Source organism: Panicum virgatum, chromosome 7K (assembly GCF_016808335.1).
Source record: "Panicum virgatum strain AP13 chromosome 7K, P.virgatum_v5, whole genome shotgun sequence".
Classification (NCBI taxonomy): Eukaryota; Viridiplantae; Streptophyta; class Magnoliopsida; order Poales; family Poaceae; genus Panicum; species Panicum virgatum.
Window position 1 is genome coordinate 44,650,492 of NC_053142.1, and position 65,312 is coordinate 44,715,803.

Here is a 65,312-nt window from a genome sequence, read left to right on the forward strand (position 1 = left end):
TTAAAATTTATCAATTAATATACTATATTTAGTCTCACTATTTAATTCTAAATACTATTGGAAATTAAAATATATTTTCATTTATTTTCATGAATTTAGTTATTGACATGGACTTTTTATTTTTCTCAGGTTCCAATTTGATATGGGGTACTACTAATTAGCTACACATCATTTAGCAGTTGTACTTATCATGTATTCTTAAATAGATCATTAGATTATCATAAAATTAATGGTGTAAATTATTTTTATTATTGTGGTAGTTAAAAGCCCTAATTTAAAATTTGTACATTGGCTCTTTACACAACTAATTAGCTTTCCAATCTAAATGGAAATTAAGAAACAATTTTTATTATTTTAATGCCTAAGCTTAATCGTTCATTAATTGTATATATCGGACCATTTATTTAGCTATTTTGCTTCTAGATTTGCATATAAATGAGCTACTAATTTTTTTTGAATTTAGTTATTTATTAATTGTATTCAACATGGACTCTTTGTTCAACAAATATTTTCCTTTTTCTAGTTTCAAATTTATTTATTTGTTAATTGGGTTCGACATTGATTCTTTGGATATTCATAGACCATTAAATCATCATAAAATCTAGTGGTGCATGACCATTTAATCATACTTTTTACTGGAATTGTAATGTAATATTTCTAGGCTTTGCATGTGAGATTAGTGTTCTTTGTCTACTATAAAATCAAAAAAGCCTAGCAACGGTAGACCCGTTGGTCAGCCGTGCACCTGGCACCCCGCCGGCCTAGGTTCGATCACTTGTCAGGGAGAATTTGTTGGCCGACGGTGGTGCAGTTTATCTGTGTGTTGAAAAAAATCTCCTCGCCTGTCCTACTTCAAATCACCGGTCTAAGGCCGGTCCCGTTTCACATGGGTTGCGGTGTCGCTGTGTACAGGTGACGCAGGGGTTCGGAATTTTTCTTGACCTGTGTAAGGAGGTCTTTTTCCTACAACACTATGCTGTGGGGGCGGTCTTGCCCCCACAAGTCGAGTTTTTTTAATAAAATCAGAAAAAAAACAAAGCACCATTCCACATTGAGGACCAATAATTCTTCTACCACGATGCTATCTAGCTTGATCTTGTATGACAGTTTTATTTCTATATCACAATTTGGCCAATTAACCATAGGAGTTTTGATCCCCATCGATTCAGCAAGAAGTATTTCTCCATGTGCACAACTTGAAGCTTCCTTTGCCTGTTTTCACATTGAGTCAATGATGCTCACCAAAGCGAACCCTTTCATCTAGTCTCTCATATATCTCTTCTCTCCTCGCTACTCAATCTTCATAACATGCCACTCCACTTCAGCGTACTCGCTAATGTGGAAAAGCTCTCGCTCGAGTATCGCAGGCCCACCAGGTACAACCATCATAGAACCCGACTTAGAGGAGACAGGACATATGAGAGCCACAGAGGAGGGCGCAACCCTGGAGAAATGATAGGCCCGCCATCAAGGACCAAGTTAGTAGTGAGTAATGTGGAGCACCGAGTAACGATAGGTGAATTTATGATGAATGACCAGCTCACCTGATCTTTCAAATTTCTCGGTATTTAAATAACTATTTATTATTATTTCATATATCTATTGACCATATTTGATACGGATACATATTGACTAAATTAGTTTGCATCATTCGATCTTCATAAAATCTAACGGTGTGCTTCTCTTTTTTAGGTTAAGATAGAACTTCTAGACCCTGTCGGCGAATGCAGTGACTTCTTTTAACACTCTACATAATATTCAAAAAATTAGCTGTAAAATTAATCTATTTCAACATTCTTACTATTTTCGCTTTATTGTTCCATGCTTGTTCGTTTATTGCTAGCTATCCAAGTCATTTTTTAATAAGATGAACAAAATTTATAATATTCAAAACATCAAGGGTGCAACAAAACCATTATTTTAGCTAATTGTAGTAACTAATAACGTTCACAAAAATAATTGATAAATTTTGTGGCAAAGAATAATTAAGTTTTCTCTTATCTTCTAACTATAGTTGTGACCTTGTTATCATAGTGGTGAAACATGGCACTATCATTAAACCATATCTCTGTCTACTCAAGCCACCATCCAACGGTGTAAGTTTACAAAATGAATCACCGTTTTGAACATTACAGATGTAGACTGAGCCAGCAGATCCTCTAGATTGATGATGTCACTACAAGCACCTCCCTATCGAAGGTCACATCGCCTACCACTGAAAGAATAATCCTGATTAAATTCCTAGAATAAATCTAGGAAAATGCAAACACCCATGCCAAATCTAGGACATGAACCCAGATGGATGGGCTCCACCACAAGGAATATTACCAGCTGAGCTACGCTTACTTGACTAAGGTGCTGAGAGTTGTATTGGTAATATAATCTCAAATTTCCGATATGGATGTTGTAGCATTGTCCAAGTATATATATGACAACATTCTTTTCCATCTATCGACAGACTTGCATTGATCAATATCTAGCCCTATAGGTTGCAACCAAAAATCTTTTAACAGTGATAATATTTATTTTTAAAAATTTTAAGTATCCCCGATACTAACATTGAGTTACCAGGAAAGACATAATCCTATACTTAATCTAGCTTGTCAAACAAACAGATTATAGTTACAGTTCAACCTACATGTGGCATTGTGATTAATAGAGTAAATATCTCTTTGGTAACTATACCATGATTCATGGCTGAGGAATAATATAATATACAACTAATAAGGGTAGCATGTAAATTGATTAAATAAGTTTCCAATATACAGATATATTTAACACATAATTTTGAGATGTGAGTACGTGACTATTGCCACTTCCTCTCACTGCATGCGAACGAAGTCAAGCAAGCTGCCAGGTTCTTTAATTGGATGCCAGTGTCATTAAGAGAAGGAAGATGTCAATATGGAGGTGCTTTTGTCCTGCTGCAAATCTTCCTTGTGATGGCCTCAAATGACATATCTAGGTTCTGGCCGCCTGCTTGCATTGGGCGTCTAGAAGGTGCCGAGCCACATGCACATCTAAAGGTGTTTTTGATCCACTTGATCTAAAGGTGCTTGTGGTGCTACCACATCATCTGCCTTGAGTCCGTGACATCCAGAACTGATTACGGAAATAGTGAGCATCACCAAAGACCTTCGCTCCTTGTAGCTTGCTGCATCTCCAAATCCCATCCCAGTAACCAATGCCAAGGTGTGGATTTCTGTAGTCTAAAGGCATCCGTTCCTCCCCTGACATCGCTAAAACTGTCCACGCAGCATGTTCCTTCACGTTGGATTGGAGTCAACCGCTTGGTCTTGGATTTGAGCAACGAAGCAGATGGGGGATGGGCGGCATCTCAGCAAGAATAAGGGTACGGTGATGCCAGCCTTTGGTATATGGAGCAGTCTTTTATTTTGTTCCGGTTACCTTAGATTCTTATTAGAATTTGAGCCGTATATTCTATAAGGACTGTATGGGTTACTCTAGACCGTTAGATGTTCATAAAATCCGACGGTATATATCTTTCTCTTTTTTAGATTAACGTGATAATTTCTAGACCTTCTCGACGAACGTGGTGGCTTTTTTTAACACTATTGTATTAAAATAATAGATAAAAAAACAGTTCGCATAGAAGGAGCCAAACTATCGACAGGCGGAATCAATGCATATGTACGCATTTCGCAAAAGAAAACATCCGTATTCGGTATTCCATTGTCCCAGATATAGTCTTGATACAGTAACACTGATAAAACTACCAAAAACCACCATTACATACTAGTACTATTGTAAGGGGTTCGAGCAACCAGTGTGCATCGAGCTAAAATACTTCAACAAACTATTGTGCTTCCCGGTTCCCACGCATCAGAGATGGAGATTCGTCGCAACAGTCCACGTAGCAAAAACACCTAAGCCGTAATCAAAAGACATTGCACTGCACCACGGGAGTGCCGGACCTCTCATCGACGGTATTTCAGCCTGGTTTTCTGCAAATTAAGGGAAAGAAGAACTTCTTAATGTCTGCTGGCTAATGTTCTTGCCAATAAATTTGGTATAAGAGATACAATTTAATATGCAAGATACGAAACCTTTAATATTTATCAGATAACTATCACTACACGAGAGATGAGTTCTAGGAAGACAGTTTAAATACCTGAAACCTGGCCCTGCTTATATGCAGTGATTCCATTTTCAGAATTTTCAGCATCATCCTGCTCAATTATGGCCTTGACTATTGCATTTGACAAATCTTTGTCATCATTGACATCAAAAAAGCATCCTCTATCCTGCACGTCCTTGATAATCTTCTGCCAAACAGAATTGCTGCTGGACAAAGTTGTCCCATTTCCCACTATCCATAAACAGTGCCTGCCAACACAAAAGAAAAATGATGGACAAATATGTACCTCATTATGATGCACCCTTTGAGTTGAAAGGCAACTATAAAAAAGATTAGGAACTACCACCAAATGATCAAATGTGATGCCAGCAAGGAACTTACTTGGCCCTTGTCAAAGCCACGTTTGTTCTCTGTAAGTTTGTGAGAAAGCCAACTGAACCAGCTCCATTGCTCCTGACTGTTGATATGATAATGATATCTTCCTCCGCACCTTGGAAACCATCCACAGATTTGACTTTCACTGAGAAACCATCATACCCACTGTAGGTTTTTCCAAGCTTTTCCTGGATAGCTCTAACTTGAGCATTGTATGGGGAAACAACACCAACAGAGGTAGTGCTTCCAGTAGAAACTGACTCTGCAATCAATAAAGAAAAAGGGAAAAAAAGTAAGCTTAAGCACCAAATATTTGAGCCTTGCGATTGGATTTACATAAAATCATATTGTACTTATCATAGCAAAAAAATACAGCACAACTAAAACAACAATATTCACGATGGCTTAACATTTACCTTTGAACAATCTCTGCACAATCCACACGGCTGTAGCAACTTCTATTGTGTTTTTTAGACTCCGTCCATGCTTTTCAGTGGTTTCATGTCCACTATCTACATTTATAAATGAATATGGCCCAAACAATTTTCCTGCTAAAAACCTCTTGTTATAGTTCTTATGAGTGACATTTGGGCCGTCAGATATCTTGCCTTCATAAAATGTGGCCACTGGAAACTTGCTTATCTGTGGATGCATCCTGTACTGGACATTCAGAAGGTGTTTACTGTAGCCCAACGAACTTAATCTTTCAAACACACTTCGTCCGAAATTAGCATTATCAGATATCTACAAAATCATATTACAAGTTAATGCAGCAGAGCCAAGAATAAAATGCCAAAGAAGAATACTGAATTAAAGGAGCTTACTTTGCTTTTCACGAGAGCAGGTAGCTGATATTCGTCTCCAATGAAAACAGCCTGCTTCAACCCAGGCAGCTGCAACGGGATAAAGGTTTCACACTGAGTTGTGCAGCTTCATCAACTATCAGCAACTCAAGAGGTTTCATGTTTTCTGGTTTATTAAGCAGCCCACATATATCTGAGGAGGAATTTCCCATAGGCACATTATACAATCTGGATGAGCTAGAAACTGTACAAAGAATGCATTTGGTTCTTGCCAGAAGATATTGTTGAACACACCGTTCACTGTAATAATTCGGAAGCTTCAAGTTCATGCAAAGGTATCTTAATTCTTTCACACACAGTGATCTTGCCAGACCGAACTTCAATTTATTGCATGAATTAAGCTGTACAATGGCCAGTTGTTCAGGCCAGACCACAGGGTTGCCATTGTCTTCTATTTTGCTTTCAAGCAGTTCATCTGACCATAAATCTCCATCATCGTTGTCAGAATTTATCAAAGCATAAATAATCTTGATCAACTCAAGCACCTCCAGCATACACTGAAAGCTCCTTCCTGTTTCTGGATTTCTTGGGTGATCATTGTATAGTATATTGTGGGACCGAAGCCGGCGACCAGAGGGGGTGAATGGGAGCCGATCAAAATTTCTTCGAAATTCGAATCGTCGGCCTATATCCCAAAATCCCCCAAACCCTCAAGCGTTCTGACCAGGTTTTGGAATAGCTATTGAAAAGCTAAACCAACACAAAAGGCCGCGAACGAGCGAGCGAAACCACGAAGCAAATCGGAAGTGACTCGGAAAAACAGCCGACCTGATCTGCCTGGACCGGTCTGACCGGTGTACTGGACCGGTCTGACCGGTCTCGGCTGTTCAGGAAAAGCAGACCGGCCTGACCGGTCTTGCCTACCGGTCTGACCGGTGGCACCCAGAAAACCCCCGAAAACTTGGATTCAAACGAAGAATCTCAACCAAACGACCACGAAAATCGATGAAACTTGGGGGATAGCTTCGCCCCTACCCCGTGAACATATCCTCAAAAGATCTGGTCCTAAAGATCAACGAATCTTGAGAATTATGGAGGAGATCAAAAGGGATGGGGTTTTCTCTAGAACTTAAGAAATCGAATTCGAACGAGCTAGTGATTCCAGAGGGTTTAGGACAGGGCTAGAGGCACAGGAATCACAGCAAAGAACTCGTAGCCTCCTCGCAATCGTGTGCACCAAAAACGAAACCAAAATCCATCACAAACGGGCACAAAAACGAGGGGATTGAATCGAATCAAAAGCTCAGAGGGCACGAGGAGGATAGGGCCTCCTTTCCCAATCAAATCCCACACACGGTCTCAACAATCCATGGACAAAATCAACTCAAACGTGAGGAACAGAGGGAGAGGAACACAGGGGCGGTGGCCTGGAGAACAGAACAATTCACGGACACAATACAAAAGCCGCACTTGACCTAACACAAGTGAAGGGGTATTTATACCCGCGGGACCGGTCAGACCGGTACGCTGGACCGGTCTGTCCGGTTGGCCTGTAGCACCCCCTGTACACGATCTCATCCGACGGCCGAGGTTCTTTCTTCGAAACGAAGTCTTCTCCGCGATGCCGCCGTCTTGATGAAGATCTAGTTCGCGGTTTTGGAGGGTCCGCGAAACCCGGGTAGGTGGTCGGTTTTGAGAAAACCGCCAAAACCTCACGCGCAGGAAGATTCCCGCCTCCACGCCGTGGCCCTAGACGCCGTTCCCGCCTCGGCCTTCTGACGGCCCTAGACGCCGCCCGACGCCCGTCACCTCCTCGCCCGCAGCGAAGCCCTAGACGCCGTCGACGCCCGTCGCCTCCGTCAGTCCCGAGACCGACGCCCGTGCCTCCACGACTTGGCGTCTTCAACCGCCGTCCGCCTCCTTGGTTTTGTGGCGCAAACCAAGAAACCCGCCTTCCGTCGCCGCTTGCGCCCTCGATCCAGGAGTGGACGCCACAGCTGCCGCCCGGTCCGAGCTCCGGTCCCGGCTGCCCTTCACCGCCGTCCACCGCATGGTCCATCGGCCACAGCACCTCCACGGCAGCTCCCCGTCGACACTCGACGCCCGTGTAACTGCAATCCAAAGACCAAGCGCATGATCACACCGCACGGTTGACAATTCACTCATCACAAGCAGTATAGAGTACTCAACATTTCTCAATCTCCCCCTTGATGAGTGCATTGTCAACACACCACAAATGAACCAAGAGAAGTGAAACCAGAAAAAGAACAAAGAAGCACAAGCAAGTGACAAAAAGCTCAGAAAGGCAGGAACAGTCACTTACTCAAGCAAAATCGATCCCCTAAGACAAGGGCAAAGGCTCGATGCAATCGATCAAAAGCCAAAACATGACTCCTCAAAGACAGAGGTAACGCTCGACGCAGTCTTGCAAGAAGCAGAGGGAAAACGAGGAAAACCAGGAGCCTAAAACAAAGCAGAAACTCCCCAAGCAAAGTTTTTCCCTCTCAAAAGTGCAACTCTCCCAAAATGATGCACTCTCGAAGCCCTGTGCACAACAAGTTTTTCAAAAATCAAATAAGTCTCCCCCTTGTTCGACCACTTCTCTCAAAATTCTCCCCCTTGTTGCCACATGCACACATCAAGCCTAAAAAGACCTAAAGCTCCACCTGAAGCTGAAACTCCCCCTGAACAGATGCTATGCAATGAATGCAATGCAGGAGGTGTAAGTGAAAGCATTCAGGGATACAAGGATATGAGCAACATCTAGTCACAAGCACGTGTGCATCCATAAACAAGACCTGCATCTAACTCAATAGGGTATATCAAATTAGTCCAGAGCTAGGCAAGTTCAGTTTTAGGAGAAATAAAAGCATCACCCATGATCTAGCACTAACAAGTAGGGAATATAAAGCAGTGCTAATCATACTCATACAAGGTGATCCAAAGCAGCCAAAACAAGTTGCCAACATCCATTTTTCAATTAAATTTATAGCATTCAATTCTTAATGCCAGGGGTTGAAAGCTTGTCATGCTTTACTTAGCAACGAGGCCAAGCTTATGTCAAAGACAATCAAAAGCTTAAAGCACTCATTTCAATCATGCACAGCCTTGCCCGGGTTCTCACAAATGCAAAGTGAGCCGTCCTGAAAGCTCGATCAGTGCGACAAGCAATCCTACCTGGATCTTTTCATTCCATTTCAAGAACAGTTCAAGCAATTTTTTCAGAATTAGATCATTTCAAGTATGAATTGCTGAACGAAAGCCACACTAGCATGAATAAGATAGTAAAGCATATCAACACGCCCTAACATGCTAGTAGCCAAGACAGGGTGATCATGTTTTCAGATTTTCAAATCAAAATAGCTTAACTCAGATGATGTCATATACACAGTGGAGCAAGCTATACATGATCAAATTTATCAACTCACACTAGCAGGCACTAGAAGATCATAGCAGTGTATACAAGAATGCTAGTGCAAGTGAGACAATGCAAAATGCAACCATGTACAATGCATATGCACAATGCAACTACCAAACTAAAACTTAAGAGAAAGACAAAGAAAAGTCAAAAGCTAAGCAACTGAAGAAATCAGCAAATACAACGGCTCAATGATGCACAGGACTAGACCAAATGGATCCAACTGAGTACCATGGAAAAGGCAACAATCAGGAAATCACAAGTCCATCCTGAGAGGAAAACGTACAAGCCGAACGCTCACATACCTCGATGAAGATCCCGCTGGACCTAGAGCATAGCAAGCTCGAGGTCACCTCCCCTGCGTCCTCAGCGGGTCCACCTTCTGCTCAAACAGGTTCTTGTAGAGGTGAACGATCGAAGTGGAAGTAGTGGTACTGGATCGTCCTCCTGAGCTGAGGTAGTCGAAGCAGAAGGGGCCGGAGCTTGCAGCCGGCGCAGTAACTCCGGATCATCATCGGCACCTGAGGTAGAGCTCCCCCTCAACAAGTGATACCTAGCACAAGAGAAGCTAGGACACAAGAAGATAGCAAACACCAAAGATCCAGAGCAAGACTCAAGCAAATGGTTAGGTGTTAGTCAAGCCACATGCAAGGGTATACCAAAAGACACTCTAGAACATATCAAGACAAAAGATATCCCTAGAATAATCTAAAGGTACTCAACAAGATGAACCAAGGCAGTAAGACTATATGAAGAAGATACTTGAGCTAGCAACCGGACCTAAGGAGCAAAAGCTACACAAGCATGAGGGGACTGGACAAAGCACACACCCTGAACTAGCAAGAGTCAAGACAAGATGAAAACCACAAAAACTAGCATACAGAGTGGCTAGTCCACCAAGCACAAGTACAGACCTAGCAAGCAAAGCAAGTATGAGATAAAGAATCTACAACATGTCACAAGCAGACAATGTACAAAGAACTCAAAGGGCAAACTCAAATGTACATAGGATACAACCGCCACCATGGGCTATCCATCAGCCTTGGAGAACCATCAAGTCTTGATCAAACCTCCATAAGACCAAGATCCATGGTGCACTTGTTCTCCAGGACTCCAACCTGCATAACCATCGAGACAAAGGAGGAGCAAACGTCTCGACACTGGGGTTAGCAAAGTGAGAAGCAAACCAGTGACGAGCCATTTGCTCTACAGAAGGGTAAGCAAAGTCAGGTAAAGCGTATCCCCTGTCTCGTCTACCGCGTGACTGACGAGCACTACAGCGAGGATGGCGTGGAGCCTCAAAACCTCCTCCAAAGCCTCGGTCCCGTGGTCCATAGCCGTACTGAAAATGACCAGGAGCACGACCGGCAAAGCGACCACCTGCTGGAGCACGGTAACCACCACCGTCTCCCTGACCTCCACCTACACGGCGCGCCCTAGCATCTCGCCTATCACCACGCCGAGGAGGACCATGCACCCGAGCAGAGTACATGTCAGCGTTCCGTCTCTCCTGCTCTCGCCTCACAGCCCGCTTTCTCCTGAAGCAAAACTCCTCCAGGTGACCTTCCCTGTCACAGAACTCGCAGTGGTACCTCACCTCACGCTTGGGAGGTGGAGGCCTAGCCTTCGGACGGGGAGGAGCAGCCCCTTCTTCTGGGCAACCTGGGCTGCGGCAGCAGGGAGCGTGTCGAGGGGGTTCCTCAGCGCATTGGGCTTTGGAACCCAAACCTGCTTCTGCGGAGGTGCTTTCGGTGGTTCTTTAAGCACACCATCCGCGGGGTCAACAAGCGAAGGCTGCGTGCTTGTGCTAGCAGTGTTTCCAGCAGCCTTGCCAATCTTACCATACAACCTGTCAAAGTCTGACTTCGTGTATGTGTAACCGACCCCAAACCCATCACCACGCTTGAACTGCTTAATCATCATGCCCAACTGCGGCTCACTGCTAGAAACCCAACTCAGAATCGCCCTAAGGTATGTGTTCTCATTCTCCAAGTTGGCTTTCTCTACCGCAAGACTATCTAAATCAGCAATCAAACCAGGGCAAATAGAGCAGTCAATAGGTGGGCTAGACTCTACGACCTTAGTCTTTTCAAAAAGACTTGATCAAAGCATTCTTCTCCTCTAGCTCCAACCTAAGCGTGGGACAAAGCTTACAAGTGCCAAGCAAAGCAGTCCTAGATCTAAGCTCCTCTAGTTCACAAACAACAGTAGCAAACTTAGACTGCAAAGAAGCTAGATCAGACTTGAAGATAGGACACTCATCGCATTCAAGCACATCACTAACAATGGGAGCGTCCTTGACAAGTTCAAGCTCATGCTTGGCCTTGGCTAGCTCGTGAGACACGTCAGAAAGCGAAGTCTTAGCAACATCTAAGTTCGCGACGTTCTCATCATGCTTGGCACAGAGAGCAACAAGATCATTCATGTGAGATATGCAACCAGCGCACTCATCCTCACTAGATTTCTCCCTAGCACAAGCCAGCTCAGCCCTAAGCTTCTACGCTCTCTGGCTGCTTCCTTAAGCAGCCTCTTCTAGTTGTCGAGAGCGGCGTACAACTCCCTAACCTCTGTATCAAGCAGGTCGATCGTGGAGTTTACCTCTGAATCGCTCTCGGATCCAGGAGAAGAGCTGGAGTGCGTCGGTGTAGCATGTCCACCCGAAGACGCACGAGCACCATTGGCTTCGCCCGCCATGGTGCAGAAGCTCTTGCGCCGACCGGCCGCCAAGCAAAGGCCGATGAAGCCGGTGGCTTCCTTGTCCCGCTTCTTCTTCTTCTTGTCGTCGTCGTCGGAGGTCGGTGAAGAAGAGCGGTCGGTGTCGGAGCTTGTCGGAGCTCTTGTCGAGGTCGCTGAGCTGCGCCAGGAAGGCCTTCTCCGCTTCTTGGCCTTGTACTGGAAGCGCTTCTTGAGCGACTCCTTGTCGAAGCGTCCTCCCCGGTCACGACTGCGGTGCTTGTGGCGCCGACGCTCCTTGTTGGAGCCTCCCTCGTCGCGGTCACGGTGGTGGTAGTAGTCGAAGGAGTTGTTCTGGCCACCGCCGGACTTCTTGGGGCAATCGGCGACGAAGTGGTTCAGATCGCCACAGTTGTAGCACCCGGGGTTCTTCTTCCTCTGCCTATTGTGGTAGACGCGCTGGAACTTGTTGATGAGGAGGCACAAGTCGTCGTCGCCCAGCGTCTCCAGCTGCTCATCTGAAACAGAAGGCAAAGAGGCAAGAGAAAAACCAAGAGCAGAGTTAGCGTTAGAGCCCGATCCAACACCTGGGCCAGTCACAAGAGCGACGCTCTTGGAAGGAGGGGCACCATTGAGCTTGGCTCGTGTCTGGTTATCCACCTCCGTGGCCTTGAGCTTGCTGAAAAGCTCGTTCACCGTCAGAGTCTCATAGCCAGCAGACTCAATGATGGTGTTCACCTTGAGATCCCACACAGAGCGATCAAGTGCGTAAAGCAACTTAAGGGCCTTCTCATGCTCTGTGTACTCAAGGGCACCAGCAGATCTGTTCGCATTGACCTTGTTCACAATCGACTGAAAACGACTGAACATCAGGTCAATGCTCTCACCCGGCTCCTGTGTGAAGTTCTCGTACTCACGCAAGTGAGTCTCGAACAGTCTGGCCTTCACCTGAGGTGTACCCTCGTGATAGTTCTCAAGGCATGTCCAAATTTTGTGGGCTTCCTGAAAACCCTGGACGCGTGAGAACTCCGCACGAGAAACAATAGCGAACAATGCATTGACGGCCTTGGCGTTAGCCTCGTGCTGGGTCACCTGAAGAGGCGTGGTCCGAACAGCCAGCACCTCGTAAAGCTGGTTCTTGGTAATCTCCCAGACCTCGGCTCTCATGCTCTGCAAGAAGGTTCTCATGCGAACCTTCCAGTAGGCATAGTCCTCGCCAGAAAACACCGGGATCTTACCAAGACTCGCCATGGTCGCCAAGTGGTTTTCGAACCGGTTAGGGTATTGAAAACCTCAACCAAGCTCTGATACCAATTGTGGGACCGAAGCCGGCGACCAGAGGGGGGGTGAATGGGAGCCGATTAAAATTTCTTCGAAATTCGAATCGTCGGCCTATATCCCAAAATCCCCCAAACCCTCAAACGTTCTGACAAAATTTTGGAATAGCTATTGAAAAGCTAAACCAACACAAAAGGCCGCGAACGAGCGAGCGAAACCACGAAGCAAATCGGAAGCGACTCGGAAAAACAGCCGACCTGATCTGCCTGGACCGGTCTGACCGGTGTACTGGACCGGTCTGACCGGTCTCGGCTGTTCAGGAAAAAGCAGACCGGTCTGACCGGTCTTGCCTACCGGTCTGACTAGTGGCACCCAGAAAACCCCCGAAAACTTGGATTCAAACGAAGAATCTCAACCAAACGACCACGAAAATCGATGAAACTTGGGGGATAGCTTCGCCCCTACCCCGTGAACATATCCTCAAAAGATCTGGTCCTAAAGATCAACGAATCTTGAGAATTATGGAGGAGATCAAAAGGGATGGGGTTTTCTCTAGAACTTAAGAAATCGAATTCGAACGAGCTAGTGATTCCAGAGGGTTTAGGACAGGGCTAGAGGCACAGGAATCACAGCAAAGAACTCATAGCCTCCTCGCAATCGTGTGCACCAAAAACGAAACAAAAATCCATCACAAACGGGCACAAAAACGAGGGGATTGAATCGAATCAAAAGCTCAGAGGGCACGAGGAGGATAGGGCCTCCTTTCCCAATCAAATCCCACACAAGGTCTCAACAATCCATGGACAAAATCAACTCAAACGAGAGGAACAGAGGGAGAGGAACACAGGGGCGGCGGCCTGGAGAACAGAACAATTCACGGACACAATACAAAAGCCGCACTTGACCTAACACAAATGAAGGGGTATTTATACCCGCGGGACCGGTCAGACCAGTACGCTGGACCGGTCAGACCGGTTGGTTAGACCGGTCAGACCGGTGCCAGGGACCGGTCAGACCGGTTGGCCTGCAGCACCCCCTGTACACGATCTCATCCGACGGCCGAGGTTCTTTCTTCGAAACGAAGTCTTCTTCGCGATGCCGCCGTCTTGATGAAGATACAGTTCGCGGTTTTGGAGGGTCCGCGAAACCCGGGTAGGTGGCCGGTTTTGAGAAAACCACCAAAACCTCACGCGCGGGAAGATTCCCGCCTCCACGCCGTGGCCCTAGACGCCGTTCCCGCCTCGGCCTTCTGACGGCCCTAGACGCCGCCCGATGCCCGTCACCTCCTCGCCCGCAGCGAGGCCCTAGACGCCATCGACGCCAGTCGCCTCTGTCAGTCCCGAGACCGACGCCCGTGCCTCCACGACTTGGCGTCTTCAACCGCCGTCCGCCTCCTTGGTTTTGTGGCGCAAACCAAGAAACCCGCCTTCCGTCGCCGCTTGCGCCCTCGATCCAGGAGTGGACGCCACAGCTGCCGCCCGGCCCGAGCTCCGGTCCCGGCTGCCCTTCACCGCCGTCCACCGCACGGTCCATCAGCCACAGCACCTCCACGGCAGCTCTCCGTCGACACTCGACGCCCGTGTACCTGCAATCCAAAGACCAAGCGCACGATCGCACCGCACGGTTGACAATTCACTCATCACAAGCAGGATAGAGTACTCAACATTCCTCATATATCAATGCAATCATACAAATTCCCAAAAGTTTTGTTGTAATCATCCTTCAGATAATGTTTGAAAGGTTGCACAGTTAATGTTTGCTTCACATCTCCAGAGCCATGCAATTATTTGTTATAACAGACATTATCTTTGTCTTCATACTCCTTCCTATTCTGCTCACAGCTATCCTTTCTATGACATGCTTGCAAAGGGTCTTCATGTACATCCTTCTTAGATATCTCCTGTTCAATAATATCCTCAATGTACAACTGGTACTTCTTTGGTGAATTCTCATGGAGATCTTTAAGTGAGCACAAGCAATGCATCCAGCTAGTGTTTGGCATGAAACATGGTAATAAGCGCTTGGCACGAGAGTCAAGAAAAACCGCGGAAAGGATATTTCCATCATCTATCTTCATCCTCTGTTTGTTTCCATATAGAACAATGTCATTCAGGAAGCACACGCCGCCATCTGACAGCCTCCCAACAAGATTGACAATTCGAGTTGCAACCTCCAATACTGCTGTATTGGTAGGTGCACAGGCAAGGGTCTTTCGACCCTTAACAAGCATTGCCCACAAGATAGTGCTGATGGTTTTAGTTTTTGAGGGACCGAAGGGGCGACCAGAGGGGGGTGAATGGGAGCCGATTAAAAATTCTTGCAAACGGAAAGATCGGCTTAGTCCCGAAGTACACGCCCAACCCTAGAGTCCTACTCACAGTGTGAATTAGCTAAGGAGGAGCCACACCAACACAAGAAAGCTCTAGGAACAAACAAGATCCAACGCGGAAGCAATCACCAAAAAGCAGCGTGAGAAATACCACGGTATAACTCACCGGTTGATCCGACGCACATATTTGAACAGCGTCGGTTCAACCGATGAGTAGAGCCGGCAGCAGAGAGAAAAGTGAGCACCGGTTGATCCGACGGATGGGTTTGAACAGCGTCGGTTCAACCGGTGTTACACACCGGATGATCCGGCAAAATCAAACACCAACACCGGTGCAGTTGTCCAGAGGGATCACAAAATTAAAATTCAAAGCACCGGTTAAACCGACGAAATCAAAGTCCTTGCGTCGGTTCAATTGTCCAGAGAACCAGCAAACCAAAACGCATTAAGCACCGGTTGAACCGACGTTCAACAATTTCTAAGCATCGGTGCAACGAGTCAAACGCCCAAAACCCTAACACAGAACGACCTACTCACCGGTTGAACCGACGCAACATGACCACAAGTGTCAGTTTAACCGGTGATAGGTAAAAACTCTGTTCGAGTCCAGAAACGCTTTTCCAGTCCGCGCCTCGCCCAAAAACCCAATGATCGAAGGATCAAATCAAGTCCAAATCTCACCAAAATTCGTAGGCATGATCACAAAGGACTTGTGAACACATCCACGGAAGGAATCGACTAATCACTCCATGGTTTGGGAGGAATCGAAGAAATTCCGATCAAGATTGGGGTTTTCTCTAGAACCCAAAAACTTCGATCCGAGGGGACTCGTGATTCCGAGGATTTTAGCACTTGGCTAGAAGAAATAGGATCACTACAAAGAGTCACTCGATCATCAGAAAACCACTCATCGTCTCGTGCACAAGATTCGTCGAAGGAAAATCGAATTCATCCAAAACAAAACACAAATCGTACGAGATTGAATTGAATTCAAAACCCCGGAGGGCACAAGGAGGATTGGGCCTTCATTCCCGATCAATCTCAGTACAAAAACTCAAAATTCCATACCTCTATTTCCTAGAGAGGAGAGGGAGAGAACCGAGAGAGAGGGGTGGCACCAGGAGAAGAGCAGCAGCGTTCTGTTCTGGATGGCTGGCGCAAGGCAGAAAGAGGAGAGGGAGAGGGGTATTTAAGGTGCCCACGCAGGGGTCCAAAATACCCTCGACTCAACTAGACACTAAAACGCCCGTAGGGGCAAAACCGGAAATATGTACACGATCTCATCCGACGGCGGAGTTTCTTTCTTCGGCTCGAAGCCTTCTCCGCGAAGCCACCATGTCGATGAAGATCCGGTTCGCGGTTTTGGGGGGTCCGCGAAACCCGGGTAGGTGGCCGGTTTTGAGAAAACCGCCAAAACTCCACGCGCGGGAAGATTCCCGCCTCCACGCCGTGGCCCTAGACGCCGTTCCCGCCTCGGCCTTCTGACGGCCCTAGATGCCGCCCGACGCTCGTCACCTCCTCGCCCGCAGCGAGGCCCTAGACGCCATCGACGCCAGTCGCCTCCGTCAGTCCCGAGACCGATGCCCGTGCCTCCACGACTTGGCGTCTTCAACCGCCGTCCGCCCCTTGGTTTTGTGGCGCAAACCAAGAAACCTGTCTTCCGTCGCCGCTTGCGCTCTCGATCCAGGAGTGGACGCCACAGCTGCCGCCCGGCCCGAGCTCCGGTCCCGGCTGCCCTTCACCGCCGTCCACCGCACGGTCCATCGGCCACAGCACCTCCACGGCAGCTCTCCGTCGACACTTGACGCCCGTGTACCTGCAATCCAAAGACCAAGCGCACGATCACACCGCACGGTTGACAATTCACTCATCACAAACAGAATAGAGTACTCAACATTCCTCAGTTTTGCCTGTCCCAGGGGGGCCCATAAAAGCTTTAAGGAAGAGGAGTGGTTATCCATTGCTAAAACACAGTCTGCTACTGCATTCAGCTGTGAATCATTTAGATTGAACTGCTCAAGGCCAAGGCCATCGGCTGATCTATGAAAGGAGGATTGAGATAATTGGAAGCCGGCATCTTCTACTACCTTCATGAGAAAATGATTAAATAAGCTTATAAGTTAGCTACCATGAGAAATAAAACAAGAAGGTAATGCAAAAGAACATAAGGGTGTTATCTTTACTTCACTATGCAGAGAAATAAGTAGTTATCATTGTCAAAAAATAATCATAATATGCTGAAAAAATTAGCAAAGGTGATGTAACATTGATGAAAAATTCTCCATGGAAAGACAGGAGGTTGACTTTGCTAAATTGGAGACAGCAATTAAGACATGCACTATGACACACTTGATTGCATCGCATGCAAAGAAATAGTAAGCATCATGAACAAATGTGATGTGCCAAAAAATTAGATAAAGTAATGTGCATTGATGAAACTCCTTTCTGAAAAGCCAGCATGTTGCAACATCTTAGTGAGGCAACAAATAAGACATGGACTGTAACTTTCTAACTTTTTAATTCCAAATAAATGGTGACATCAGGGAAAGATTGTTAAAAAAGAAAGATTAGGATGCATGGTTTATTTTGCGTGCAGGTACATACAATTGGTTTGTACTGCCACACCATACTAACAAGATCAGAGCTCCTTTTGTTCTGAAGCTGAGCAATATTAGCATCACTTGGTCCCATATGAAGGCATTTCCATATGCGATTATATGTCTTCATATTAATGAGAAACACAAGAAACAATGGCCCTTCAGGCATTTTTGTTTCAAGATCTGCTTCAACAGGAATGGAAGATGACAGTTGCACAATACAGCAGCTAGGTGGAAATTCGTCTTCTCCTCCACTTTTGAGAATAGAACCTAACACATAGGATGCTTTATTTCGTGTCAAATCTGATACATGCTTTGGTTTTTGTGAGGAGATGACTATTAAATCGCAATCACTGGGTTCATAAATCTCCCTTGACTTCACATCCTTCGTGGGTTGTGCAACCTCAAGACCAAATATTGGCTTCTTATTGTCAAGCTTTTTTATTTGGATTACTTCTATAAAGCTCGCCTGAGCGTAGCTGTCCAATGACGAGAAGATATCAGCATGTACTTCTTCAATCAGCGGGTAAGCAAAGGAATTCAAGTAACTCGCAAAAGACTCGAACGTATCTGGTATCATCTTGACCTGCAGTAATTATCAGATGTCTTTCAAATTCAGTTTAAAAAACTCAACTAACATAGGAGGAACAAGGTGGCCTTGTAAATAAGAAGAAATAGGCACCCAAATTCAAGATGAAGAGGACCTCGAATTAAAATTCAGTTTACAATACAAGCAAAATTAAGCATAGTCAACATCTGGTGTGAAGAGAGCAATGCAGGTAAACTTAGCAATCTTCAAAAGTACGCTATAATTAATAAAAAAGGCATCACTAAGCAGAAAGAAGACATAACATGTTACTCCACCAATCAGTAGATGAAACATTATCATGTTGAGCTAACAAGTCATTTGTCTAAAATTTGTATTTATACCTGACACTGAACTACAGTAAGATCATTATAAATAAAACAAAATTACTGATTTCTGTAGACAGATTAGGTTAAAAAGAATGTATATAAAACTTCTCTGTAATAAGAGCAGAGCCAAAACTGAAGTTTCTCTGGCAGATCATAATCCACCTCCTTTCTGTGCAGAGAAAGGTCACCTTCGAAATCCAACTACGAAGCAACAGAGTTTTCGAACTGCCAAACGCACAGCACACAAGAAGCAAAAAATGCAATTGGAAAAAGGAATTTTCGTTCAGAAGAAAAATGGATTCTCCCCCCATTCGCAACCCGAACCCGCATCCACGAAAAGGGAAAGCCGCATATGCTAGTCCGCGGGGGGAGGGGTCTATACCACTCAGACCAAAGGAGCGGTGGGAGCAGTCGGCGGCCTGGAGCTCGTCCACCGGCAGGTACGAGAGCGTCGCCGCCTCCATTGCGGTTGCCGGCGGCGGCGGGTAGAGGTAGGCTAGCAGTGGCGGAGCCGAGAGTCCAGTGCCGTGAGCCGAGGGTGAGAACTGAGAAGAGACGTTGAGATGGACCTGGCTGGCTGGTTGGGCTTGGTTTTTTTCTCATTGGTAGCTTGCTTGCAGTACGAACTCTCTTTTTCTTAAGAGGGCAGAGGCAACTCTCTGTCTTCAGGAAAAAAAAAACTCAGCAATGACCCCTTTCGATTAAAAAACATCCCCATGGTTCAGCTCCAGTTGATCCCTATTTTGTGGCCAAGGTACATTAGCTACCTGATTCCCATAAATTAACTAAAAGAAAAATGGGAGCAAAGCAAACAGAGAAAGGAAAAGCAAAAACAAAAAGGAGAGGGAGCATGGGCAATTTAGCAGAGTAAACCCAGATGCAACCGCAAGACAAACATACATGTAGGCTGTCGCAGAGTAAACCCAGACGCTCGAAAGAACGCAATGCTGCCCCCGAGTCCCCGACCATGCTGGTAGCATTGTTCTGCATGGTGGGGCTACTGCAATACTACCAGTTATACCTAGCGTTGGAACGCTGTATGGCTTGCGAGAAATTAAGAACGGATCACACGGAAATCAAGCAAAAAAACAGTGTATGCAAACAATCGCGGCAAAGCCACCATCTGGTACGGTGCTCGATGGACGTCACCTGGTGCCTGAGGAGGTCCCTGTTGAAGATGTCCCGGATGGACCATGAGAACACCTTGCACTCCAGATGACCGAGAGCGAACATGTTCTTCTTGGACCAGTAGCTCGCCACGGCCCCCATCGTGTCCGTGTCCTCTGCGCTGTGGAACTCGTCCTCGTCGCCGCCGCTCATCCAGCCGGCCCTCTTCCTCGTCCGGGGAGCAAGTGTGAGCCGAGCTAGCGAGTAGCGAGAGCTCGAGTGGCTACTACAGACGAGCTGTATTTAACGTTGTCTCTGCGCGCGACGAGCAGGCAGGCGGCCGTTCGGATTCTCGAGCAGCATCGAGTGCCCCGTCTGATCTGGGCCGTTGGATGGATCGCGCGGTAGTCGAGGCACGGGCAGATTGGAGCTTCTCGCAGCGCAGGGGGTGGATGCGTGTCCGTGTGCGTCGTTTCGTTTCCCCGTGTGTGCACGCGGCGAGCAAGAGTGCAGGGGAACGGCTGCAAACCAAACGCAAGCTGAGAGGCAATGTGAAATGCTCTACGGCCAATTCAAGGAGGAAACCCCTACGGCCACCGCTGCAATGCATCCATTCCTTCCATAGACCATACGGCGAGATAATTTCAGAGACATGCCAGGAATGGCTGAAGTGGCAGACGCTCCATGCTCAAAAACACAAGATCCTAGAAATTAACTGAATGGCAAATTCACCATGTCTGTTTCACAGGCGTATAGCCCAGCTGATCGTAGCATACACGATCAGATTGCTATGGAATAATGGAAGCTCAGCTGACGCATCATCATCTTTCTCGCGCCCAAAAATACAAGCATCAAATAGCAGCACTGTTGATAGAGTCTCAAGTTCGAAGATTGTTGACATCTTTTGGGGGTCAAAACACGAATACACTCGAACGTGATGCGCGAGCGCAAGGAGAGAGCCCACTGCAGCACCTCCTACGCAGGCTGGTTAGACCGGTCATTAAGATTACTAGTTTTCATGCAGTTTGTGTGTGGGAAAAAGAGAGAATTTATTTTTTGTGAGAAAAAAAATAATTTAGTGAGAGAACTTATGTTTGGTACTTCCGTGAAATGGAATCAAGGGATCCCTAGAATCAATAAGTTTTTCTGACTCCAACATACCATCTGACTGAACTTCAAACGAAAAATCTTGTGGTCAATCCTACTAATGAACCAACAGTTTTACGAACTATCTATGTATCAAGTGCAAACACCAGCATAATATACAAGAATCTCGTTTGATTCCCATTGAAGAACCAACTGATTTTATGAACAAAGTATCAAGCTCAAACACAGTACACAAAGTAAAAATCTGGTTCAAATCCTACTGAAGAACCAACCAATTCTATGAATAATGGCATCCTTTTTTCTGAAACGAACCGGTAGGAAATCTGCCCATTATATTAAAAAGCAGGAGGAGCCCGATGGGCTAAAGTGCAAGAAAGGGAAAAATCCCCAAAGAAATTAAACACTGTTAATTAGAAGGCCTAAGTGCTTTGCACCAGCCAAGCTCCAGATCGATGCTTCATCTTTGATCTTGCTAATATGGCATCCTTCGAATCTAAACTTGTTCAGGAAATAGCCCAATACAGAACTGATAAGTAATAAACAGTTGAGAGGGTCCAAAACTAACATAAAACACTAGACAACAGGAATCCTAAATCATTCAAGCGCCACTCACAATCCACATCTCTGAACAGGGCCATGAAACGCCGCACAAATATAAATGTCGGCGAAGGCGACAGGAGTACTGCTAGGATGGAGGGCGGTGCAAGCAGTCGCTGGCTTGTAGCTCGCCCCCGAACAAGCACGGGAAAAGCGGCACCGCGACCTCCGTACTCCGTCGCGGTTGCATCAACGCACATCATCTCGTGGACCGAACGAAGGTGATATGTGAGGAAGGCATTGGACAACGGATCTCTTAATGAAAAATGTGCTTGCGAAAAAAGGCATTGGACAACGGAGGCCACGAGATGGGATGGACCTGGCTCTTCGGGATAGCTAGGCCACAAATCATAAATAGAGTTTGCCATGGTTCATTATTTACTAACTTCTGTATTGTCAGTTTCTCTCATTCTCCTCCTCTGTTTATTACAAGGTGAGGTGAAGCGTCCCCACATAAATAGAAACTAAATATGATATAAATATCAGTCCCAGAAGGCTGATAACATATTTATTCAACAGATAGTTCAGTTACCGTACAAATCTCCAAGGAGCCGGATACTTGATACAGATCTAGGCGGGGTCTAGCTCAGGCTCAGAGTAACGGGCTAGCAGAAATATCTTGCAGAGGACCAACACCACAGGCAAAGTTGGATGCGGACGCAACCTCTACTCGACGTCTTCAACCACGAAGTCCGGATCTTCCTCTAAAGCAAAACCACAAATATATATCGGGTGAGTATAAAAGTACTCAACAAGTCCAACCCCATCCACGGAGGGGGATAACACAGATATGCACAAGATAAATTAAGGATAAGGCTGAGATTTATTTGCAGCAAAACTAGATTTTACGCATGCAAGGATTTATTTTTTTGAAAAGGATTTTCTCAAAACAATTCTTTAGTACCCGAATAATGAGTGGGATTGATCCTACACGAAGGATTCAAGTTTTAATACTACCGGACTCCTCATCCGCAGTAGCTCATGGCACAACTGTCGGACACCTTCCAAAAACAACTCACACCATAGAAACCATCCATTTCCAGAATCTAGTTATGTGACCAAACCGTAACTCGCCCAGTACCGTGGGCACGACTATTTGAATAGATTTTAAACTCTGTATAGGTGTACAATTTTACCCACAAGTGGGGTACCACAATATAATCATCTTAGTGTCGGTGCAGATTCCAACAAAGTCATTACCCACCTTAGCTAGACCTGACTAGCCAACACGAAATCCACCAAGGGGCCATTGACCTATCACTGAGGTTTAACCAGGGCATAAGTCACCACGATCTTATCCCTTCTCCTTGATCACCCGTTGCTCTCAGCTCTCCTGATGGCTATCAGACTAACTAGTGGGGTTTATGCTAAGCCGTTGCCACACACAACGATCGAGTGGTTTGCACGATAGTTGAGTTAGCCAAGATGACACATCAACTCGGTCTTTAATTGTGATAAGATGAATATCTCCCAACCTTCTTGCTCAACCACAAAGGTACGAGCCTCCAATATGACAATTTACACAGAAATGCCATCCATCCATCCCATCTTTCCCTTTACACAAAACTTACACATATTTCCTTTTATAAAACAGGTTGTAACCATTTTTTAGTGTAATAAAATGAGCACAAGGTCCTAAACGGCATTCTAGCAGTACTTATCATCCAAATAGAGGGTATCATATTTAGAGATAAGCATAGGTTTATCATCCAAACAGAACGTATCATATTTAGAGATAAGCATAAGTTGTCAAGGAATGATCATAGAAATCAAGGAGTGGCTATCCAATGGGGTTTCAGCACTAAATTATTATGCAATTTTATAAAACAGGCTGATAGGTTGTGTTTATAAAATTGGGTTAAATATGCAATCAAAGGATGGAATTGGACTTGCCGTCTACAAAGCCTTCCGGGAGCTTTAAGCGTCCCCTCATAAAAGAAGACTTAAAAGTGATACATTATCAGTCCCAGGAGGCTGATAACACTTTTATTACATCAGATGGTACATCACCGTACAACTCTGCGCGGAAGTGGGCAGTGAAGCGCCACTATCACGAGGATAATAACTAATACCCACACAACGATATTAACTACGAAAAGGGGGTCATCAGAGTCTTGCGCCATGCAGAACTTTCTGTGGGTGACCCTAACCACAGGCAAGGTTGGGTGCAGGACAGAAACCCTACTCAACGTCTTCAGGAACGAAGTCCGGATCCTCCTCTGTAAAAATTAAGAATGGGGTGAGTACAAACGTACTCTGCAAATCCAACCACACCCACGGATGAGGTATAAACAGTATATAATGCATCGGTTACAACAAGGATAAGGTGGGGGTTTAACTTGCGGAAAGCAATTTTTAATGCATGGGCTCATTTGAAAGAAAAGATTTTCAAAGCAAATTTTCTTTGTACTTAATAACACATAATGTTGGTCCACACAGGACCCCAAGTTTTAAGCTGCTACCGGACTCCTCATCCGCCATAGCACACGACACAACTGCCGGACACATTCCTAAAACAACTCACGCCAACCCATCCCAAAATAAACACTAGTTATGTGACCACACTGTAACTCGTCCAGTACCGTGGGCACGGCTATTCGAATAGATTTTAACTCTGCAGAGGTGTGCAACTTTACCCACAAGCGGGATACCACAGCCCGATCACCGTAGTGTCGGTGTAGATCCCAACAAAGCCATTACCCACCTTAGCTAGACCTGACTAGCCATCACGGGATCCACCAAGGGGTCATTGACCTATCACAGAGGTTTTAACCGGGGCATAAGTCACACAGAGCTAATCCCTTCTCCTTGATCACCCGTTGCTCTCAGCTCTCCTGATGGCTATCAGACTAACTAGTGGGGTTTATGCTAAGCCGTTGCCCATTCAACGGTCGAGTGGTTTGCACGATAGTTGAGTTAGGTGAGATGACACACCAACTCAATCCTTAGTGGGACTCACCGAGAAATTCGGTAGAGAATACGGATGATGATATGTTGTTAGCCACGAAGCATCTAATACACATGCTTACTGTACAGAAATACCGTAACGATTAACACGGAAATGAGGGGTTGGGGCTTTTTTTTCACACATCTGGTTTATAGCCAATTTTCCTGTTACAATCTATATATCTATCTATTATACTATTAAGGGAGTGTTAACAAAAACAACCACATTCGCCGGCCGAGAGGGTCTAAAAATTCTCACTTAATCTAAAAAAGGGATTTAGACCGTTGAATTTTACGAAGATCTAATGATCTAAACTAAGTCAAGAGTCCATATCAAATATTATTACTAAATAGCTAATTTCAAAATTAAAAAATAGAGGAAATTGGGACTATAAACTAACTCAACAGTTCATATCAAATACTATTACTAAAGAGCTAATTTAGGAATTTCAAAATAGCAAGACTAGGATATTACTAAAGAGTCCATACCGAATATGATTAGTAAAAAAATCGTAATTAAAAAAATAAAAAATCTAGATAATAGCTAATTTTGAAATTAAGAAAATAGGGAAAATTAGGACTAAACTAACTCAAAATCCATCTAGCCTAAGTCAAGAGTCCATATCAAATATTATACTAAATAGCTAATTTCGAAATTAAAAAACAGAGAAAATTAGGACTAAACTAACTCAGCAGTCCATATCAAATACTATTACTAAAGAGCGAATATTTAATCTCAAAAAAACTAAAGAGCGAATTTTGGAATTTCAAAATATAAAAACTAGGATATTACTAAAGAGTCCATACTGAATATGATTAGTAAAAGAAATTGAAATTAAAAAATAGAAAAGTTCTAGATAATATCTAATTTCCAAATTAAAAAATAGGGAAAATTAGGACTAGACTAACTCAAAAGTTCATATCAAATACTATTACTAAAGACTTTATTTCAGAATTTTAAAATAAGAAAAACTACAATATGACCAAAGAGTCCATACCGAATACGATGAGTAAAAAAGTTAGATTCGAAATTAAAAAATAAAAAGTTTCTAGATGCCCAAGATGAGGAATGATATTATAAAGATAAAACACATGATATTAAGATTGTAGCTTATTGTTGTCATTAGATATTATAAAGAGAAATAATATTACTAAAGAGCTAATTTCGAGAAAAACTAGGATATGACCAAAGAGTCCATATCTAATACGATTAGTAAAAAATAAAATTGAAAATTCCAGATGCCTAAAGACCTCTAAAATACCTAGATGACTGTGCCAAAAGATAGAATGGAGGAGGTGGCGCCAACGGCTGTTCCAACTGAAGCCAAAGATGTCAAAGACGTGGGACATAGTCATCCGGTGAGTTTGTGGAATGTAACAGAAGGCGGTCGAGGGATATGGCATGCGTGCAAGGGAATTGGATCGGAAACACATGTATGTTTGTTATTTATGTTAAGTATACTCTCACACTTAGTGTGCAATCATATTTGAAATGTGATGCACGAGAACAGATACATGGTGTTCTACGTAACAAGTGGCCTAATGGGAAGCCAAAAACAATTTATGGCGCCCCAATATGGTAAAGTTCATCTTAGATAAATAACAAGTAAATAACTAAATTATAAAAAATAGAAAAATATTATTTCATGCTAAAATTTTCTAGCCATTACCACTACAATTATAACTTCCTTTTCTTCTTTTATAATGAATTAACCATTATCTCAATTATGTATGTGGACAGTTTGCTTGAGTAGTTGTCTGGCACTGTAGAGTATAACAACTATGTAACCGCAATTGCCACTTTCTAACATTAAATTTTTCTATGTTACTAATTTGAAAAAGTTAGAAAGATGCATGTTTCTACTTTCTATTAAATTATAAATAATTAAATAAATATTAATTGTTACATATCAATCACCATGTATTGAAAGCTAAGTAATAGTTTGATAATGACATTCATTGAGTCTTGCATGCCCTTCATTATATATCAATGTCTCAAACACCAGTACCTTGGACAATAACACAAGTAACCCTAAAAATTATTACGTTTTTTTACTAGTCTACCAAACGCATAAAAATAAAATAGTTTTCGTCCAATAAATCCAAAAGAAGTCCTTGAATGGTTTACAATGCAGAAGAGGAGAAAAAAAATATCTTCACAGGCTTCTTCTCATTCACCAAGTGGTAAAGTGCTCTCAAAATTACCACATTACCAACAAGAACATAGCTTGGTAAAATATTTTCAAAAGAATAGTTTTGACTCCATGAAAAATATGGTTTCACCATTAAAATCAAAACTAATAAGTTTTCGTAGGAGATGAGGCCCAACCAAACAAGTCGTTATTGTGCAATTTAGTAAGCATGTTAGCAAATAAAAAATCATTGGCATGGCCATGGAGAAGCACTTGAATAGCATTATTTTATAGAAAAACTACGAGTAGAAAAAAGTTAATATGAGTCAGATTTTGAGAGAGTGATGACAGATTGTACCTTGCCAGCTATTAAAATAAATTTGTAGAGCCCAAACACGACATGTGATCGAGAAAAGATACTGCAACTATAAAATAAAATAAATGTATGTATGTATAAATTTTAAGGAAATGAAGATGGAAGAATAAAATAAAAACTAGCTACCCGCTATTTGCACGGGCCACCTTGCTAGTTGACAAATACTTACCTCACTTGTGATGCACCCTTTGAGTTGAGAGGCAAAAAAAGATGAGGTTTGATATGGTTCCTCCACACAAAAAATATCTGGAACGCTGATTTTAACAGCACGTGTTTTATTTTAATCAGGACAGTTTAGTCATTAGCTCAGCACAAATCCCTTTCACCGGTTAGATAATCGCTGCCTGCTCGCAATCGCAGTTCATCCCCAACCCGCGGCTCTTCCCAACCGCGGCGGCCTGCGCACGGCCCCCTCCCTCGACCGCCCATCCAACGAGCTGAGTTGCCGCCGGCCAGAGCCTCGTCGCGCAGTCACCCGGCGCCGAATAGCAGCACGTCGACGCCGCGCAGCAGAGGCTCATGACCCAGGTACTCGCGGCCCAAGGTTTGGCGGCGAGACTTCTTCTACCCAGGAACTCGCCACCGCGAAGCACTCCCTGGGTGGCGTGGAACCCCAGCGTCGAGCAGCAGGGGAATCGCCTACATTGCGCCGGCAAGGCTTAGAACTTTAGAAGAACACCAAGGTGAGTCTTGGATCCATTGATATGAATAGATGAAACTTCCTGGCTTCAATTTCTTGTGATATATCAATATGACTCTCGTGGTACATCAATTTGTATGGTAATGTTCCATTGACATGCACTAGATCGTACAAATCAATTTGTGGTGTACCTGTTGCTAATCAAAATAGATGTGCAGATTTGCACAAATGTGAACACATCTGCTAATTTGATTATATTGGAATCTGATGAGAAAATGTGGATAAATTATGGTCTGCTTTGTGGAGATATGCCTAGATGTTTGTAGGGGCATAAATAAAGTAATATAGACAAATGGCTTGATAGTTTAGCCAACTCATTCATTGACCGAATAATTTTGCAAGAGATATTATTTTCAATAAGTAGGTGGTAGTTGTATGCTTTCAGTTTTACAAAAAACAAACTAGGTATATTAATTTGTAATAGTTTCTCCAGAATTTGTAGCATTTTGTTTGTCCAAATTGAATTCCCTCAAACAACACTGCTACTAGTTTGTTGACCATTTTCAAGTGTCAAGCATTTTATTATTTGTACCCATCTAGTAATTGAAAGGTCAGTTCCCTTTTACTGATTGGATAACTTAACGAAGGAAAGTATGGTTTATCTAAGTATAGAGGCTCTATTGGAGTATCATGAAATTATCAGCAAGACATTCGGTGGTTGCATCTCTTGTCTTAGTGAGGTTGCTGCCCTGGAAGGTTATGAACTAAATGATGGTGGACTTCTGAACATGTAATTTAACTTTGCCTTCTCGTATGTAGGATTGTAAACTTTGATGTGCATGCCCATAATTATTTTAGAAATATCAATCTGATAACCTGCAGTGTGCCATCAGATGTTTAGATTAATCAATTGCATGGTGGTGTATCGTGACTCTAAAAGTTAAGACCTGAACACGGGTCTGGCCGGCGAGGAGCTCGCCGTCAAGGCCTTCCACCCTGAGAACTTCCTGGTGCTCTGCTCTTCGCAGGGTTCTCGCGATCGGGTGCTTGGCGCCACCCCTGTTCCGCTCGGCATCACAAGCCTGTCGCTTCGGCTATGGACGCGGTTGGTTCATGCAGAGTCTGAGACTCTGCTCTCCAAGGTTACGATCGAGCTCGATGGCGTCCCTGCGCACGCCTGGGACCTCTACACTGCCAGCAAGCTTCTCGCTGGGCACTTTTGGATGCAACTCTGAGCATGGATGACATGTCCACGTTCAGGCTTACTGCTCGGACCAAGGATCCGGCTGCCATCCCCATCTCCAGGATGATGTGTCACTCTAGGTAATCGAGTCTATGAAACTTCCACAGAGAATATAAGGGGCCGGAGGAAGTAGTTTTCAATCACACTTGCTGGGGGGGAGGGGGGGAGGTTATTTTATAGGATGAGTAATGTATCTAAAATTTTCTAAAATATATTCTTTTGGTATGTTCGAGAGAAGAGAGAAGAAATAAGAGTAGTAATTTGTATTTTTCAGGCATCTGAATTTGTTGAAACTGACAGGATCAAAGGATAACTCTGAAATAATTTTGCGGGTTTTCGGGGGAGCTGAAAATACATTAATACTACTGCTTTATTTATAATACTCCATGTTAAAGCAACATATCTTGGCCGGGTTGCTATCGTGGTGCTCGTCTGCGGACGGCTCGCTCCGCCGTCGTGGCCGCGCCGGCGATGCCTCACAGCATCGTCAATTCGTCAGGCAGGACCAGCATTGTGGCGGTCTCTGGAATTGGAGGGCACAGGATGGTGTGCAGAGGGCGGGTTGCTGCCATGCCTGGATGGACGACGACGGACGGGTGGCGGTTAAACCAGGCGGCAGAGGCAGAGCGGAGTCTGGGAAGGCACACCGGCGGCGGGGTGAAACTGCAACTGGTGGGTGGAAGATCAAGAGGCTTCGAGGGATTGGACGGAAAGCGAGGTGAGTTTGGGGGTTGTTCTGCTGCTTCGTCGCCGTCTGAACTCTGAACGCGTCGGGGTCGCCGAAAGCCGGTAGGTTTACAAAGAGACGGATTTATTTATTTTTCTACTATCATCGGTTGGTCTACTTCAATACTTGTACCAAACATAAACATTGAGCAAAACATTGAATCCATACAGACCTGCAATAAACTTCATGCATGTGTCGCAAATAACAGCAATTCATTGCATTGCATATAACGAAGCTTAGAGCCACGATCCAACCAAACGGCATGTAACCTGATCATACGGCATCCCCAGTCCTAGATGTCTGAGAAACAGCTACATCTACAGTAAGGTGGTCACATAAAGCAACTAATGGCATCGAACTAAAATACTTCAACAAAATATTGTGCTTCCCAGTTCTCACACGTCATCATAGACACGCATTCTTCTCATAGTCTGGGTAACAAAACCATGACGCCCACGCCATGTATCCAGATGATATTGCACCTAGGGAGCATCAGACCTCTCATCTCATGGACGGTATTTCAGCTTGGTCTTCTGCAAAATAAAGGGGAAAAACTTAACATCTAGCGAGTCATGTTCTTGTCAATAATTTTTCATGGCAGGTCCAGACGATTTTCATATACAAAATGGGCGATCTTTAGTTATAACCACCAAACCATAACTCCAGTCCACGAAACGAGTTTTGAGGACAGTTTTAGTACCTGAAACCTAGGCCTACTTATATGTAGTGATTCCATATTCATTGAATTCTCAGCATCATCCAACTCAATGATGGCCTTGGTTACTGCATTTGATAAATCTTTGTCCTCATTGACGTCAAAAAAACACCCTCGAGCCTGTGCATTCTTGATCATCTTCTGCCAAACAGAATTGCTGCTGGACAAAGTTGTCCCATTCCCCACAATCCATAAGCAATGCCTGCATAAAAACAAAAACAGGGCATATTGTACCTCGTTATTATGCCCGCATACTCAGACTTAAAAGCCAGGCTATACAAAATGGACTCTTCTCTGCATGAAATAAACTTACTTGGCCCTTGTTAGAGCCACATTAGTCCTTTGCAAGTTTGCGAGAAATCCAACTGAACCGGCTCCATTGCTCCTGACTGTTGATATGATAATGACATCTTCCTCCGCACCTTGGAAACCATCGACAGATTTCACTTTCACTGAGAAACCATCATACATACTATAGGATTTCCCAAGCTTTTCCTGGATAGCTCTAACTTGAGCATTGTACGGAGAGACTACACCGACGGAAAGTTTGATTCCTGTAGAAACTGCCTCTGCACTTAATAGAAAAGGAGGGAAACAATATTACCCACAGTTAAGCTTAAGCTGCCACTTGAGAAGGTTATGTACATCGAGAAGCAGAGCACTTGCCATAACAAGAAACACAGTACTACAACTAAAACAGCAATAATCATAGCAGCTGGTCTAACCTTTGAACAATCTCTGCACCATCCGCACAACTACAGCAACTTCTATTGTGTTTTTCAGGCTTCGGCCATATCTTTCAGTTGTTTCATGCCCACCTTCTACATTGATAAATGAATATGGACCAAACAACATTCCAGTTAAAAATTTCTTGTTATAGTTCTCGTGGGTGACATTAGGGCCATCAGATACCTTCCCATTGTAAAATGTATCAACTGGAAAATTGCTTATGTCAGGATGCATCCTGTACTGCACATTGAGAAGGTGCTTACTATAACCCAGAGAACTTAGCCTCTCAAAAACACTTCTCCCAAAGCTAGCACTGTCAGATATCTGTAAATAACAGCATTAGGTCAACAAGAGCACCAAGAAGAAAATTAAAGAAATAATAAATTGAAGGTGCTTACAGTGCTTTTCACAAAGGCTGGAAGCTGGTATTCGTCTCCAATCAGAACTGCCTGCCTTATGCCAGGTAGCTGCAAAGGAATTAAAGTCTCACACTCTTTGAGCTGTGCAGCCTCATCAACAATCAGAAGCTCCACAGGATTGCCCATGGGTACGTTGTACAGCCTGAATGAACTTGAAACTGTACAGAGAATGCATTTAACTCTTGTCAACAGGTATTGTTGAACAGCTCTTGTCGTGTAACAATTCGGGAGCTCCAAGTTTGTGCAGAGGTATCTTAATTCTTGCACACACAAAGATCTTGCCAGCCTGAACTTGGATCTATTGCATGAAGTGGTCTGTACACAAGTTAGTTGCTCAGGCCAGAGCACAGGGTCCCCATTGTCTTCTATTTTTATTTTCAGCAGTTCATCAGACCATATATCATCACCATCACCCTTGCCACCATTTATCAAAGCCTCTATAATATTGATCAATTCCAGCACCTCCAGCATACATTGAAAGCTCTGTCCTGCTTCTGCATTTCTAGGATGATCATTGTATAGTATCTCAATACAATCACGCAACTTCCTAGAAAGTTTGTTGTAATCATCCTTCAAATATTGCTTGAGTGTTTTACCCTCACCATACAACTGGTACATTGACACACAATTCTCAAGAAGATCTATAAGTGAGCACAGGCGATGCCTCCAGCCTGTATTTGGCATGAAACATGGCAATAAGCGCTCAGCTCGAGATTCAAGAAATACCAATGAAAGATCATTGCCATCATCCATCTTCATATTATTCTTGTTTCCAAACAGAATAATGTCATTCAAGAAGCAGAGACTGCCATTGGCAGCCTCTCTAACAAGCTTGACAATTCGAGCTGCAACCTCCAGCACAGCAGTATTGGTAGGTGCACAGGCAAGTGCCTTTCGGCCTTTCACAAGCATAGCCCACAAGATAGTGCTTATAGTTTTTGTTTTACCAGTCCCAGGGGGGCCCCATAATAGCTTAATGGAAGAAGACTGGTCATCCATGGTTGAGACACAGTCTGCTACTGCACTGAGTTGTGATGGGTTGAGATTGAACTTCTCAAGGCCAAGGCCATCATCAATTAATCTATCAGCAATGCATTGAGATAACTGGGAACATGATGAGCTGTCATCTTCCACTACCTTCATGGAAAAATAATCAAACAAGTCAGCCATCATGAGTACACACATCCATCGTAAAATAACATAAGGGGGTGCAAAGTACAATTTTCATTATTAATAGTTTTGGTATGCTGTAAATACTAGCAAACAGTCATGTAATGCTGAGGAAAATACACCATAGAAATTCCAGCAGGTTGTCACATTTCAATCAGACAGAAATCAAGACATGCATTCTTGACTTTTTAACCTCTCTAGTATAAAAATTGTTGTACAGGAGAAAAGATGTAAAATAAGACTAGGAAGTATGTTTGCATGTAATTGATAGACATACCCTTCGGTTGTATTGCCACACCTTATCGACGAGCTCAGTACACTTTTTATTCTGAAGCCCAACAGGATTATTCTCATTTGCTCCCAGATGAAGGCATTTCCACATGCGATTGTATGTCGTCATATTCATAATATACACAGCAAACAATGGTCCTTCAGGTGTTTTTGTTTCCTCATCTGCCTCAATGGGAGTGCCAGATGACAATTGAACAATGCAGCAATTAGGTGGGAAATCATCTTCTTCTTCACTCTTGAGAACCAAACCTAACACATATGATGCCTTGTTTTGTGTCAGATCAGATACATGCTTTGGTTTTTGCGGGGACATGACTATTATATCACATTCTGTGGGTTCATACGACTCTCTTGACTGTTCATCCTTCACAGGTTCTGCAATCTGAAAACCGAATATTGGATTATCATCATCAAGCTTTTGCATCTTGATTACTTTTGTAAAGCTCGCCTGAGCATAACCATCCAGTGATGAGAAAATATCAGCATGCACTTCTTCAATAAGTGGGCCAGCAAATGAATTCAAGTAACTTTCAGATGACGCGAAAGTGTTTGGTATCCGCTTGACCTGCAACAAATACCCCAGATCATTTTAGTTAAGACCTCACTAGAATTAAATTTTAAGCACGCCCAAGGCCAGGTGTGAAATGAGCAATGCCGGTAAAATCAGCAATCTTCATTGTCAAGCAGTGAGCAAGTAAATAAAATGAAGAACAAATGATTTGATCCATCGACAGATTTTTTGTGCATTTTTTGTAATTAAGGTCGATGCCTCAAGGCCAATTATGTATTGCAACCAGATCCATATAAAAGGAAATACAAGATGATCCGTTTGGTGCTCCCATGTAACAACAACAGAAGGATGCAAAGTCCAGCTGAATAAACGAAGAAACCAAAAAAAAAACTCTTGAATTCTACTATACGTGCCAACAGATTTTATGAACAATAAACCACACACCTAGAGATCAGCACTGTCCAGCCACCAAGAAACAAAAAAAAAATCTCTCACATTATAGCATACAAACCTACAGATTTATGATCAATAAACAACACATGACAAATGTCAAGCAAAAGGGGCTGTCAATATCACCAAATGCAATTGGAGAAGGAACTTGTTTAGGAAGATTTTACCCGAAACTGATGCTAATTAGGAAAACTCTAGTATCACAGGCTCGTAAACCAGAACATACCATACGGGATAAAGCCAGGCTGTATGCTAGGCAAAACAACAAGCACTTAGCGTGCAAGGCCCATACGCAACCCACGCCCACATCTCCGAAGTCTGAACAGAGAACCCGAATGGGGAGCAAAGGTGAGGGCAACCGCCGGCCTCCCGTGCCGTGGTGCGGGTGCAGGCACGCACTACATCGTCTCCCGGACCTCCGGCCGCGGCCGGAGAGGCGGCGACCCCGGCAGGCGGCAGCCGCTAACGACCGCGCGCGCAGCAGCAGAGGACACGATGAGGAATGGGCCGAAGAACGCTGCCGTGACGGTGACGCCGATTGCGGGACCCCCTCCCAGGTCGAGATGGGCCTGGCCCGTTTGAGGGACTCGATTGGCTGGGCCATGTCAGGTAGGCCGTAAATGGACCTTGGGCTACGGGCTTGATCCGAATATTCGAGATTTTATTTTAGGCTTGCAATCTGCAGCTTGACGATCAGATTTTTTTTTTTTGAAAAAGGACGAGCACTGACGAACAGGACATGTGACTAGGTGGAGGCGTGAGCACCATGGTTCAGCGGCGTCACGAACTCGATGGACGATCACATAATGCATGAACAGTTCGACATGCATGCATGGATAATATCCTTGGATCAATCAAAAAGTGCAGGTGTGAGGATAATACCAGCACTTCTCTTCCTGATGAGAATGAGATTCGTGCAGAACAAACAGCATAACGGAAATCAATTCACCAAGGTCGACTCCATTTTTTTTTTGGCGTTCTTAGCTTGGAGCGGGTGTAGTCGTGGTACGTACCTGATGCCTGAGGAGGTCCCTGTTGAAGATATCGTCGATGGACCAGGAGAACACCTTCCGCTCCAGAGAGCTAGGGGAGAACCGGTCCTTGTTCAAGGCCCAGTAGCTCTCCACGGCCTCCATCTTGTCCACCACCCGGACCACCCTGTAGAGCTTGTTCTTGCTGCTGTTCATGCTGCTCTCTTCCCTGTCCCTCAGCCGGTTCATCTGCCGCGCCTGTTCAGTGTTGAGGCAGGCAGCGAGTGCGAGACGAACCGGCGGAAATGGAATATGCACAACTCGCGGACGCGCCTTTATAGATGAGCACCGCACACACCCGGCCGTTCGGATTCTGGAGACGCATCGATTGCTCCGGATGGCCTGGGCCGTTGGATGGATCGCGCGGGTACTGAGAGGCACGGGCGCGGGCGTCGTCTCGTTTCCGATGATGGGCGCACGCGCCGCGCCAGGCTTCCCAGGCAATGGGTACTCCACTGTTGTTCCTAGTTTCCGATGGATTCGAGAAGGAGATCCAAACCCAACGCAAAGCCTAAGACTTCGTTTGGATGTAAATATTGAGTTCTTAGAATTAAATTGAGCACCAATATCAAATCAGATTAGTATTGGAAATGGATTACAATACTAATTCTGTTGTTTCGATGTAGATGAAATTATTAGTTGGAATTAAGTGAGGTGGCCAATACTAATTCGTGTTTGGATCTGCCTATCGTGGAATTCGAAATTGACCATCTTCTCTCTCTCCCACGTACGAGCTCCACCCTTCCTTCACTGGCTACACGGCCATGGCTGCCAGAGCTTGTCATCAAGGTCGTGGCCGCCGCGTTGAGTTTCGCGGGCACTGAATCGACCTCTCACTACTAAAAAATAATTTGTAGGAATGCTTCGACTTTTTTTAAGAACGGACCAAAATTTCATCCGTTTGTACAAAGAGTGCTCAGTTACTGTAGCAACGGGTCGCCTCTAAAAAAATGTCATTTTTAGGGGCGGGGGGCGGGTCACCCCCTCACCCGCCCCTACAAATAATTTTCCAACTTCTTCGAAAAATGTATTTAAGTCGAGAAAAATAGCAAAACACATTAAAAAAGTGAAATTTTTACCATAGACCTATTTTGATCTATAGAATATAAAAAAAATCAAAAGTATATCTCAATGTATATAATAATTATGAGTGTGCAAAGCACAAAGTAAGACTTGAATTGTATGAGAGAGTAGAGTGAGTGAGTTATACATTATGGTTTCACACTCTTAATCATTACATACGTTGAAATATAGATTTGATATTATTTTAAATTTCTACACGTCACAATAGGCTTATGGTAAAAATTTCATCTCTTTTGGATATGTTTTTCTATATATTTTTATTTAAACAATTTTTTTAAAAAAAATAAAAATTATTTTTAGAGGCGGGTGAGGGGGTCACCCGCCCCTGAAAATCTATTTGTAGGGGGCGGGTGATGGCCTCATCCACCCTTAGAGATCCATTTCTAGGGACGGAGGACGCCACCATCTACCCCAAAAAATCCGCTTCCATGTCAGCGATCCGCACCCACGCCCCCTCCGCCCCTAGAAAGTTCAAAAATGGAGGCGGGCGAGCGGCAAGCACCACATGTACTCTCTCTCCTTTATCTCTTTCTCCACCGTTTCCCACCACACGTCACCTCTCCTCTCTCTCTTCCTTATCTCTTTCTTCACCATCTCTTCATCCCTTCCCCTTCCTTCCCTACTGGCCGCGGGCCGTGGCACGACGCTGGTCGGAGGCGGCGGCGGCGGCTCGGCGTAGGGGAGCGGAGCGGCGGCCGGCAGCCCATAGCAGACGCGGCGGAGCGTGCGGCCCGCGGCACGGCGGGCTCGGCGGAGCGTGCGGCCGTGGCAGATGCGACAGCGGGCGGGGGGCACGCGGTGGGCAGCGGTGAGAACGGCAGGCGGCGGAGCGCGCACGGCGGGCTTGGCGGTCACATCGGGATGCGGCGCGTGCGGCGGGCACGGCGGGCGGCGTTGCGCGCGGACCAAGCGCGGCACAGGCGGGTGCGGCGACGTCAGCGCGGCGAGTGGGGTGCAGCAGCGAGCTCCGAGCTTCTCTCGCCGTTTCATTTTTTATTTTTTTTATTCAACTTGTAGGGGCGGGGCGGGCTGTGAACCACCCCTAAAAAGACCCGCCCCTAGAAATGAGTTTTTAGGGGCGGGTCAGTTACCCGCCCCAACAAAAGGATTTATAGGAGCGAAAACTAGGGGCGGATTTTGCGTTCATTCCTACAAATACGATTTTACTCGCCCCTGAAAACTATTTTTGTAGTAGTGTCTGCTACCCCCGGATTTTGATTCGTCGGCACCGAATCGACTCTGCCGCCGCTAGATTGAGGAGGAGGTGGGTGGGGGTGGCCGGCGTGAGGAGTCATCGCTTCGTTAATCCAGGCCTCCAACCTCCAGTAGCATGCGTCGCCGTCGCGGGCTTCCTTCTCGCCGCCGCCACGGTCTCCCACGCCTCGTCGCCCTCCGCCCATAGGCCGAGGGGCGCGGCGGCGCACACTTTGTCGCCGAGGTAGGGCTTGTCTGTGTGGGCGCCGTGGGGAGCTCAGGGCGGAGCCGCAACCGTCCTCTGCCGGAGCCGCCGCGCCCGACCTCCGCCGGAGCCGCCGCGCCCGACCTCCGCCGGAGCCGCCGTGCCCCCTCGGGTGGGTGGAGCTCCATGCCGGAGGGCGGTGGATAGATGAGAGACACTACTACAGATTCAACCTTTTGTCCCGGTTTTGGAACCAGGACAAGGCTTCCGGGACAAAAGGTGACTAACGTTAAAAAATTTTTTGCACACCACGGGATTCGATCCTAAGACCTGTTGCCTAGCGCATAGTTTCCTTACCAACTCACCTAAGTAGTACACGTGACTCAGTATAGAATAACTTTTTTTTGAACTATCACGTGGAGGGGCCTTTTATCCGGGTTGGTAATACCAACCGGGACAAAAGGGTTGGGCCTTTTATCCCGGGTGGAGCCACCAACCGGGACAAAAGAGGGGCCTTTTGTCCGGGTTGGTGGTTCCACCCGGGACAAAAAGCCCCTGTCCCCCACGTTGGCCCGGCTAGCCGTTGGACCCGGGACAAAAACCACCTTTTGTCCCGGGCCCAAAGGTAACCGGGACAAATGGCCTGTAACAAAGACCTATTATGTAGTAGTGAGAGAGTGTGTGTGTGACATCCTGGCCCAGGATTTAATGGGATTAATAGGATACTTATACCAATAAGTTGCAATTTCTTTTCCGAAAGCCGGTCTCCAAAGAACTTTGAGGTTAAACGTGCTTGGCCCGAAGCAATTTGGGGATGGGTGACCGACCGGGGAGTTCTTTCCGGGTGCGCACGAGTGAGGATAAAATGTGCAGAAAAGACTTATGTTGGTCTGTGAAGGTAGTCTATATCTTAAAAAACTGCTAGATGTAAGCAGGCCCGATCTCGGAGAGGCGGGACGTGAGAGAGAAAGAGAAACAGGCTGCTTCTCGTGGAGCAGCGCTAGGCAGTGGTACGCTGGTACTCCGCTGCTTTCTACCGCAGGCAATGGAGGGGCCGCAGCTGCCAGCCCACCGCAAGCTGAGGGAGAAACGGCTCTGCCAACGCGACGTCAGTATGTCGTGCTTGGTGGGTGTTTTTCTATTTGTTTCTGGCGAGAAACTTGATGTGCCAAAGTCCTTGTTTTACCGATCAGGCCATCCGGGGGTAGTGCTTCCCACCTGACAGATTGCATTGAGACGAACAATAAAACATGCCTGTCATACAGAATATAGAGTTTGCAGTGTTTTGTTCAAGGAATAATACACATAGTATTGGAAAAAAAAACTATACACCAAGAATCGGCGTCACCAATTAAAGGAAAAAAAGGAGGACTTGGGGTGAAAGACCTTCAGAAAATGAATATTAGCCTATTGTGCAAATGGTGGTGGAAGTTGGAGCAAAATGAAGGACATTGGCAAGAAATTGTGAGAAAGAAGTATATGAAAAACGATGCTATATCTCGCCTCAAAAAGAAATCTACTAATTCTCCTGTTTGGAACCAACTTCTATCTGTCAAGGACATTTACATACAGGGGAGGAAAATGATTGTAGGGAAAGGTAATGCCACCAGCCTCTGGAGAGATACTTGGGTGTGTGAAACTCCCCTGAAAGACAAGTTCCCTCAGCTTTTTCAAATCAGTAACGAACCAGAGATTACAGTGGCAGGGGCTGCAAATGTAGGCTGGCATATGTCTTTCAGGAGATGGTTAAATGAGGGCTTGCAAACCCAGTTCAGGCAGCTCAGAGATTTACTGCCGTCTTTTGCGATAAATAGTGACAAGGATAAACCTAAGTGGATTTGGGGGAACAATGGTCGATTCTCTGTCAAGTCGATGTATGACCAGTTCTGCATCAATGAGGTGGGAGCGCAATATAACTTGATCTGGAAAGCAAAGCTCCCCCTCAAAATCAAGATATGGGTTTGGTTGATCGAACACAATGCAATTCTTACCAAAGATAATTTGGCTAAAAAAAATTGGTCAGGTGACATGCATTGTCTTTTCTGCAATGAGGTGGAAACAATCGACCACCTCTTTCTTGTATGTGTCTCCTCTAAATATAGTCTGGTGGCTTCTGTCTTGGGAGCCAGCCACAGACCCATCTCATTTGGACAATTTTGGCAATGGGCCTCTGTTCTGTTGCCAAATAGGAAACACTTTCATATAATCGGGTTGGCTGCCATTTGCTGGGCGCTATGGACAACCAGAAATGATAGTTGTTTTGAGAAAAAAGCAATAAGATCACCAACAGAAATAGTTTGCTCAGCTAGCTCCTTTATAAAATATTGGGCAGGTCTACAGACGGGACGAAACAAGGAGGAACTCGAAGCCGGTGCGGCGGCCCTCCTGAAGACGGCACTGCACTTCCACACACAGGCTTCTGGCAATGGCGCGGGGATAACTCTTCTTAAGTAGTGTTGGTTCTTTGCTCTGGGGTTAGCAGCTTCAGTGAGAGCTCTGGTGTCTTTGTGCCCTTTCTGCAGTAGTTCTAGTTCGACGTTGGGTGTGGAGCCCTGTATCTGTTTTTTCGGTTCAGACTTTGGCCGTGGGCCTTTGTTTTCCTGGTTGTAGCTCGTTAAAAGCTTACTTGGTCGTTCCCATACTGGCAACGTTTGCAGACTGTGTAATTTCGTTACCCAAAAAGTAATGAAATTCGGGCTAGGCCCTCCGTGGAAAAAAAAAGAATCGGCGTCACAGCGGTCCTCTAGATGTAGTCCATACTTCCATAGGTGAGCATCAGCTTTGCATGCTGTACGCAGGCGATCCAGCCATCCAGGGATGGCGCTTCTCCCCTGAATACTATCGTGGCGGTGTTTCCAAATGTTTGAGCATCAAAGGAGGAAAGTGTTTTCCTTGCCAACTAATAATTTAGCTCATTTTTGTTAGCTCTACCTTGACCTAATCAAGTTGAATGTCAGTAGCACTTAAGGTCTGAGGTTCGACTCTCTATGGGGGCGGATATTTTGAGATTTAACAACGTTGTTAAATTTGCCGGCTCAGTTTTCGAAAATACTCATAGGAGTAGGATTTGCGTACGTGTGTTCATAGAAATGTGCGTGTGCGGCGCTGTGAATGTCTGCGTGTACTGTGTAATCTTAAAAAAAAATTGAACATCCCCTTCCCTTCCTTTTGATGACATTTTCTTCTGTTTCTACGCTGCCAACAGACTTACTCTATACGCATATTTAAATGATGCAATATTAGTGCGTAGTACAAACGAAAAACATAGTATGATAGTAAAGTTGCTGAACAGGCAAAAAGCAACAAACAACAATCAAAGTAGAAAAAGAATAAAAAGGCGGAGCAGAAGAATCCGTCAAAGCCTGCGGATGGACCAAAGTCTCCCGGTCAAGCTAAAGTCGTCCTATAAAATCTGCCGAGTCTTCGCGGCTAAGTCGTCCAAAAATCTGCGGAGTCTTAGCGGCTAAGATGTCATAGTACTAGCAAGGACTAAAAGTATTCCTGACGGAAATGCAACAACGAACGCAAAAAGATGTCAAGCGGAACCCAGATCGAATCTCTTAGCTTTGCTTCACATCATTTTCTTGCGAGGACATGGGTTTTAAATGGAGATTACGAGCGATGGCTCGGAAATTTGAGAGAAATGGAATGTGTATCTGACCGAACTTGTGCTAGCATGCTCTTACTGAAAGTGAAGCGCATATTTACCAACAAGGAAAAGGAAATGTAACTTAATTTCTAGCACACCATCAAAATTACCCAAACTGCAGCTGTTTAAAGCACCGCGCACACCCGGCTGCCCGCATCGTGACCATGCGGGCCGTTCGGATTCTGGAGCCGCATCGATCGCGGGCTTGGGCCGTAGGATGGATCGCGCGGGTACCGGGCGTGGGGGTCGTTTTGCTTTCCGATGGGCGCAGCGGCGTGGTGATTAGAAACTCGCAGGGAGAAATTTTGGCAGCAGCATCTCGCGCCTATACCAACATGCAGATGTGACCATGGCTCTGAGTGTTTACATTATATTCAACAATTATATAGTTTAATTTCTCCGTATATTTCTTATTAAATTATTATAGTTTAGTTCATACTATTTCATATATCAAATGTTACATGTAATTTAATTGGTGGAGTTATGATAAACACGTCAAGTTGGAGACGATCCGATAGAGGTACAAGTGCTTAATATGCTGTTAAAAGCTTAAATAAATTATTTAGACATCTTAATGACTTCAAATGAAAAAACTCAAAACTACAAAGTTGTAGATCTCGTTGAGTGCTACAATTTTCATATAAAAGTCATCTTCATCCGAGTTCGTATGAAAAGATATAATTTTTCTAAGGTCAGACCTTGTCAATCCGGCAGGGGTGGCATAACAAAACTATACTGTCACGCCGATAAGAGTGGCGTGACAAACTTAACATGTGGAATATGCACTAGTAGACCCCTTCTAAGCGCTCCAGAGCGTGCTAACGTGGCACGCCTTGCCGCGCCAATGCATATGGCATGACTAAAAGGGTTGGATCTGCAAATATTTGTTTGAGTGGGTTATTTTTAAAATAAAACTTAAAAATAGGTTAAAAATAAAAAATTCCGGCAAGGGACAGTATGCTGCTTGCTACTGAGCAGGGAGCAACAAAGATGATGCTGGAGGTGGATAATCTGTCGGTGGCAAACCTCATTCGTTCAGAGGAAGGGATTAGAAGTGATATCTTCGGAATTTGGCACGAAATCAGAGAGCTTAGTTCGTGAAAAGTTTTGAATTTTGATACTGTAGCACTTTCGTTGTTATTTAGCAATTAATGTCCAATTATTGATTAATTAGGCTTAAAAGATTCGTGTCGTCGTTTACAGTTAAACTGTGTAATGAATTATTTTTTTAACTGCATTTAATACTTCATGCATATGTCCGAAGATTCAATGTGATGGGTATTATAGAAATTTTTTTGAGAACTAAACAGGGCCTTAGCAGTGTGTTTGTTTCTTTCGATGTTTTTTTTTTCCGTAGAGAAGGTAATGAGGCTGCTCACAGGTGTGCGAGTATGACATCGAAAACTAGCCCTTTTCTTTCCTGCTGCGGCCCTCTCCCAGATTGGCTTGAGGAGATTGCTGACCGAGATTGTAATAATTCAATAATTGAATGAAAGCTCTCGTGATTTGCCCTAAAAAAAAAAGATGGGCGCACGCGCCGCGCCAGGCGTCCCAGGCAAGCTTCCAATGGAGAATGAGATCCTACGCCAATGCAAAACCAAAAAGATTTCCGATGAAGCCGTGATGATGCCATCTTCGACGGCATTGCATATCTGCATCCATGCCATAAAACTGAATGGGTAACACCATGGTCATACTCATGCGCTCTGTTTGGCTGGCCGTGGCTGGTGCTGATTTGCTATGAGAGAAAAATACTACTGGCTAGTTAATGACTAGTACTGATTTGATGTGAGAGAAAAATATTATTGCTGGTTGCCAGCAGAACATAGCGATGATCAAATGGAAGCTGCAGGTCCCGGGAACAGGCTGCTCGAAGGCTGAAGCTTCTCGTGGAGCAGCGCTAGGCAAGCTGCTTTCTACAGCAGGCACTGGAGGAGCACCGGAGCAGCTGCCAGCCCACCGCAAGCTGAGAGAGAAGCGCCTCTGCCAACGCGATGTCAGTATGTTGTACGATGGTTCATGGCCACACAACGAGATATATGCTTGCAATGGCTCAAGTGGCAAATGCTACATGACCAAAATAAAGCATAAGATCCTTGAAACTGAATGGCGAATTCAGCAAGGCTGTTTCACAGCTCACAGACGTATAGCACAGCTAATCGCAGCGCACAAGCGTCATCATCTTTTTCGCACCCAAAAATACAGGCATAAAATAAGTAACGCAGTTGATTAAGTCTCGACTCTGCATCTGTCATCCGATAGCCGCTGAACACTAACAGGAGTTCCGATCATTCAGCGGCATAGCACAGCTGATACATCTGAACCCAGCAGCTAATGGAGATCTCCACGACAGTTAACCGGTAGCATTTCACTTCAATATTCAAAAACATCTGCGCGTGTGAGCAAAATAAGGTCACTCCTAAAGCCCGACTCAAAGCAAAATTGTGCGGGACGTGAACGAATCTTGTCAACCATTTGACAGCGTGCTTGGGCCTCTGAGCTTTGCATAACTCTGCCGCCAGTTTTGTTGCCACTGCGGATTCAGAAACAGCCACAGAGATCAGTCACCTCATTAGCCCATAGTAATGTTTAGTTAAGTTTGAGATCGAGTAAGCAGGTAATGATATCCTCAACATCCTCCTTTTTATCTATCAGACGTGGCAAGTAAGCAGCACTAGCAATATTGCCCGGTGAGTTCCCAGCATCAGGTGAAACACGCATTGAAGAAGAGCCTTGCTCATTCAGACCACTTTGAGACTGTACCTGAAATAGTAAGCGTTTGCTGGTCAATAATTTGTCTCACCCATAACCAGAATAGGAATGATCTGTTTATACTCTAGCGACAGATAACACACATAGTAGTATAGTACTATAGAAAACAATAGTTACTCAAACCACATTGCTGGTTATAGGTTGCAACAGCAGCAGAAGTTGCATAGTTGGATGAACTAACACTACTTCCATTCTTTTGTTGATGTTCTTTTAAAAGGTGTAAATTTCCATGATTCCCCCAGAAACCATGAAACAGAATCAACAAATTTCAGTGCAAATACCATATGTGCCATTTCCAACTAAAATATATGCTAACCACAATATAATAATGCATCAAATTGGGGAAAAAATGTAGAAAAGGAATACATGTGATGGATAATTCATTAAGTCTAGTGCCAGATAATGCATTGACATTGACAGGGGTGAAAAGGTTCCTCAATATACCCAAACCCTGTTGTTTCTGGAACTTAGAGGAGGTTTATTCCTTTTAACTTCAACTCTAATGAGATCACTCTTTTGTTTAGCAATCACGCGCGAGAGTGCCTTGTCGCTACTAGCATTGAAGAAGCACCCCCGATCCTTTGCATTACGAATTAGGTCAGCCCAGATAGAACCACTGCTTAATAAGGTTGTTGCATTTCCAAGAATCCAAAGGCAATATCTGTAATGTAAACGGACATCATATACCATGTGGATGAAAGAAAAAAAGACCAACATGGATCACAGGAGGAACTCAACATTAATATATGAACTGTAAAAGAAGATACCTTGCTCGTGTTAAAGACACATTTGTGCGCTGTCTGTTTGAAAGAAAACCTACCAACCCATCTGAGTTAGACCTCACAGTAGATAAAATGACTATGTCTTCCTCACCACCTTGAAACCCATCAACAGAATTAATTTTTACTTGTATTGGGTCAAATTTCATTTTCCCTAGTTTCTCTTGAATTGCCAGAACTTGTGCAGTGTATGGGCATATGACACCAACTGAAACTTTCCTTTTAGCTTTAGCGCAAGCTGCCAAAGAAGAAATATTTAGAGGCAGCAGGAGCGCTATCATACAGAATTACAAATAAAATAATAGAAATTCCAACTTTGATGCATGTATTTTGGATATTTGACATTATGATAACACATGAAGGTAAATTGGGTGCAGGATCCATTTTAAAAAAAATAAAAATAAAATCATGATTATCACAAAGGAAATTTCTCAAGTACATCTGAAATAAGAATTTTTCAGATTCTGCAACCTCAAAAACTTCAATTACAACAATAGATGCCAGCCTTAAAACCAAGAATATAATAAGCTTAAATAGAGCCGGCCCTGGGCAGTGCCGCACCGGCCTCTAAAAATTTGGGGCCAGTAAAAAATGCTATTCTAATAGGTCTGTCAAGTCACAAGTGCCAATATAGTTGGCCAAATGGGCCAGGCCCCCTAGGCAGCACTGGCACGGTCCTAAAAAGCACGGCCCTGGAATGGCCCGGCACGGCCCGTGGCCAATCGGGCCAGTGCCGTGCTAGTGTTAGGCTCAGTGCCGTGCCTGGGCCGCATGTGTGGCACGCGGCACTAGCACGAGCACGGCCCGCTTAATGGGCTGGCACGGGGAGGCCCGTTTAACAGCCCACAACCCATATAAACGAGAAACCCTAATCTCCACTCCCTCCCCTCTCTCGCGTCGCCGCTCCTGCCGCAGTGCCACTCGCTCGCGCCTGCCTTGCCTCCACGCGCCGCTCCTGCACCCGCGTCCGCCATCGCCGCCTGCACAGGTCACCGTCGCCCTCGGCAGCCGCCTGCACAGGTCGGCCCCCGTCGCCGCCGTCGGCCCCGGCCGTCGCCTGCGCCGGTCGTCCCCGCCTCCCCGGCCGCCGTCGTCGCCCCCGCGCAGGCTGCTGCCACCATCATCTAGCCTCCCCTCCTTCCCATGCTCTGCGCCGGCCGCCTCTACCACCCCTTCGGCCGCTGCTGTCTCGTGCCAACGGGCATGGCACGGCACGCTGGCGCCCTCGTAGGGTCGTGCCTGGGCCGATGCCTCGGCACGGCAGCGCTGCCATGCCACATCGTGCCGTGCTCCGCCGTGCCATGCTTCGCCGGGTTAGAGCCGTGCCGTGCCGTGCTTGGGCGGCCTGTTTGGCCAAGTACAAGTGCCAACAAAGATCAACACGTGCAGCTACATAGTCCAGTTTATTAATAACAATGAGTTTTCCAATATTATCTTATATTTTTTTGGTGAATGGGGGCCTCCATTTTTGGTTATGCACCGGGCTACCAAAAAGTTAGGGCCGGCCCTGAGCTTAAATACAATAGCAAGCCATAAAATAGGACCCTATCATATAGTATGCATTCCTCATTCCAGTCACATATACCTAAACTGGCCGTTCAAACTATATTGTTGATGCCTTGTTCATTGAAAAGCTCGTTTGACATCATATTCCCATATTGGTAATAACTGTTAGATAAGTCTCATATATGTGTGCGTCCATGTATCTATCTATATACTAGATAGGGCTAGGTATAGCTCCCCCGGGGTGATCTCGACCGTTGATGGGATCACACGGGGGGTTTTATTCGCCTTCTGTGGCTATCTAGGAACAACCGGGGTTAAAGTGGTGACTTGGTTAAGTCTCCCACCACTATATATGTAAGACTTCCCTTTGGGCTTAATGGATTGAGAGAAATCAGATTATTGGGCCAACAATTGGTATCAAGAGCAGGAGCGGCCAGGCACAGCCGGCGGGAGCAGGAGCGGCGTGCGGGTGCAGGAGCTCATGGGCGTGCGGCTCGCGGGTAGTGCTGCTCGCGGGAGCGGAGCGGCAGGCCCGGAGGCGGGTGCTGGAGCCAGCGCAGGCGCTGCACGGCGCGGATCCGCGAGATCCGGAGCGGCGGCGCGTGGGGCGCGGCACGGGAGGGAGCCGAGGCGGCTCCGCAGGACCCGGCGCGGCGACGTCAGCCCGGACCTGTGGCGCGGTTGGCGAGGCTGCGACCGAGGCGCGGATCCGGCTGCGGGCGGGCCATGCGGCAGCTTTGCAGGAGGCGGAGCAGTAGCAGAGGAGCTCGCGACAGGTAGGGCCGGCAGCGCGGGCGGCTTGGTCTGCAGCAGCAAAGGACGACCTGCAACGGCGGCTCACGGCTCTGGCTTCAGCACCGGCACCAGTTCTCCATCCCCTTCGTTCGGCGGCATGGTGTCGAGGTCGTCGAACTCCGGCACCTCCCCGCCTCCTCTTGCTGCTCGATGACGTCGAGCGCACGGCACTCGACAGCAACGACCGCGTCGAACGTGACAGCTGCAGCGGCGCGTAAGGAGGCAGCAGCGCAGCAGCGCAGGGCGTGGCATGTGGCTGCTGCACGCGAGGAGCAGCGGCGCCGCAGGGCGGCGACCGAGGAGCGGCATGAGGAGGAAGCAACAGTACACCATCGCCGTCGCCGGGCGCAATGTGCGGCTGAGGCGCGTCGGCGGCTGGACGACGCCATGGCGGCCTTGCGCATGGCAGAGGCCGAGGAGAAGGCCGAGCGGGCGGCTGCGGAGGCTGCAACAGCCCGGTGGCGTGAGGCTCAGGTCACGCGTGAGGCGCTGGAGGCTCAGGCCGCGCGCAAGGCGCTGAAGGCTCAAGCCGCGTGCGAGGCACTAGAGGCTATGAAGGCGGAGGTTGCGCGCATAGCCGAGAAGGAGCGGCAGGCTACGGCTGTGGCGGAGGCCACGGCGGCTCCTGCTGCCCCTCTGCGACTGGACGCGTCGGAGTTGACCGACTCAGACCACCGACGTGCGGGTGGTGCTCCAGGCATGCAACTCATGGGTGGCGCTTGCGAGTGTTGGCAAGCTCCCCGAGGACGCTCGGAGCCTGGAGGTGGAGCGCGACCGGCAGTGGCCGTTGGACTCCGACTTCAACTCCGACCTCTGTTAGAACTAAGCTTGACATGAGCGTGTGTGTGTGCTGTGTGCGTCGTGTGCGAGTATGTGTTGCGTGTGTTGCCACGATGGCCGTGGTCTGCAGTTGCGTTGCGGCCATGGCGTGTGTGTGTGTTCAGTCGCGTTCCGGTGTGTTGGATCGAGCACGGGCCAGCAGGAGCGCTGCTGTGGGCTCGATCGGTGTCAGTTAGGAGCTATGATACGCGGATACTTCGCAAAACTCACGTACCGGTATCGGATACCCGTACTCCACGGATACTCCCGGATACGTATCCCGTAAGCAGGGCCGGCTCTAGGATTCTGAGTGCCCCGGAGCGAGCCACGCTTTAGGGCTCCTTAGATTAAATAATTTTTTTAACATAATAAAATAGATAATAATACTAATATTATATATAATTTTTGAAGAACAATGTCTATAATACAAACCAAAAGAGTAGAAAATAAAACGAGTATGATTACCTCAAATAATAGCTAAACCCCGTGACTTCATCAACAATATTTCAGTCCTTCACAAAAAGGCTCCTTCGTGCATTTCTTGATGCAAAATCATTAAGAATCGTATCTAGATCAATGTTGTCCAAGATATCTGAGCACGTGACAATTGTTTCTTGGGAAACATCTAAGACCCAATTAGAAAGCAAGTTATGGTCACTAACTCGCTACCTCGGCTGGAATTGGAAAGAACTAAATATCTAAGACACTAGATAAAGCATATTTAATAGGAATTACCAATCAACAATCACGAAGAAAGGAACATCGACGTGGCGACGGGAGCAACGAGCAAGCGAGCACAGGATCGGGCAGGGACGCAGGACCTTGAAGGTTGCAGGCACAGCAGGGTGACGACGATCAGGGGTAGGAGCTAGTGCGCAGGACCCTCGTCTCGCACAGTCGCACGACGACTGCCTAGCATGCTGACATGTACAGGTAGGATACTGTATATTAGTTGTTGGGCCCCCCTCCGTCGTGGGCCCCCGGCGGTCGCCTCCGCCGCATGGCCCAAGAGCCGGCCCTGCCCGTAAGTATCGGACTATTTAGGTATTTTCAAATAATAAAAATAAATCGGATACTCGTGGGATACCTGTGGATACCTGTCCGATACCTTCAAACCCTAACAACACCACTCAATCGCTTCGTATAAAGGTCCTCCGTTCAGCTGTGCCACCCTCTCATCCCCACTCACGCAGCCGCAGGCCCGCAGCAGCCTCGCACGGCTCCCTTGCTGTCACCGCCGCTCGGCCACTCGCCCACGCCTCCTCCTGCTCCTTCCCCGCTGCTCATCGCTCCCTTGCCGTCACCGCCTCCCGGCCACCCGCCCGTGCCTCCTCCTGCTCCTTCCCCATCGCTCGTTGCTCCCTTGCCGTCACCTCCGCCCGCCCACCCGTCTGTGCCTCCTACTGCTCCAGCGGCTGCGCGGCCTGTCCAGACAGAGGCCTGCACATCTGTTAAAGCACTATTTAGGGTGGTGCTGCGCGGCTGGAGCTCGCCGCTGGCGGGCCGCCACGGCCGCCGGAGCGCGCCTCTGGACGGCCCGCGCGGCCGCTAGAGAGGGAGAGGATGAACCGCGGCCTCCGGAGAGGGAGAGGAGCCGCGGCTGCCGGAGTTGGCCGCTACACAGAGAAAGAGAGAGAGTGCCGGAGGTTGGGGAAGAAGATGACCCCATTCGTGGAACAGACGAACAGGTAAGATAAGGTTGGTTCTTTTTTCCTTTGCCCCTTCCCTTTTCTAATAATTATAGAACACATGAATATATGAGTTTATGACGCATTATAGCCACTGAAACTTCTATTTTCTCACATTCTAGTTCCTGAAACTTTTATTTATTTTATTTTTTATATATATTGGCGTATCCCCGTATCCTTATTTTTGGAAAAATGACGTATCGGAGTATCCCCGTATCACGTACCGGTATCCGTATCCGCGTATCCGGGCAACATAGGTTAGGAGAGAGGGTTGCGTGCTGCCGATCCGTTGGTGTGGCCGCGTCGTCCGGGCGAGCGTGGAGTTTGTGGGCGACGTGGAGCGAGTCCCGCGGATCATGGCGTGAGTGTCGAGTGTGGAGGATAGCTCCGGGCGCCTCGGCCTATTTGTACCCCCGTGCTCCTTCCTGTTGGTGCGCCGGTTCCATTTCAGTGTGAAGAAGGCCAAGATACAGGAGCATTTTGGCTCCGCGGCGTTCTTCGCCATTGCTACTGTTCATATTCCTCCTCGGGTTCCCTGTGTGTGCGAGCACTAGAGAGAGCGAGGCAAGGTGCTAGCAGGTGGAACGTGCGTTCCTGGGCGTAGCCAACAATTGGTATCAAGAGCCAGGTTAGGTCATCGAGGGATCCGTTCCCCTTGCCAGAGACATGCTGGTGGTGGCCAGCACGAGGCAGTGCTCATGGCAGCAGCTGGCACAAGCTGGAGCCCGCCGGCAGCTACGACGCGTTGAAGCTCCGGGCCGTGTGTCGGCCTGTGGAGGTGCGCGGTGGTGAGGTGGAGGTGGAGGCGGAGGCTCGGCTCCATGGCTGGGCGTGACGTGCTGCGGGGTCGTCGGTGGCGGCGCGTGGGCGCTGGCACAGGCCCGGCACACGGCGTGAGCGGCGGCGCAAGGCGGCTGGGAGGACCGCGGCATGGCGTGCGTGATGCTCGGCGCGGGTGCGGCATGCGTGCCGGCCAGCGGCGTGCGCGGCCGGCAAGGCAGCGGTGGCTCGACTCAGCGGCAAGGAGCGCGAAGACGGTGGCGATGCGAGGCCCGAAGGAGTGCTCACGGTGGCCTGTACGGCCGCCGGTCCGTGTGTCGGTCCGCGCGAGGGAGCCCGTGGTGACGCTAGGCGCTGTGGCCAGACAGTGGATCGTGCGTCGGTCATGTCTTGGTGCGGCGGGGCGTTGTTTTGGCCGGGGAGCAGCGGCGTGTCACCGGGGCCGGAGAAGACGACGTGTGTCGCCGGAACCTTAGACGATGGCGTGTGTCGCCGGCGGAGAAGAAGCTCGGCGTGTGTTGCTGAGGAAGAAGATGGAGGTGCGCGGCATCGATCCGCATGGAGGAGGCCGCGTTGTTCGAGCGAGCTAGTGGCTCATGGCGACGCTGAGCGGGTGCTGCGGAAGACAGCTTGTGTCGCCGGAGAGGAAGAAGAAGGCCGCGGTGTTGCGGAGGCATGATACAGGGGCTTCCATGTCAAGCTTAGGGGGGTGAATGTTAGAACTAAGCTTGACATGAGCGTGTGTGTGTGCGCTGTGTGCGTCGTGTGCGAATATGTGTTGCGTGTGTTGCCAGGATGGCCGTGGTCTGCAGTTGCATTGCGGCCATGGCGTGTGTGTGTTCAGTCGTGTTCCGGTGTGTTGGATCGAGCACGGGCCAGCAAGAGCGCTGCTGTGGGCTCGATCGGTGTCAGTTAGGAGAGAGGGCTGCGTGCTGCCGATCCGTTGGTGTGGCCGCGTCGTCCGGGCGAGCGTGGAGTTCGTGGGCGACGTGGAGCGAGTCCCGCGGATCATGGCGTGAGTGTCAAGTGTGGAGGATAGCTCCGGGCGCCTCGGCCTATTTGTACCCCCGTGCTCCTTCCTGTTGGTGCGCCGGTTCCATTTCAGTGTGAAGAAGGCCAAGATACAGGAGCATTTTGGCTCCGCGGCGTTCTTCGCCATTGCTACTGTTCATATTCCTCCTCGGGTTCCCTGTGTGTGCGAGCGCTAGAGAGAGCGAGGCAAGGTGCTAGCAGGTGGAACGTGCGTTCCTGGGCGCAGCCAACAACCTCGACTCCGTCCTCGACTTCGACTCCGGCCTCAACTCCGCACGGTTCCGCAAAGGCGAGCTGGCACTACGCAAGTCGGCTGCCGCTCGGGATCGCGAAGCCGAGCACGGGGGAGACCGTCCTCGGGACCACGGAGGCTTTGGCCGTGGTTTCGGCCACGTTGGACGCAGCGACCACGGCAGGCTCCGCGGCAGTAAGGAGTGGGTACCCCTCACCAAGCTCGGACGACTGGTGAAGACCGGCATGCTCCTCAAGGTCGAGGAGGCGTACCTTCACTCGCTCCCCATCAAGGAGCACCAGGTCTTGGAGACCCTGGTCCCGGGGCTCACGGCGGTGCACCGTGAGTCGTTGGAAGAGCACCGCAAGCTGGAGGTCGATCAGCGGCGCCTGGAGGTGGATCGCGCTTGGCAGCGGCAGTTGGACTGCGTTGACCGGCGGTTGGATCGCGACCGCAACTCCGACCTCAGCCCCGATTTCGACTCCAAGCCAAAGGTGCAGACAAGATGCGCATGGAGCGGAGGCCTACTGAGCTTGGGCTCGCGTGGCCTGGACTACGTCAAGACCGAGTTCTCACTCGGCATCCACTCCGGAGCCGACCCAGGGCCTCACCGCTTGGAGCGGCACCTTGGCCAACACCGCTCCCCTCTCGTCCAAGCTGTGTTCAAGGACTGCCCGCAGGCGATGCGCTGTGGCCAGGTTCGCGAAGCGTCGTACGAGGAGGCCGAGCTGGCTCTGTTCCTTTTGGACAGGGAACATCGAGCTTCGCCCGATGGCGACAAAAGGGGGAGAGAAAGGATCAGACTTCTCTCCTCCAACGACGACCACCACCGCTTCTTTCCAGGCTTCCACTTCAACGACCCATTGCTCCGTCGTCGACTACATCCACCTTGAAGTATCCGGGGGAGTCGGCAACTCTTCTACAGCGAGTCTGCCTACTCCAGCATCCGAGTCGCCATCGACCCCGCCGAGTTCTTCACCAGCTTCGGCGGGTTCTCCACCAACACCCACGACGACCTCCGCGTGATTCGGACCACTATGTGAGACTTAGGGGGAGATTCTTAGATAAGTCTCATATATGTGTGCGTCCATGTATCTATCTATATACTAGATAGGGCTAGGTATAGCCCCCCCCCCCCCCCCGAGGTGATCTCGACCGTTGATGGGATCACACGGCGGTTTTATTGGCCTCCTGTGGCTATCTAGGAACAACCGGGGTTAAAGTGGTGACTTGGTTAAGTCTCCCGCTCCTACATTTGTAAGACTGCCCTTTGGGCTTAATGGGTTGAGAGAAATCAGATTATTGGGCCAACAATAACATGCAGATTCAATACAGTGGCACCGTTGCAAGTTCCTCAACACTAGAAAAGTAAGCTAGGTAAAAAAAATTTACTTTTGAAATTTCATATGCACAGCTATTTATGAGTGCATTGAGAGTGCATACCATTTCTGAGATTGCGCAGTATTTCCTCAATGACAACCACTTCAATCAAGTTTTTTCTGCTACGACCAAGATCATCGAATTCCTCCCTCCCTTCTTCAATATTTACAAAGGAATAAGGACCAAACATAGAATCTGGAAGATACTTCTTTTCGTGTTCACCTTCCCTGACATTAGGAGCATCTGAGATTTTCCCGCCATAAAAGCTAAGGTTTGGGAAAATACTAATGGATGGATGCATTCTGTATTGCATATTAAGCAGATGCTTTTCGTGCCCAAGTGAACTCAACCTTTCAAAAAGGCTTCTCCCGAATAATGCATCTGTGCAAACCTAAAATGATCATGAAAATTAATGGCACAATACAAATTTTACCAAACAAATAGGAAATCATAGATCTGATAAAAACATCAAAGTACATCAAGAACCAACCTTGCTTTTGATTGTTGCTGGCAACTGGCACTCATCACCAATTAAAATGGCATGCTTTAAGGTGCGCAAACGCAGAGGGACCAGTGTTTCACATTCTTTCAATTGAGCAGCCTCATCAATGACAAGCAACTCTACCTTTTTGTTAGTTACTTTTGATGAGCTAGACACAGTACAGAAAATTATGGAGGCATGTTCAATACAGAAATCCCGAATGATACGCTTTGAGGATGTTATAGGAAGTTTCAAACAACTTAACAACATGTTTAGTTGCTCAAGGCATTTTAACCTCACTTTGCCAAGAGTGATTATTGTCTTCCAATGTTTCAACAAACTAGTATTTCTGGAATCTGATTCACCACTTTTGTACATGAAAACTTCCTTAATTTCATCCCCAATATAGTTCCGTTGAAACATGCTTTTGAAGTCTTCAAGCATTTTGAGAATTGAAAGGATATTGTTGTAATTCACTTCCGAAATACTAGATTTAGGGACATGAAACAATAACTCTTTGAAACACCTTTTAAGGTCTGTATAAATAATAGCAAATCTTTTCCTGGTGTAAGAGAGAAAGGAAGGTTTATCACCTTCCTCTTGATCATGTAGATATTGGAGGTATTGGGAGTAACCATTCTCAAAAAGATCAGAAAGTGAAGATAAGTGTCGCCTCCATCCAGTCAATGGTGCAAAGCAGCCAAGAAGCTTCCTTACACGGTCATGTAAATATATCTCTTTGAGATCACCATCAATACACATGCGCTCTTTATTGCCAAGCAATAGAATATCTCCCAGGTTGCTTGTATCAAAAGAATGCTCTTTAATCAATCTCAAGAAACGTGAAGCAACTTGTTTGACAGCAAGGTTTGTTGGTGCACATGTGAGTGTACCATGTTTCATTTCTCTCATTAACCACAGTAGCACACTGACTGTTTTGGTCTTTCCTGTTCCAGGAGGACCCCAGATAAGACTAAAACTGCTGCTGTTTCTATTGCAATGCATTGCTGAAATACAATTAAGGACAGCATCATTCTGAGAATTGTTAAGGTCCATTGTAGATAACTTGGTCCATATTTCCATGCTGTCAATGGAATCGACATCCTTTGAGCATTTCTGAAGAATATTGGGGACCTGGGGAAATCAGAAAATGGAACTGATCAAATGAATCATTTCTTTACAGCTGCCCAAAATCTTATAAGTAACCACTTTGATTATGATGTGAATATTGCTGGACCATTTATTTTCCACTATGTTGAGTATTTTTACTATTGCAGAATATTCTAATAAAAAGAAACATGAATGGTCAGTTCAACACTAGTTTCTCTGTTCTTTGATCTCTATCCTCTGCATATCTATTACCTGACAAAAAAGATGGCATTAATGACTTCTTTGTATAACCATAACTCAGCATAAACGTACCAGTGGATAATTTACCATCTCCTGTATAAGGCCTAGATTTCTTCTCGCTGCTGTTTCATAGTCAAGGCAACGCCATAAACGTATGTAGGTCACAATGTTGAGAAGATAAATAGCAAAAAATGAGTTCCTTTTCCCATTTTGACACTTCCCATCAGCAGCATCAATTTTACCCGATGCTATGATCACATACTTAGATGGTGGTGAGTCGTCATCTTCATCCCCTCCTTCTGTGACAAAGGCAATACGGTATGGCTTCTCGTTGCGAGTAACATCAGAAATATGCCCCGGCTTCACATCAGACAAGATAATGATGTCACCGACACTTGGAGCGTAACATTCAGGTTGATTACATGACTTAGCAATCTGGGAATCAGGCGGTGCAGAAATTTCATAGATTTTGTTGCCTTTCTTTTCTTCAATTGATGATATCCTGACAAAGGGCATGGTGGATAAGGATTCCAATCCAGACGACATCTCAGCTCTCAACTCCTCCAGCAATGGTGAGGCATACGACTCTAGGTAGCTCTTGAGGTAACTGAATGTGGACGGTATCCTTTTCACCTGCACTCCAAGCCCCACAATGTTAATCAACCAGATGGAGATCATACCTAACAACCACTCATAGTTAATTAACTTGTAATGTTTGAAAATTGAAACGACTGAAATACCATTTTAAAGAACCATGCTGTGCGGGTTACATGTTAGTGTGGGAATGCAGTGCATCATAGGCAAAACACACTATCTACCTGCTGATTTCAAATTTCTGTTAGAAATGACCAGCTAGCATAGTTTGTCCCCGTAAAATTGTATCCCCTCATTCCCAATCAGAACCTGCTGATTGAGTGCGTTTTCTCCCCTCTCCCCCCTTCTCTTTCCTTCTCAAAAGAGGTATGTTTAGGGGAGAAGAGGAAAACTGAATAAGATAAAAATTCAACCAATTTAGGAGTGAAATTTGAAAGCTTTGGAGGTCCCCTTCCTTGTCATCTCTAATGGAGATCTTGCGAGCATGTGTGCTGAAGAAAGTTGTTCTTTTGTTGCTCTCAAAAAAAAGCTGTTCTTTTGTTCACACAAATGGATTTGTTCGTCTAAAAGGTCATGAGAAAATATCTACCCCGAATGCATTACTATCAACAACGCCATCAAAATACATTCTTCTCAAACTCGAATACATAGGCCAAAGAAAAGTGGCCAAACTTTTCCGGTTTATCTTACGATTTCGCAATTAGTGTTAACTAGAGTAATAAAATATCTAGTGTACGATGAAAGTAGTATTTTGTAACCGAAAAACGACCAAACTAGCAAGATTCCACAAGACCACAATCAATGCTCAATATAATAGGAGGGGGCCGTAGTAATATAGAACAAGATACACTACGAACTGCAAAGATCGAAAGATTTCATGTGAACCTATGGGTACAGCACGCAAGCCCCAATGCCCACCCACCAAATAACTGATCAGGAAATCACTGGAGTCGTACCAACCTTGTCCTTCAAGAGGCCCTCGTTCATGACATCCTCGAGGCTCCAGGACAGTATAACCTCCACGAGGTTCGGCCACTCCTCCGCGTCCTTCCTTTGCGCGCCGCCGCCACCGCGTCCGATCATCTTTATCGTGAGGCCACTCGAAACCTAGCTTTCTTGTGCCGAGCAAGCTAAGAATGCGGCGGCCACGGACCAGAGCAGCGGCCGGCTCCGCGGCGTTGATGAGTGGAAAAAGTGGGAGTCCGGGTGGAACAGGGGAGGAAAGACTACTACTATAAGGGCAGGCTTCTTCGGAGGGTTCGCCGGTTGCCTTGGGTCGCCGATAGCCCGAGACAGTTCCGCCGCTGTGCACGGCATATGATTGGGTACCGTGAGTAAATACATTCGAAAATTAATAATCTAGAATAATTGTAGCCAAGTTTAGTGCTTATTAATAATTGGCACACCTGCTAATACGAAAATAGTGGGATTTGGATTGGATAAGTCTTGCCTCGTTCCTTTCTGGACAAAAGTAAGACAGCAGGAGTAAAGATTGAGTGCGAAGTATGAGTTGTGCATTTCCAAATGTTTCAGCAGCAAAGGAGGAGGGAAGTGTTTTCCTTGCCAACTAGTAGCTCATTTCTGTTAGCTCTACCTGATCTAATCAATTTGAACGTCCCCTTCCCTTTTTGATGAAATAAGATACACATATAGTAAGTTGCTGAATTAGCAAAAAGCAACAAACAGCAATAAAATAGAAATAGAAAAAAGAAAAAAAAAGGGCGGAGCAGAAGAATCCATCCAAGCCGTTGGTGAACCAAAGTCTCTCCGGGTAATCTAGTTTGGTTTCAAGGACTAAATTTTAGTCTATGTCACATCAAAGAGAATCTTAGTATTTAGAAGTATTAAATAAAAATTAATTATAAAACTAACTATAGAATTTTAGGGCTAAACTGCGAGGCGAATCTAATGAAGTATATTAATCCATAATTATCAGACGGTTACTGTAGCATCACTGTCGTAAATTATGGATTAATTAGACTCGTTAGATTCGTCTTGCGAATTAGCACTCAGCTGTTAAAAAAAATTTATAAACAAATTTTATTTGATACTCTGAAATAGTAAAATTCTTTTTGATTTAACAGAGACTTAAAAATAGTCCTTCTAAACAAACAACACCACACGTCCACAAAATCTGCCGAGTCTTAGCGGCTAAGATATCATAGTACTAGCAAGGGCTAAAAGCATCCTAACGGAAATCAGAAATGCAAAAACGTACGCAAAAAGATGTCAGGTGGAACCCAGATCGAATCTTTTAGATTCGCTTCATGGAGTAAATGGAGATTACGAGCGATGGCTCGGAAATTTGACAGAACGGGATGTGTATCGTGCTAGCTTGCTCTTACTGGAAGTGAAGCACAGGTTTTACCAACAAGGAAATGCACGTTAATTGCTAGCACACCATCAAATAAAATTACCCAAACTGTAGATGCTTAAAGCAGGAACTTTTTTTTTTGTTACCGCGCAACATTTGAAATCACCAGCCATTCCACCAAGATTCTACGGCCATGTTTCCGATTATAATTGGATTATCGGTAAAAATAAGCGATAATTCTATCAAACGTCTCACTTATTTTTGCTATTTTTGCTTCTGTGATAATTCACTTCAGAGATTTGAACTATGAGAAACGAGAATTGAGAAGCAAAAAAATCTTCACTTCTCTCGGACACGCTTAGATTATAAGCTAAGCGAAAACAAACAGAGCATACGGTCTTGTTTAGTTCCCCGTCTAAAACTTTACACATCAATGTTTGGACACATACATGGCGTATTAAATGTAGAAAAAATCGGTTTTCACAGATTGACTGTAAATTGCGAGACGAATCTTTTGAGCCTAATTAGTCCGTGATTAAACAATAAATTGCTACAGCAAACATGTGCTAATGACAAATTAATTAGTTTTAATAAATTTGTATCATAGTTTACAGACGAGTTCTGTAATTAGTTTTATAATTATTTTATGTTTAGTACTTCAAAAGTAAAAATATTTCATTTTAAAAATTTTACCCAGAGAAACAAGACCTCGCGTGAACGGTTGCCTGCCTGGCTTGCCTCTGCAGTAAAGTATTCCTAGTAGACGCTGGGAACCTAGGCCCTAGGGCTCCGCAAGTCCGCAAAAGTCAATACGGTACCTGCAGCAGCCAGCAGACGACTGATGTCGAAGTTTGAATCAACCGCAGCGGCGCAGCTGCATTCTTTCTTCTTTTCTTTTTTTTTTGGAAAATAAAGCGCAGCTTCATTCCGCCCACGCCCATCAGTCCACCACCGCCGAAGCAACGGGAGAAGAAACGCCCGCGCCGATCATCCCAGTTGAAGAAGCACCAGAGCTCAGCGGCGTCGACGGCCAGCTCTTCCCAGACGGAGCCGCTGCCGAGCGAGCTCGCCGCGTTTAGTTTCCCACAGGCCTTGTTTAGTTTCCAAAAAAATTTCTATAGTATTCGTCACATCGAATCTTTGGACACATGCATAGAACATTAGTATCAGATGCCCGATATAGTGCATAGATCGGATCTTGGGGAAGAAACAAAGAAGAACAAGCAGAGAAATCGATCTCGAATCGAATCCAGAAACCCTAACCCTAGCATCAAAAACCCTAACCCTCAGAAATACCCGAATCGAACCAAGAAAAGAACACCCCCCGGGACTCACCTCTCTGCCGCCGCCGTTTGTGTTATCGCCATAAATTAACATGGTTAATTAATGGGCCGAGAGCAAGTTGGTCTTAGTGCGGAAATTAAAGAAGGCTTGTGAATCGGCTGTGTTACCACCAGAATTTGGTCGAGAAGGATATGGGCCGAAGCTGCCGATGGGCCTATACAGATTGTCCAGGGAAGAGGCGATTGTGGTCCATGCCAAGAGCCGATGGGCTCTTCTTATCTGTGTGCGTCGGGAGCCAATGGGCTCTCTTTATCTGTAATCATTAGAGATAGATTAGTTTTCGTATTGGACTAGGTTTTGTTTAACTTGGTCGTCAAGTCTACAAGACTATAAATATATACCCTCTGACATTCGTAAAGGGAGGACGTCATCACGTCTCGCAACAACAACTCTCGGCGCACCGCCACCCCTAATCCTAGGGTTTCATCCAAGTAAGCGCCATGCTGCCCTGATCACTTCTTGTGATCAGGGCAGTATTGTTCTTGCTTTTACCTTGGTATTACTCGTACTGAAACGTTTTGATGGCGAGTAATGCTAGTTATCCCGATGTTCGTAGCATGAACTTTAGTAGATCTATCATGCATTTGTTGTTTATCATCTACGAATATCATGTTATCTATGTGTGATCATGTATTAATCTTACGCTATTTCTTGTTGCATGGGAATTAGTCGCGTAGAGATAACACACTGCTTCTTTTCTATCTAGTAGATCTAATATGTTATGGTTTGTTCTTATACTTAAGAATCGGCTTAATATCTGTTAGGTTAGGCCTTGCAAATGGGTTGGATGATCCAGCGACGTATTAGATGATTTGCTCTGATCTTAATAGGGATTGATCCGGAAATCGACTTTCGCTTATTCTTAGGCCTCTTTTTTTGTTAAAGTTTGGTTATCTATTATGCTCGTTAGGCCTAACTACGTGTAGGATGTTCCGATCTAGCAGTGAAGCTTTTACCGTTGTGGATTGGATTAACTAGATCTAATTGAAGTAGTTTTTGCAGTTATTTGCTTTATCTATTAATATCTAGATATGCAGATCTGATCTGACACCGGGACTCGATCGGCTCTTTAAAGCCGATGCAAGAGTCGTCCCGGGGAGCCGACCACGGCTCGGACTAATGTTTACACGTGTTTGTGCAAGTAGGCAAATCGTCGAAAGCACGTTTGCACTTTCCTGATCAGGTATTGGTCAGGTGGCACGCCCTGCATCTCCGGAAGCATTGGCGTGTGCCAGGATCTGGGCCGTTGACCAAGGGATCGGTGCCAGCCAGCGCCCCGGCAGCCTCCCAGCTCTTCGTGCTGCCTGTCGCAACTCGCTGGTGGGTTTTGACAGACAACAGTTTGCCGGTGCACAGAGCAGAAACTGGCAGCCGCTGCTCCCTGTTGCGCCGTCGCGCGCGGGACTCGGCCTGCACGCAGAACAAGGGCGCGCGCCGGCGAGGCAGCCGCAGCAGCGTCGCCATCGCTCCTGGCGCTGGCCGCCGCCGGCATCATCACTGGACGCGAGAGAAAGAAGGAAAGAAGAAGAAATAAGCTAGGGTTTCGGCGCCCGTCGCCGGCCGGGGTTTTTGTTCCGGCGAGATCGCTGGCAGCCATCGGATCCGATCCGACGGTCTGCGACGCTCGGCAGACAGACGGGCCAAATGCGGCCCAGGCGGGAGCCACACGGAGGCTGAAATCCCGGCCTAGGAGACTGAAATCCCGGCCCAGGCCCAGGTTACGCCCTGGGCATGGGGGACGCGCCGTCCGGGTGTGGGCCGTGGGCCCAGACAGAATTATATTTGAATCTGTTCAGAAGCCTTTTTGAATATAATTTAGATGAATTTGTTCAGAATTTAAACTCTATAAATAAATGCACCAACGTGTATTATTTTAAGAGCAAAAAATTACAGAATTATGTTTCTGAATATTTAGAATTTTATATGTTTCCGCTGTAAAGAATTATTTTTGTCTCTATGTTAATTTGAACCAACGAGATAATTGATACAGAGGCATATAGAATTTGTTTTTCATAATTTTTTTGTATATTATGATATTGTAATTTCTGACCAAAGTTGATATTGCAATATTATAATTTAGTTCAGAACACTTTATGCATTATTTCTTTTTCTACCTAACGGTGATTTAGATTTAATGCACAGATTATCGCATATTTTAATTTTGACCAACGTTGAATTGATACATGCATTTATTGTTGTCCTCACAAATTTTGAATTCAAATTTCATGCTCTACTGCTATGATGAGTTTTGTGAATGGCATCCCAGAATTAAATGGCAACAACTACGGAAAATGGTACCAGAAACTTGAGAATGCTCTGGCGATGGGCAATATAGATTTGGCCATCACAACACCAGAACCAAAAGAACCAGAAAAGCCCGTAAGGGGACAGAATGAAGAAGCCACTGCTTGGGCTCTTCGTGAAAAGAACTATGACACTGCTTGGACCAGATTTGACATTGAGAGGGCACAGTGGAGAGCTTCAAACAGCAAGTGCCTCATGATCATCAACGGTTCAATTGCAGATGCCATCTGAATGTCAATCACAGATTGCCCCCACCGCCTCAGAATACTTAGCCAAAGTAAAGAGTTAGTTTACTGGTTCCTCCAAGGCTTTTGCTGCCACTCTTGCTGAGCAGCTTATGACTAAGAAATACACTAGTGGTCCCGGTGGCATCTGAGATCATATCTTACAGATGAGCCACATGGCAAACAAGCTCAAAACAATGGATATGCCTTTGCTAGAATCGTTCCTTGTTCAGCTGATCTTCAAGTCCCTACCACAGGAGTTGCGACTTTTCATGTCAATTATAACACCTTTCCAGAAAATTGGGACATTGAGAAGCTGATTGGCATGTGCGTTCAGGAAGAAGATCGCCTTAGAAATGCCAATGGTGGCGAGCTTGTCTTTGCAATACAGCAAAAGAAAAAGAACTATCAGAACAAGAGAACTTTCCCACCAAGCAAGCATCAGAAAGAGAGTGGCTCTTCCAAACCACCTCAGCGCAACATCCAAAAAAATTGGGAAAATTTTCCAGTTGAAAAAGATCAATGCCTTGAGTGCAAACAAAGAGAGCACTACAAGAGGGATTGTCCCAAGTTTCTAAAAAAATTGCTACAAGAAGGTGAGGACAGCATTACCTTTGTAGATGAATCCCAGTATTTAAGTTATGATAAATCCACTTGGTGGATTGATTCTGGTGCAACTGTGCATGTTGCTAATTCCTTACAGGGGCAAGTATGAGGAGGACACTGCCAAGCGGCAGAAGAAGAATTAAAGTTGCAAACGGACTAGAAGCAGAAGTCGAAGCCATTGCAGAATTTTATTTACACTTACATAGTGGCTTTGTACTTTGTCTTAGAGATGTTCTCTATGTACCGTCTTTGCAAAGAAACTTAATAAGTGTATCGAGATTAGATGATGACTCGATTGATTGTCATTTTGGTGATGGCAAGTGTGAGATACTATTTAATAAAGAATGTGTTGGTCTTGCCTTCTGACAAGACAAGTTATACTTGCTTTCATTAATTGAGAATGTTAATGTTCCTTGTTCTGAGAATGAGAATGCATCCTCATATGAGAATGTTACTAAGAAACGCAAACGAATTGATGCAATCTCGTTGAAATTATGGCACTGTCGTTTAGGCCATATTTCGAGGGGGAGAATAGAGTGCTTAGTGAAAGCATCAATTCTTCCACCATTAGAATTTTTAGATTTAGAACAATGTATCGATTGCATTAAAGGAAAATACGTTAAGAACATAAAGAAATGTGCCAAACAAAGTGCGGGAATTCTAGAAATAATTCACACAGATATATGTGGATCGTTCCCTGTCACTATTGTGGATGGTTATGATTCTTTCATAACATTTACAGACGATTACTCACGTTATGGCTACATTTATCCATTTAAAGAATGATCAGAAGCATTGGATAAATTCAAGATATTTAAAGTGGAAGTAAAAAACCAACATGATCTAAAGATTAAGATAGTCAAATCCGACCGTGGGGGAGAGTACTATGGTCGACACACTCCGTATAGCCAAGTTTCTGGACCTTTTGCGAGGTTCTTACAGGACGGACGAGCCTCAGCAGAACGGAGTGGCTGAAAGAAGAAACCGTGCCCTGATAGATATGGTAAGAAGCATGATGAGCTACTCCACGCTACCGATTAATTTGTGGATGGATGTGTTAAAAACCGCCATTTACATACTTAATCGCGTGCCAAGTAAATCGGTGCCGAAAACACCGTATGAATTATGGATAGAAAGAGAACCCTCGCTTAATCATTTTCGCGTATGGGGCTGTCCAACTGAGGCCAAAGTGTTTAATCCAAACATTGGGAAGCTAGATCCCAAAACAGTCGGTTGCCATTTTATTGGCTATCCAGAAAAATCGAAAGGGTATCGTTTCTACTGCCCTGACAGACACACGAAGTTTGTAGAAACAAGACACGCTGCCTTCTTAGAAGATCAGATGATTAGGGGGTATTCGTTCCCACTCCGAAGACTCAAGAGCCTTATTTCTCGCTACCTGTTGTTGCGGCACCAACAGAGCAGGAAACTGCAGTCCCAACACCTATTGTCAATTCTCCTGACATGCAGAAAATGAAAATGAGGATCCCATTCCTCATGATCAAATAGAACCCGCTGCCATGGATGAGGGGGAGCAGGAATAGCCACATGTGCAAGAAATACCAGTAGCAGTGGCCCCGAGTAGGCCACAAAGAATTAGAAAATCAGCTATTTCTGATGACTACGAAGTCTATAATAGCGAAGAAATACAAAATGAGGGTGATCCCACCTCTTTTGAAAAAGCCATGAAAAGCGCAAAATCATCCAAATGGTTTGCAGCCATGGAAGATGAAATGAGATTCAGGAGTACCAATAAAGTTTGGGACTTAGAAGAAATTCTCAAAGGAGCTAAAACATTAGGCTGCAAGTGGGTCTACAAAACGAATTGTGACTCCAAAGGGAACATAGAAAGATATAAGGCGCGACTCATGGCAAAAGGCTTTATGCAAAGAGAAGGAATTGACTATAATGAGACCTTTTCTCCGGTGTAAAGATTGCTTCAGAATAATAATGGCCTTAGTGGCGCATTATGTATTAGAATTGCATCAGATGGATGTAAAGACGTCATTCCTAAATGGGGATCTATACGAAGACATCTACATGGCACAGCCGAAAGGTTCCGTCGTGGATGGCAAAGAAAATTTAGGGTGTCGCCTAAAGAAATCGATTTATGGCTTAAAGCAAGCTTCAAGGCAGTGGTATTTGAAATTTGATGAAACAATTCAAAAGTCAGGATTTAAAGAAAATGAAGAGGACAACTGCATTTATGCGAAGTTCAAGAATGAAAAATATTTTTTCCTCATCCTGTATGTGGATGATATTCTGCTAGCTAGTAGTGATGTTAATCTACTACAGGAGACAAAAAAATTCTTGTCCTCGAATTTTGACATGAAGGATCTTGGTGAAGCTTCATTCGTTTTAGGAATTGAGATTCACCGAGATAGAAGAAAAATGGTTTTAGGATTATCGCGGAAGGCATACTTAGAAAAGGTATTAAAGAAATACGGTATGCATGCGAGCAAGTCTACACCTGCTTCAATAGTCAAGGGCGACAGTTTTGGGAAACTTCAGTGTCCCAAGAACCATTACGAGCTCGAACAAATGAAGGCAGTGCTTTATGCTTCAGTTGTTGGAAGCTTACAGTATGCACAAGTGTGCACGCACCCTGACATAAGTTTTGTTACTGGGGTACTTAGCAGATACCAGAGTAATCCAGGCATAGAGCACTGGAAAATAGTAAAGAAAGTTTTGCGCTATGTGAGGGGCACAACTGGCCTCATGCTAACATATAGAAAATCAGACACTCTAGAAATAGAAGGTTATTCAGTTTCAGATTTTGCAGGAGATGTAGATGATAGAAAATCCACGTCTGGATATATCTTCACTCTTGCAAAATGAGCAATACTGTGGAAAAGCTCCAAACAATCAGTTACAGTATCTTCCACGATATATGCTGAATTTGCGGCATGTTATGAGGCATCCGGGCAGGTCACATGGCTAAAGAAATTTGTACCCGGATTGAAAGTGGTCGACAGCATAGAAAGACCACTGAAATTATACTGCGACAATGAGCCAGCAGTGTTTTATGCTCATAACAACAAGTCGAGTGGTGCTGCCAAACACATCGACATCAAGTTCTATGTTGTTAAAGAGCAAGTCTAGGATAAAACAATTTGTCTAAAACATATCAGAACGAACAAGATGATAGCGGATCCGCTTACAAAAGGCCTAACACCCAATGTGTTCAGAGAACACTTAGCCGACATGGGTTTAAGAGAAAGCCTATGATTCCTGGACAAAGAGGGCCCAAGAATAAGATTCCTGGACAAAAAATGATTGTGGCGGTTAATCTGACAGTAATAATTGTCATGACGAGGCACGCCCTATACACTGATCTGCGATGAGATGGACCAAACTCAGATAAAGAACAAGAATAAGAACAATAAGAGATTAAGAGGGAGAATGTTGGAGTTGATCTCCCCGACCCGATCCAAAGATCGGGTTGGACTCCTCCTCCGCGCCTTGATCGGGGGCGCCCAACTCGTTATGGCTGTGGGCCCCCG

General features: G+C 45.8%; 2 protein-coding genes and 1 long non-coding RNA gene across 10 annotated transcripts; 1 reads left to right on the forward strand and 2 right to left on the reverse strand.

The window, feature by feature from the left end:
• Positions 1-3,665: 3,665 nt before the first annotated feature.
• On the reverse strand, positions 3,666-56,326 carry LOC120641559. 6 transcript variants are annotated; one of them, XM_039917727.1, is made up of 7 exons: positions 55,978-56,326; positions 54,496-55,056; positions 53,083-54,207; positions 4,891-5,218; positions 4,481-4,736; positions 4,133-4,347; positions 3,666-3,965 (listed from the first exon to the last, which is right to left on the reverse strand). In XM_039917727.1, exons 1-7 carry the CDS (start codon positions 56,098-56,100, stop codon positions 3,844-3,846), a joined length of 2,730 nt encoding a protein of 909 aa, XP_039773661.1. In that variant the 5' UTR covers positions 56,101-56,326; the 3' UTR covers positions 3,666-3,843. The 6 variants fall into 6 exon arrangements, 5 of the variants coding, with proteins under 5 accessions (XP_039773661.1, XP_039773662.1, XP_039773663.1 ...); XR_005662309.1 differs by lacking the exons at positions 3,666-3,965; positions 4,133-4,347; positions 4,481-4,736; positions 4,891-5,218 and adding exons at positions 43,431-43,572; positions 43,948-44,242; positions 44,349-44,598; positions 52,656-52,983 and having other exon boundaries at positions 55,978-56,312; XM_039917728.1 differs by lacking the exons at positions 3,666-3,965; positions 4,133-4,347; positions 4,481-4,736; positions 4,891-5,218 and adding exons at positions 42,882-44,242; positions 44,349-44,598; positions 52,656-52,983 and having other exon boundaries at positions 55,978-56,312.
• Positions 27,069-29,564, forward strand: LOC120641560. The gene is made up of 2 exons (XR_005662310.1): positions 27,069-27,435; positions 28,421-29,564. It is a non-coding gene; the product is annotated as an uncharacterized LOC120641560 (long non-coding RNA).
• LOC120641558 lies at positions 29,711-34,918 on the reverse strand. 3 transcript variants are annotated; one of them, XM_039917724.1, is made up of 7 exons: positions 34,661-34,902; positions 32,673-33,251; positions 31,205-32,362; positions 30,803-31,130; positions 30,391-30,646; positions 30,063-30,279; positions 29,711-29,895 (listed from the first exon to the last, which is right to left on the reverse strand). In XM_039917724.1, the coding sequence occupies exons 1-7, from the start codon at positions 34,865-34,867 to the stop codon at positions 29,869-29,871; spliced, it is 2,772 nt and encodes a 923-aa protein (XP_039773658.1). In that variant the 5' UTR covers positions 34,868-34,902; the 3' UTR covers positions 29,711-29,868. The 3 variants fall into 3 exon arrangements, with proteins under 3 accessions (XP_039773658.1, XP_039773659.1, XP_039773660.1); XM_039917725.1 differs by lacking the exon at positions 34,661-34,902 and adding an exon at positions 33,874-34,090; XM_039917726.1 differs by lacking the exons at positions 29,711-29,895; positions 30,063-30,279 and having other exon boundaries at positions 30,465-30,651; positions 34,661-34,918.
• Positions 56,327-65,312: the final 8,986 nt, after the last annotated feature.

Excerpts from the sequence above, each read along its gene's own strand:
- LOC120641558 (XM_039917724.1), bottom strand. The coding sequence starts at position 34,867 with ATGAACCGGCTGAGGGACAGGGAAGAGAGCAGCATGAACAGCAGCAAG. Across the intron at positions 31,131-31,204 it reads CAGCCTTTGTGAAAAGCACT|ATATCTGACAGTGCTAGCTT; the intron begins GTAAGCACCTTC and ends TGTTATTTACAG. Across the intron at positions 30,280-30,390 it reads GTGGCTCTAACAAGGGCCAA|GCATTGCTTATGGATTGTGG; the intron begins GTAAGTTTATTT and ends GTTTTTATGCAG.
- LOC120641559 (XM_039917727.1), bottom strand. The coding sequence starts at position 56,100 with ATGATCGGACGCGGTGGCGGCGGCGCGCAAAGGAAGGACGCGGAGGAG. Across the intron at positions 5,219-53,082 it reads CAGCAACAATCAAAAGCAAG|ATATCTGATAATGCTAATTT; the intron begins GTTGGTTCTTGA and ends ATGATTTTGTAG. Across the intron at positions 3,966-4,132 it reads TAAGCAGGGCCAGGTTTCAG|AAAACCAGGCTGAAATACCG; the intron begins GTATTTAAACTG and ends CTTAATTTGCAG.